Source organism: Momordica charantia (assembly GCF_013281855.1).
Source record: "Momordica charantia cultivar OHB3-1 chromosome 5 unlocalized genomic scaffold, Mcharantia_2.0 BLBB01000005.1, whole genome shotgun sequence".
Taxonomy (NCBI): domain Eukaryota; kingdom Viridiplantae; phylum Streptophyta; class Magnoliopsida; order Cucurbitales; family Cucurbitaceae; genus Momordica; species Momordica charantia.
This window is the reverse complement of record NW_028275163.1, coordinates 21,619,073-21,675,656: the sequence shown is the minus strand read 5'-3', so window position 1 is coordinate 21,675,656 and position 56,584 is coordinate 21,619,073. Positions and strand designations below refer to the sequence as shown.

General features: G+C 34.1%; 6 protein-coding genes and 1 non-coding gene across 9 annotated transcripts; 6 read left to right on the top strand and 1 right to left on the bottom strand.

Annotated features, from left to right (window-relative positions):
* Positions 1-11,445: 11,445 nt before the first annotated feature.
* On the top strand, positions 11,446-23,896 carry LOC111019329 (ubiquitin carboxyl-terminal hydrolase 8). Its single transcript, XM_022295683.2, has 13 exons — positions 11,446-11,837; positions 12,151-12,354; positions 15,592-15,733; positions 16,598-16,657; positions 16,754-16,849; positions 18,860-19,204; positions 19,298-19,438; positions 19,531-19,701; positions 20,003-20,260; positions 21,110-21,258; positions 21,440-22,000; positions 22,529-22,802; positions 23,475-23,896. Exons 1-13 carry the CDS (start codon positions 11,566-11,568, stop codon positions 23,586-23,588), a joined length of 2,787 nt encoding a protein of 928 aa, XP_022151375.1. The 5' UTR covers positions 11,446-11,565; the 3' UTR covers positions 23,589-23,896.
* A 3,379-nt stretch (positions 23,897-27,275) lies between these two features.
* Positions 27,276-33,808, top strand: LOC111019346 (polyketide cyclase/dehydrase/lipid transport superfamily protein). Of its 2 annotated transcripts, XM_022295715.2 has the most exons (11): positions 27,276-27,995; positions 28,528-28,750; positions 28,869-28,996; positions 29,770-29,878; positions 29,994-30,033; positions 31,150-31,239; positions 31,346-31,445; positions 31,556-31,695; positions 31,990-32,092; positions 32,210-32,880; positions 33,304-33,808. In XM_022295715.2, the coding sequence occupies exons 2-11, from the start codon at positions 28,615-28,617 to the stop codon at positions 33,617-33,619; spliced, it is 1,833 nt and encodes a 610-aa protein (XP_022151407.1). In that variant the 5' UTR covers positions 27,276-27,995; positions 28,528-28,614; the 3' UTR covers positions 33,620-33,808. The 2 variants fall into 2 exon arrangements, with proteins under 2 accessions (XP_022151407.1, XP_022151408.1); XM_022295716.2 differs by lacking the exons at positions 27,276-27,995; positions 28,528-28,750 and having other exon boundaries at positions 31,107-31,239.
* Positions 33,809-35,342: 1,534 nt separating this feature from the next.
* Positions 35,343-38,678, top strand: LOC111019311 (DNAJ heat shock N-terminal domain-containing protein). Its single transcript, XM_022295655.2, has 6 exons — positions 35,343-35,771; positions 36,484-36,580; positions 36,654-36,743; positions 37,742-37,807; positions 38,048-38,116; positions 38,257-38,678. Exons 1-6 carry the CDS (start codon positions 35,401-35,403, stop codon positions 38,392-38,394), a joined length of 831 nt encoding a protein of 276 aa, XP_022151347.2. The 5' UTR covers positions 35,343-35,400; the 3' UTR covers positions 38,395-38,678.
* A 1,717-nt stretch (positions 38,679-40,395) lies between these two features.
* LOC111019355 (uncharacterized) lies at positions 40,396-45,598 on the top strand. Of its 2 annotated transcripts, none has more exons than XM_022295726.2 (4): positions 40,396-40,589; positions 41,405-43,893; positions 44,186-44,251; positions 44,999-45,598. In XM_022295726.2, exon 2 carries the CDS (start codon positions 41,449-41,451, stop codon positions 43,633-43,635), a length of 2,187 nt encoding a protein of 728 aa, XP_022151418.1. In that variant the 5' UTR covers positions 40,396-40,589; positions 41,405-41,448; the 3' UTR covers positions 43,636-43,893; positions 44,186-44,251; positions 44,999-45,598. The 2 variants fall into 2 exon arrangements, with proteins under 2 accessions (XP_022151418.1, XP_087980685.1); XM_088124559.1 differs by having other exon boundaries at positions 40,396-40,594.
* Positions 45,599-46,192: 594 nt separating this feature from the next.
* Positions 46,193-49,629, bottom strand: LOC111019392 (Pentatricopeptide repeat (PPR) superfamily protein). The gene has a single exon (XM_088123593.1). It carries the CDS (start codon positions 49,589-49,591, stop codon positions 46,454-46,456), a length of 3,138 nt encoding a protein of 1,045 aa, XP_087979719.1. The 5' UTR covers positions 49,592-49,629; the 3' UTR covers positions 46,193-46,453.
* Positions 49,630-49,705: 76 nt separating this feature from the next.
* On the top strand, positions 49,706-49,778 carry TRNAR-UCU (transfer RNA arginine (anticodon UCU)). The gene has a single exon. It is a non-coding gene; the product is annotated as a tRNA-Arg (tRNA).
* Positions 49,779-50,819: 1,041 nt separating this feature from the next.
* LOC111019393 (Mal d 1-associated protein) lies at positions 50,820-54,572 on the top strand. The gene is made up of 2 exons (XM_022295770.2): positions 50,820-51,051; positions 53,987-54,572. Exons 1-2 carry the CDS (start codon positions 50,861-50,863, stop codon positions 54,354-54,356), a joined length of 561 nt encoding a protein of 186 aa, XP_022151462.1. The 5' UTR covers positions 50,820-50,860; the 3' UTR covers positions 54,357-54,572.
* The last annotated feature ends 2,012 nt before the right edge of the window (positions 54,573-56,584 follow it).

Below are 56,584 nucleotides of genomic sequence, written 5' to 3'. Positions count from 1 at the left end.
ATACGATATAAATCGTTGAGTACAAATTTATGATTTTATCTAAAAAAATATATATTAAATAAAGTATAGAGTTTAAAATAGTATTTAAACCAAAATCGAACGATAGTAATTATTTTATTATTTGGAAAAGAAACAAAATAACTAAAAACCACATTTCTTTTTCCATTCAAAATGGTCAAAAAGGCATGAAAGGCATTTTGCATGATCATGATGTGTGATGTGTCCATCCAAACACATCATATTCAATGATTTTAATGGTTCCCATATTTCTTATTGTCCTCATGCCATTAAAGATACCATGTCCCATCATTTTTCTAAAAAAAAAAAAAGTAATTAAGTCAAAAAAATACTAATAAAATAAAATAATAAATTGTACCTAATTTTTACTTTTTATTGTTGTCTTAACTAAAAAAATTACTCAAGTGGGGAATTTTTTTGTTTTTTAAGTGGACATATTGGATTGGATGGCTATTATTTAATTGTATAATAAAAGTTATTTACTTCAATTCCTTGGGAAGGGATGAGGTCTCCTCTCTTTTTTTTTTCTTTTTTTTATTACATGTTTCATATTTTGTTTCTTTGTTTGTTTTTTTTTTTCTTCCATTTAAGGTGTTCTTGATAAGAGGGTAATTTTTTTAATATGTTAGTTATGTTTTTAAAATAAAACATAAAAATAGTATTTTAAAATTAATTAAAACGCTCAAAAGAACAACACATTTTAAAATTGTTAAGGAAAATGACGTTGTTTGTTTTAGTGAGTAAAATGACAATTTTACGAATTAGCCAATTATTTATTCTTTGATTCAAATATTTTTTTGGCCTATGAATTTTTATTCATTAATTTAGGTTAAGTTAGGTTGTTTTGATGCCTAAACTTTTTATTAGTTTTTCATTTTATTCTATGGATTTGATTTTTTTTAACCTTAAATTTGTCCATATCTTTTATTGATTATTTATTTCTTTTTATCAATTGATTATCGAAAGCTTAGTTTTTAATATTTAAACTTTTTTTAAAGTACATTGAAAACATGGTAACAAAATGCATTATATCGTACCTAAATTACACTACTTTTAGAATAGGAAATAATTGTTGGATTTTTAATTAAAGTTTGATCGACTAAAATAACTAGTGGTATTAAGTTTAAGAATTAAAATCAAAATTATATAGCAAAACTGAACCTAGCTCAAGTGGTTAAAACACTTATCTCTAACTAAAAGGTCATAAATTTGAACCCACATCCTCAAAAAAAAATCAAAATTATTTAGTTTTATTTAATTATACAAATATTTTGAAAATTGTCATTTTGACTTTAAAAATATTAATAATTTATTTTTTTCCAAAGTCAAGTTAACTTTTAATTACGGTAGTTAATGTTTCTCAAAATAATAATAACGGTAGTTAATACTTTAATAAAAAGTTGATGAAAATATCAGATTTTGAAAATTGTGGTGATATTTCCAAAAGAAATAAATATTCAATGCCACCTCTATTATTTTTAGCTTTAAATACTAATTTTAGGACCATAACCATTTCAAGCACGATAAAATTTTTTAAAATATAGTCATAAATTTGTCTTAACAAATTTCAATTTCAATCAGTATATAATTTGTTTTAAATTTTTGTAACTAAGGATTAAATTAGTTATTTTTTAGAAATACAAAGACCAAAACAGATATTTTAAAGATATAAGAACTAAAAGAACAAAAGTTGAAAGTATAGATACCAAAATCAACGTTTTGAAGTGCACGAATGAAAAAATAATATTAAAATATTTATAACTATTAGGTATATATTAAAAAAGAAATATAAAAATGTGAACATCTCTCGTTCTCCACCTTTACTCGCCATTCATTTGTTTCACTTGCTAGATCATTCTATCCTAAATCCAGACTTGATAAATCACTCATCATCTGCTCCAAAATATATGCTTTTAACCGGTATTAGCAATAATTCAGAGGTTTGAATTTTCGCTCACTGAAATAAATAAATAAAGAAGATTTATTTGTCTCCATCACTATCTTTCTAAAAGAGTTGATTCCGAAAATATACACCGCCTTTTCAGAGTTGGAACTCCATCTCAGCCACCGGTTAAGGTCGGTTGAATTTATTTCATTTTCCCAATTTCAATGATGTCATTCCCACTTCTCACCACATTACAAAAAATATTATATATAAATATAATTTATGGATAAAGATAATAATCTAGTGTATTAAAAAAAGATAATAATTTAATAGTAAAAACAAAGATAATAATTCAATAATTACTTAAAATATAAGTTTAATACTGTAGTTAAATAGCAAATTTGGTTACGTTGGTTTGGACATCATTTTAATTTAGTCTATAATATTTTTGAAAATTTTAGTTTAGTTACTTTTCATTTCAATTTTGTTTCTATAGTTTCGTTCTAAAAATAGTATTATAATTCTTGAAAGGTTTTAATTTTGTCCTATGATTAAACAAATCTCACAATTTTTCTCCCCTACTTGTTTTTTATTTTATTTTTTAATGTTGGAATGAGTTGATGTTATAGTTCTGGACCAAGTAAAAAAAGAGCAGGAGGGTTTTTAGGTGGACAAATTAAAAAATATTTTAAATATGATTGGTGAAGTTTAACAAAATTGTAGAGACTAAATTTAAATTTTTTAAATCATAAGAGCTAAAATGAAATATGCCTAAATTTGACCAAGTTGATAATTTAACCAAAAAAAGTTATGTTAAATATATGTTTTAGTTCCTAACATTTTGTTGTCTTTCAATTTAGTTATGTTATTTAAAAAGTTTCAATTTAATTTTTTATGTTTTAATATTTTAAATTTAGTCTCTCATCGATCGTTAGTGAATGTTAAAATTGATTGGCAATAGATTTACCTGAATCATATAATACTTAATTAATTAGCATAAATTATTTAGAAGAAAAAAAAGTTATCAAGAGACTAAAATTCAAAATTTCTAATGGTTTTTTAAAAATAAAAGATGAATTAGAGACTTTTCTCGTTCACCTTTTTTCATCTCCAAATTTCTATCCAATAAGTTTATTGTAGACTATTTTAATATTGCAAACCATAAATGACTAAATTAAAAAATATTAAAATACAGAAAACTAAATTAAAACTTTTAAAACATGCTCGAATTACTTTCAGCATAAAATGATAATTATAATAATATGAGAAGAAGTTGTCCAAGTGGCGAACCGCATAGGAAAGAGAGGAAAAAAATAAAAAACAAGAAAAAAAAAAGGAAAAAAAGGCGATAGGTGGGCCCCAGAGAACCGACGAAAGGGACTCGTGGACAAAGCTGGCCACGAGTTTTACAAAGTGGCCGGGTGGGGCCCACGCGTCAACCAATCCAAGAGTATTTCAGAGTCGTCGGACCAATCAGCTGCTGCCACGTTTTCGACCTAAAATAATAATAGTTGGAGCTCAGCTGCCTAATCATTCGCCACGTCGGATTATAGGAGTAGACTCATTCCTTAGACTCTCATTGTTCACCACATGTTTACAAATTAAAGCCTCCTTACTAGCGGTGTTCATGGGTTGGGGTCGGGTTGGGGGTATTTTTGAGAATTCGGATTGGAAATTTTTGGGAATCGTCCGGTTGTAAAACGATGGTCAATCCAATCCAACCCAACCCAACTCAATAAATCGGGTTGGGTCGGGTTGGGTCGGATTGGGTTGTTGGGTTTTTTTTTTTAATTGATTAATTAATTTACTTTTGTTTTGTTTATAACATGGAAAAAAAATAGAAAAATCAAAATCTTAATTTAAGCACAAATTCAAATCCTAATTGAAACCAACGTGTAAAGTCCTAATTTAATACAAATTTTAAAATTTTACATTATCCAAAGTTTATCTAAAAGTCCAAATCCAAATTGAAACCAACATGTAAGTCCTAATACAACAATATTAAAAGCTTAAGAGATGGGTGAGAGGGAGATGAAATGGAAAATGTTAGAAAAGAGAGAGAATCCAAGATTCAAAAGGGAGATGATTGAATTGAAACCTAAAATCAATGGTTGAGATTTAATGAAATGGATTTAAAAAAAAAACTTATAATCTCGGGTCGGGTCGGGTTGACCAGGGATTTTCAAGGGTAAACCCGAGACCCGACCCAACCCGGTCGGGTTGGGATTTTTCCAACCCAACCTAACCCAATGTTAGATTCAACCCAACCCAACCCTTATGGATTGGGTTGGGTTCGTCGGGTTATCGGATTCCTTGAACACCCCTACCCGATATTAATTATTGCTTATTTTATTTCATTTTTGTTGTCTTTTGGTGTCTAATAAAATAAAATAAAATAAAATAGTAGGTTATTTTTATTGTATAATGGCTTTATTATATTAGGATTATTTGTTTGATGATGGGTAATTTTGTCTTGTTGGATCCTTTTTCTTTCTAAAATATCTTTGTTAATAGTATCAAGAAAAAAAAAAGAGATCGATGAAAAGTAAATAAAATATATGAAAATAGAATCATCGATGTCATCTTAATAACTCTAATATTGTATAATTATGTCACGTAGTCATTTCTAGTTAATATTATGTTTTTTCGAACATATCATATGAGTACCATGCACTGTTTGATTCGCATTGTCAAGCCTCGAACTAGAGGACTCCACAACTAGAGCCATATTTTAATTATGTTTAGGTTGAGACGCTTTGATTTATACATGACAACATACTCGTATTGTTGGGATTTATGTCATAAAACTGAATACAATTTATCAATAAAAATAATTCAATTGTCTTCATGTGTACTTGACTGACAGGAGGATCATGTTGGATCATGTTCAAGTAGTACCCTAAAGAATCGATAGTATCCTAAAGAATTGATAGTATCTATATGATTAATGTTAGGTGCTTATCCTAGTAACATTTTGTTGTACGACCCACTTTGTAAAAGTACAAATGATTTGATCTTATTAATCGTTAATGTAGAGACATACGAGTAGAAATATCATTATTCAATAAGTTTATATAAGACTACAGCACAATGTGTCAAGTTTGTACTTTTTCGTAAGATTGTTTGGAAAATTACACACACATCACTAGGATGATCATATGCTCATTTAATATTAATCCTGAGTGTGTATGAAATTCTATCTAGTCGATGTGTTCTTTTATTTACACAGGTGAGTGTAACCACATTGTTCGCGCAATAAACTTACTATTTTGAGAACATATTCAATTGGAGAGCTAAAAAATTCCTATACAGAAATCCATAACCACTAAATATTGGAAAGTACAAAGTGTGTATTTCTTATTTAGCAGGTATATAAGTGATTTTCTTTGGTTTGGGGCTTAGGACAAGATGATACATGCCTTCTTGATATCGGAAGAAGGATTTTCGCATGATTAGATAATAGAAGACTATTCATATGGAATCAAGTGACAAAATGATAATTTTGTCCCGCCGGAACTATGAATCACTTTGTGAAGCGGTACTTATGATTATACCTATCAACATAGCTCATATACAATGTATGAGAGTGCAACCCTATAGATTTATAGTGGTGTTTCCCTAGCTAGGTTAACAGTAAAATTGGTTAATTAAATTCTTTAATTAGTCAATATATGTAACCTCTGGATTAATGTCATATGCTTTACTTAATTGAATACACCATTCAATAGACTTTTCTCAAGCTATGACTCTATTTTAGCCGCTCTTTGAATTTTTGCGTGACTTATGAGTCGATAAGTTAACAAATTTGTGAAGTCTACAATCTTTACATAATTTGCTAAAAATCTTATTGTTTTCATCCTTTTTTTCAAGAGACATTTTGACAAACATAACATACTAGTGTAAGCAAGACTTCTTTGGTATCTTTTCTAGAAAACAATATTTTAATTATATTTAGATTATATGAAAATACCACCTAAGCATGTTTTCATATTCGACACCTTAAAAAGTAATGAAAATATGAAATACAGTTTTATTTTTCATTAAAACTCACTACCATTTGGTCGTACATAGATGCATATTAATCCATTGAGCTATACCCTGGTTGGTGACCATCAAATGCACACTTAATTACATCACAACTCGTTAAATCATTTACGATAAATCAAATTATTTAAAAGATAATTAGATCTAATATTGTATTTTTTTCTTCTTAAAAATTGCAAGTTAACATTAGAAATGTCCGAATTTCTTTCCCTGCATCTGAGTTATACCACATCATAAAGAGACTTTTGTTATAAAATAAAATAAAATAAATTTAAAAAACTTTTGCCTTATGTGGAAAAACAATTATGCTAAATTGTACTGGTAGACTTAATTTTATATACGGTTAAATCTTTCCATTTTTGTCAATCTGAAGATAGCTATGTTGTTGAAAACTAAAAAAAAAACCTCTTCACATTTTTATTGTACATAATTAGTTAAAAAAATATTATAATCTTAACTATTAAAAGTTAAATATTAATTAAAAAATAGAGCTTTCACGTTTTTAAAAATCCAATTAAATAGGTTTGGAATTCTTTATGGTTTGAATTTTGGCTAATATTCTAAAAATATTTGAAAAAACAGATTACCAAAATAATGAATTTCGGAGAAAGTAGTTATATATATATATATATATATATATTTTTTTTTTTTTTCAAACATTAAAGAAAAATGAAATTAATAAAGAGGGTATTTTTGCAAATATTAGGGGAGACAAACTAGGGGGACCAAAGGCTATTGCCAGCCAATGCCAGGGCATAATAGGTAGAAGAGTCCCCCTCGGAGATATTTTTTGGTTGTGGTCTTAATTCATCATTTTTAATTTTATTTCTTCAATGTCAACCTTCATTTTCATCGTCACTTAAACTCGTGTTTTTATATTCAAAAACCGTCTCAAGGGTGTTAGAAGTGGATGAAACATAAGCAATAACCTTCAGAGAAAGTTTAACAACAACTGTCGTTTAGATTCAAACATCGTCTCAAGGATGTTAGAAGTAGCTAGATGAAACAGAAGTAATGACCATCAGAGAAAGTTTAACAACAACATTGCGACGAGCTTAACAAATCTGATCATTGAAACTGACCCCTAACAATCTACGCCCTACTATAGTCAAATAGATAAGATTACACAGCAACCAAGATATGTTGGTAAAGGAAATCATTGAGATGTCGAAAGCATTAAGGGATTTAGTAGCCCACGAAGTTGCTAGACCCGTTGTAGAAAAGGCATTTTCTCATGGATTTTATCAAGGGCGTGTTAATTTTTTTTTTTTTTTTTACTTTCCTTTTGTTCTTTTGTCTTTATTTACCACGCAATGTCAAAAAAAAAAAAGAACTTTTAAGTCGGTGGTATTTTAATGTAGTATAAGAATTTAGAGATTTTAGGCAAGTTTATATAGTACATTATCAAAATAATATAAAGACGTGTTGCATATATATGATTCAATATCTTCATCCCATAACCTTCAGCTCAATGGAATATTCATCTAGCCCACTTTCAAAATCTATCACTTATGGTCGAGTGATGATTGGCGCAGTAAGAATAATAGTATACTTATTGAGTATTGTATTTATTTTCGAACCCACCGATAATGAAATGAAATGGTTTGTACCCGATTGTTTGGTGTTTGAAAGGTTTTGAATCCAACCATTATAATGGTGGGTATGGGTATGGTTGTGTGACACACAAACTTTAATGTTTCACTTTTGAATATTTGAATATTTTTGTGGTTCCTCGAATGGGTTTAGAGAGGAATCCAAAGAGTTAGTGTTGCCTTTCAAATTGGGGACACAAGTCTCTTTTTTGTCACACCATTACCCCAACCAAAACGCCACCGTTTTAACAACTTTGAATCACCAAAAGTGGTGAAGGTAAAAGCACTTTAACATTAATTTTTTTCTTTCCTTTTTTCAAATATCAAAACATGAGGATAGATCTATAAAATAAAATTTTTGTAAAGCATGATATTGTAAATTTGAGTTGTTGCTTTAAAATAATAATAATTATAATAAGTCGGTGACACTATGGTGTTAAAAATGTACATTATTTTTAGAATTAAGGGACAACTACATATATACGCTATAATGGTCCATCTAAAAACATGAGATTTAATGTCTGAGGATAATAAATATATATGAAGAGAGACTCTATGATTAGAAAGAAAGCAAAATCACGATTTTCAACTCTCTCATATGCGTACTTTTTAACTATATCTTCTAATAAAATATTGAGAAAAAGTCTCTTCTAGAAGTAAAAAAATCTCATGTTCCTAGAAATTTTTTTACTCACCTACAATAAATGCATGGATTTTAAATTTTCAAAATTCATGTAACGGACCTGGACAATTTTTATCCAAGTCAAAACTCAAATCTAACTTTAGTGGAACAAATGGACGGTACATGAACTAGCTCGTGAAGGTACGTAATCTCATTGGAGGGTCAAATCCCTAGGTTCCATATTTTGGTCGAACTAAAAAAACTGTCAACTAATAAAATTAAAACGGTAATAAATTTGAAATTAAAGAAAATAATAAAGAATTTGGATTCATTAAATAAAACATATTAGGAATATTCTATGAAGGAAGTCATTAAACAAGTATTAATATTCTGTATAGGCCTCGCTTGGGAATTGGGCCTCCTAAGCCAGGCCTCATGGATAGGCAAGGCCCACGGGTGATGAGCCTTCCTGATAAATCTTGGTGGCGACAAAGGCCCAAACGGGCTCGTGAATATCAAAAGTTTTATTTTACATTTTAAGTTAGTTTAAAAATGTCCCATTCAAATCAAACTCAAATTCTTACGTCCTACTTTCTTTTTAAGTAAAACATGTGGTGTTGAGAATTAATTGTCTGCAAACCGATATGTTATGGTACGAATCATCAAGCCTACCTAATAGGTCGGCCTAGGATACTTAGATGCAGTCGAATGCTATTTAGATATCCAAAGGTAGGGGTAAATCTAGGAACCAATACGGACCATCGGTCTATAGTGAGGCACTCGTTAGAACAACCTTCAAATACCTAAATGGGACAGGTAGCTATCCATTTGATTACTATAAATACACCACCACCCCATCAAACTAGGTGTGAAAATCTGTCTAAGCTCGGATACAAAACTAACTTGAGCGTCGGAGCAGCTTACCTATTCCTGCAGGTCCCTCAAAGAAGCTTGCTTCATACAGCTCGCGCCGACCTAACAGGTCACGCCACGGGACTTAGGTGAATTTTGGCATTAACATGTGAGATGAAAATTTTTGAACTATACTTATGTTAGCTATACATGTAACTAGAGAGTTTGAGAAAAAAAAATTACCAAAATATTTTTTATTATATGTATTTTTACTTTCCCAACAAAATGATTGGAGCATATCTATCACGACTAATAAACAAAAATTAGGGTTACATCTTAAAATATCATCGAATAACAACTTATCACGTATGTCATAAGAGAAAAGATTATCGTGTTGTTATTTACAAATATTGGTGTTGGTAACTTTAAAAACAGGTTAAATGTTTTCTTAAACAAAAACTGATGGGTTAAACTTTTGGAAGGATACAAACATAAAAAATAAAACAATAGATTGTAAGGATATTTTATATAAGGTTATGTAACAATTTTAGTTTGTCTGTAATAGGCCATTCAATTTTGTACCCAACAAAATTTAAATGGTCATTAGATTTTAAATTTTGTGCTTAATCATTGATTTTTTTTTTAAATCTCATGATGACGAATCTATTTAGGAATTAATTTTCTATGTGTAGTAGGGTCGGTTGTCATATGAAATTAATCAAGATGCATGCAAGCTAGCTCAAACACTCACGGATGTAAAAAAAGAAAGAATAATATTAAACTTCTAATTTCATTTTTAATAAGTCTGGGATAATCTATTCAATGCTTTTTAATATCCATTAACTTATTGTACCGAAAATTGATTTTTTCTTATAATAGGACATTTACTTTACAATTTGGTGTATGATAAGTTTATGAATGGTATAAAATGTTAAATTAGGACCTACTAGAAATATAATTACAAGTTTAATTCATGATTTATCGGACATTTTTAAAATTTATAAATATAAGATATTAAATTGAAAATTTAAGAAAATATTAAATACTTTATAAAATTTATAGACTAATTAGATAAACTTACGTTCTATTAATTATTTTAAATTTAATAAACCTATTATTAAAAAAATGAATTTTGTTTCTAATGGGGTTCAAACCTTTCAATTTTGTGTACAATAAGCCATTCATAAACGATAATATTACCAAATATGACATATGTTTCTTCTTTTTCTTTTATTGTTTTTTCGTCTTTTCTTGTTTCTATTTTTATTATGACAAAAAAGACAACAGTGTTTGGTAACCAATTATGCTCTAATCCTTTGAGCTACATGCCCCACCCCGAGGTACCCTAAAAAAAGGAACCTTTCCTCTCCCGACATTTGCCGGTTAAGAAGATGTGAAAGCGCCCCTCTCTCTATAAGAACGGTGCGTTTCAATGTGTGAAGTGAGAGGGAAGAGGTTTCATAATTGGGATTTTGAATAAGACCAACTTTTCATTTTTCATTTTATTTCCATCATATTCAAAAGTAATAAAAATTAGAGGCGTTAAGCTTTTTTTGTTTTCTAAAATTTTACATTTAAGAATGGTAAAATTTTTATGTGAAAATTAAAATTTTAAAATAAACATTCAATTTTTTAATGTTATATTTAACTTTTAATATATATCATGCATTTTATAAGTTGGAATTGATAAATCATTTTTTATTTATATTTTGGAAAAAAATTAAAATGAGTGAGTTCCAAAAATTGAAAAATAAGAAACATATATAGTAGAAATAAGATTGAGCGGATGCATATATATAGTTTTTAAAATTGTTTTCGAATGATGTGATCTAGATAGTAGAAATAGTAAAAACATCTAATTATTTTTCGATTTTGAATTTGAAACCGTAAAATGCATACATTAAAAAAAAGGTGGATAAATATACTCTTTCATATTATAAACCCATTTAGATATAATTAAATTTAAAAAAATGTAAAATATCATACACTATATAACATGATGAAATAATAATTATACAAAATTTATAACATATATATTAAAAAATAAATTAATATTATTTTAGATTGAACTAAATATTTAATTGTTAACTACCTTAGTTTTCAAATAGGTTACGAAATTATGGAATACAACTCTTTTTTTCTTTATACATTTAAGTTAGCTTACCTCAACGATAATTGAACTATATCGTCAATATGTTGTACTAAAAAAAGAACACACTCTTGCATTCTTAAACTCAATAAAATACATAAATTAAATTAAACGATTTATTAGATACAACTAAAGAATTACAAAGTTAAATAGAGCATAATTCAACCATATAAATTTACGAGACAGCACGTAGTATAATTTATGAATGAAAAAAGAGAATGTGAAGGTATAACAATCTCACCAAGTAAAAGCCGTAGTTTCCTGAAATGCATATAAACCACACGCAGAAGAGAGAGAGATTTGGGCGTTTTGGTTCTGCTTTTGCACCAATAAACGCAGCTTCCATGGCGAATCAACGCCATTTACTGTGATTTGGCGAGCTACTGCTCTGCTCTCCTGCTATATGACCCGATTCTCCGACACTACCCGTTTCTCTCTCTCGCTCCTCTTCTTTAACCTCGCTCGCCTCTCTCTCTCCTCCACTCTCCATCTCTGCAAGTCCCTCGCCTCCAAAACCCTAGCCCTTTTCGCCATGGACGATCTCTTCCCCAATGACGACGACTTCTGGGACCTCGACGTCGCTTCCCGCTCCAGACCCCCCCAGCGCCCCCGCCTGCTTAACGACTATGACCATGACGACAATGAGCGAGACAAGGTCTACTTCGTTCCCTACAGGTATTCTATTCCTTGTCCTGCCCCTGCTCCTCTTTTTATTGTTTTTACTTGGTGGGTACTGAAAATGGATTTGGGATTTTTGTGATTTAATTGATTTTGGGTTGTTTTCTGATTGAGGCGATTGATTGAGGGGCGGGGGTGTTTTTGATCAAGGAGTTGGGATTGGAGACTTCTGCATGTTGCTTATCCTTGTAGTTTGATCACTGGGAACTAAGTGGTTCTTTTGGGTTATGATTATGTAAATTGGTGCTGGTTGAGTGAGACAGTTCTCCCCTCTATCGTAGCTTACATTTGCGTTTGCATTGGATTTCAGGTGGTGGCGGGAAGCTCATAATGACAGTGATCAAGTAGGAGGTGTTTTATACAGTGTGTCATCAGACGAGAATGATGATTCTGGAATTCTGTTGGAGCTGAAGAAAGAAGAAGTTTCAATAAAAGATGATGGTGCAGAAGAGGGGTTTTCTGGTCGTGAATTTGCCTTGATAGGGGAAGCCATGTGGTTGCAGGCCCTAAAGCGGTGAGGCATGATTCTTTTGCTACTTACTTATAACCACTGCCCCTTCATTGTAGCCTCTGGAGATGGGGTCGTTTTATGGTCAAAACTTACGAGAGGTTTTGTACTGGCGATTTCATGTCTCAAGTCCCCCAAGTAATAATATAGAATGGTCAATATATTATTAGCTATCTTCTTCTTCAATATATTGTACTAAACGTGAAGATTTTACTAAAAGATACAGCCTTTTCAGCTATGTCGTGATGTTGATTCCTGAAGGAGGAGAAAGCTGTCTAGAAAATATGGGAAGGAGGAGCATTGCTCGGTTTTGGAAATTTAGCAGCTTGAAGATTCAAAGTTTGTGTCCAAGACTCTACACTTTGGCTATAAATTAGAAAATTAAAGCGAATTATATGTGCTGTCAAGATAGGAACACTTGAGTCTTCAATTCTAGAAGAAACCTAAATGATGCATAAACTTTGTAATATACGTTCCTCTATATTCCTGATTAATTAGTCATCAGAAAGGAGAAAAATAAGTGGTTCTGGATGCTGTAGGCTTCCATGTTATTATCTACCAACACGGTTTTTAATCACCCCATTCCAAAAAATACCATCTTTCCCATCCAGTTTTCTAAACGAATATGGAAACCAGAAGCTCCAAAATTCCCAATAAGCTCAAATTCTACATTGGAGCCATTTTCTTTAGGCTTGTGGTGGGCAAATTTTTGTATGCCTGGTTTTGTTTCCTTTTTGTATTCTTTCATTTATTCAATGAAAGCTTGATTATATATAAAAAAGGTCAACTTCTACATGTGGTCTCTTTGCTGGGAGGGAATGAATACCAATGAAGGTCTGCTGAGTGTCATTCTAATACCCAGATATCTTCTAGTTAGCGCATGCATCTTGTGCAAATAAGAGAATGGAACAGTCTTATCATATCTTCTTTAACTGGTAGTTTATTCTCAAATGGTGACATATGTTGCTAAAAATCTTTGATAGCTGATGCTGCCTTCATAGAATGATCAAAGAAACTCTTGATCGAGTCTTATGGTAGGTACCCTTCAAAGGGAAGAACTTCCTGTGGAGCAACACTATAGAAGCTCTTCTTTGTGAGCCCCAGTGGGCAGCCCAGTTGGCAAGGGCTTGGGGTCTCTTGGTCATACTGGCTTAGAGGTTTCAAGTTTGAACTTTTTAGTGAGCTTAATACCAAAAACCCTTGATATAAAGAAAAAGAAAAAGCTCTTCTTGTGAACTTTCGCCAGATTTTTTATTTTTTTTTTAATTTTTTTTTAAGGAACAACATTTTCATTATCAAAAGAGGCAGTACAAAATGGGGAGATGAGATATCCCCTCAGGCCAAGGGATTACAGAAAGTAAACTTTTGCCAGAAATGAATAGAACTTTTCAGGATTTGTTTGTTGATAATGACAGACATCTTTTGGGAAAGAGCGAATGGTTTCGCGTTAAAAAGGAGCTCTCTTTATAGACATTTATTATTTTTCTTTTGTGAACAAGAAAAGTATTATTTTTCTTCTGTGAACAAGGAACAAACTTTTTGTTGATAATATGAAAAGGAAGAAAATGTTTAAGAAGGATCTTTGTAGACATTTATTATTATTAGTATTATTATTTTAGTTATCCTCTTTTAGTAATTGGTGCCAATTGGGGTGCTTTAATCTAAGCTCTTAGTGGTCTTCTTTTGCACCTTCCTTGGGACCTTTGACAGTGTGGGAGAGGACCTCCCTTGTCTTCTCCCTAGTTCTGTATTTTGCATTCATAATTTGCTGCATTTCTGTTGAAAAAACAATCAAACGTAGTGGTCTTCTGCATTTTGGAACCCCATGATAGTGTGGGAGGGGGAGATCCCTTGTCTTGCCCCTCGGTATTGTATATTGGAGTGAAAGGTTTCCTTAAAAAGGTGAAAAATTATATTTAGCATTTGTCTGCGATAAGAAATTCTATAATTTTTTTTTATTATTATTATGATTATTTTTTAATGAAAAAACAAGCTTTCATCGAGAAAAGAATGAAAGAGAACAAAAGAACGTGCCAAGGGTTACAAAAAACCAGCCCAAAATAGCCCACGATTTGGGGAGCCCCCGAACTAGCTATACAAAAAAGGGCTCCAATAAAAAATAATGTGATCTAACGGACAATTACAAAAGTCCTTAGAAACCGACACCCAAGTGGAGACATTAAACCTAGCCAAAGACCACACCTTCTCCCAAGATCTCTCCCCATCCCTAAAAATTTTATTATTCCTCTCTAACCCAAGGCCCCAATAAACTGCAAAGAACCCAATGTGTCATAAAATTCGGCCCTCATTCCAGAATGGAGGAAACAAGAGGACTTCCTCCAAGACATGCAATATCTACTCTTGGCCAAGCACACACCAAACATCTAGAAAAAGCAGTCCCAAAAAAAGCTAGCAAATCGAACCCCACAAGATGTGATCCAAATTCTCAGCCACGTTCCTGCAGAGACAACACCACTACAGTCTCACCATAAAAGAGGAATGCCTTGCCATGTGATCTAGGGTGTTCACCATCCCAAGTAAAACTTGCCAATCAAAGAATTTGACCTTCTTTAGAATTTTGACATTTCACAATGAGGAGAACGAAAGACAACCAAATGGGGAAGGATCACCCAAAATACGGTAAAAGAGCAGTAGGAAAACCCCCTAAATGGTTCAAGAACCCAAACACAACGATCTCTCCCCCTGCACAACATCCCCTAACAAGGATATAAGGTCCACCACGTCAGCCGTTTCCCTATTAAATAAGAACCGGTGAAAGTCAAACGAGAATGAGGTGACGACCCAAAGGTAGGAATGAGACAAAAACAGATAAAAGGAGTAGAACTCCTTGACTTGCGTAAAAAATATATATAATAGTGAATCTAGTATGAGTAATAAAAGTGAGTACAGTAAAAAGATATAGTTTTGATGTCAATAGTTCTTCATCTCAAACTAAACAAATAATGAAGTGAAGAGATGTGTTTCTAGATTTCATATATATAACTTCTGTTTCTTTAGTAATCGTGATTTTTTCTTGAGTGGAAAATTTTCGCAGAAACAACCTTAGAATACAACCACCAAAAATAGGTCATGCCAAAATAGGGGTGTTCATATAGTGATTTTTCTGTCTTTTATTTGGAGGAGTGTTTATGATAGTGGGACATTACATTCGTATTGAATGTGGCTGGTAGCTGGTATTTTCTGTTCTCTGTATTGTATTGACGCGTCTTGTTTATTTTATAGGCATAATGACTACAATGCAACATCAAATTTTGCCGGCCGACTCTTCAAAGCTGAAGATACGTTACAGGATGTTTTTTCTTTGCAAATTAGGATTTTTGTATCATGGGAGACAAATTTGTTAACTGTGAAGATAAACCGAAAGGTGATTTCTCTATCTAGCCTCTAACACTAATTACTAATATTGAAAATGGACCTACTTAGTTTCTTTTAAGAAAAAAAAAGTAAAAAAAAAAAAAGATAATGGACCTACTTAAACTCTGATTGAAATCTTTTATCTTCTAAGCTGTAAAGGAACAGATTCAGTGTGTTAAATATTTGGAATGGAATCTTTGTTAGAGAAGGAACACTTGCTAGAAAATATGGAGGTTAGAAAAAGGATCTAGCCAATAAATATGGAGGCAAAGGAATAGTTACTAATTTCCTTGATAAATAACACCAGAAAGAATCGGTGATAAAGCCCCATCAATTTGATTAGTACAGAGGACTCTATTAGAAAATTCTACTATTCTTCTACAACCATACATTCCAAAAGAAAGCAAAATGGTGGAGCCAAGTAAAGATATCCATTGAGCATGCAGGTAAATTCTTAATTCTACTTTCCTCTCTAACCATACTTTGCAAAAGAAAGCAAAATGGTGGAGCCAAGTGAAGATATCTGTTGAGTATCAAGCAAATTCTTTCGAGAGTTTAGTTACCTTAAAATTTGTCCTTGCCAAAATGCATTCCTTTCTAATCAAACCCATCTATAAAGTTTGAGACTGAATGAAACATTGGCTTCTTTTTGGGTATGGAATTCAAAATGTACAAAATTTAATTTAATTTATTAGCTCTTAGATTCTGTAACTGGAATCTTGTGCGATTCTTTGTTGAGTAGATTCCAGTTTTCTTATGCAGTCCTTCCTCTCCTTATTAACAAAAAAGTAAAAGCGTTCAATTTCTAATTCCTTTTTTTTCTCTCTCTTTCTGATCTGTAAATCATGCATCTGATAGAAGACTGCATTTTCAGGATAACGTAGCTGACTTTTATAAGAGGGCTTCCATTATTTTTAATTCTAACTCTGAACTGGTAAGTTACCTTTCAAGTAATAGTGCAAGTTTCGTTTTAAACTTCCTTTTATACCCTGGTACTAATATTTATTTACCCTGTTAATCTAATTGGCAGTTTCACATTTGGGACTTCTCAGGGCAAACAAATCAACTTTTCACAAATAATATGAACAATTTGCTCGATGATTCTCCTGTTCAACGAGTCAAAGAGGCAAGTATATCTTTATTCGAGCAATAGGAGCTAAATAGATTTTTCAATGTTCTGTTGAGTTCATTGCCAAATGTCATACCAAACCTTGCTACTAAGTGAGAGTCAAGAAGGGAAGTTTCTGGATGTGGATTATGCATATATAGATTTGTTTTGTTCTTGATTTAGTTTCATTGTTTTCATTCCAATTAGTCAAAGATATTTGTTTAATCCAAGATGGATATCGATTGAATTAAGTAATATTCGTGTATTATAGGAAACGTAAAGTATATTATTTATTATGTAGGATGCAAATAAATTGTTAGAACTTGTGAAGCCTTTACTTAAACAGCATTGCACTTTTATCCTTTTATTTTGCCTTTATTCTTCACTTTACGTGCTTTAGATTTGAGATTTTATGGTTACATAACCAGCCTTTTATGTCAAATGATCTTGCATGGTGGACCCCTGTTCGGAGGGAGAGGAGGGCTTCCAATTTTTCATAGGAAGCAAATATTTCATTGGTGGTATGAAATATTACATCAAAGGAAACCATATACAAGGAATTCTATCAAAGAACCAAGTATTCTTAAATAATTGAGACTATAGTTAGAGAATGGGAGAGCATTTAATCCAAGAAGGAACCAACAGTAAAATAGAATCTATGTGTCTATCGAAAGATGTGGATGAGTTGTTGAAAATATGATCGTTCCTTTGTAGCCAAGTCAACCAAAAGAATGGAGCCATAAGCACTTCTTTTCCATTTTGAATGGGTGGCCACTCAAAATCATCTTAATTAAGGATTTCAGGTTGTTAGGGAGAACTAAAGGCCGCTACTTCACTCTAGTAATTGTACAAAAATCGGCAGGAGATGAAAGATGTTCGGGCACTGCTTTTGGACTTTACATGGGTATTGATGCTTCCATGGTTAAGCTGCCAAGGGAAGAATTTGATATTTTTTGGGTATTTGTCCTGCCATATGCATTGATAAAGAGGAGATGCTGCTGAATCCTTGTGCTGAATAAGATCATTGTAAAGGGGTCAAACTGAAAAAACTCCTGTTGCCTCCAAAGCAAGACTTGAAGTTTGTGCAATGAAGATATTTTGGGATACTAGATTATAAAGGTATTGATGGACTTGTAGCCTTGGAAAAGTTTAAAGAGAGTGATTGATTCGATGACACTTCCTGAAGAGAGCTATTCAGTGATGCAAATCTTGGAGAATTAGTCTTGAGAAAGGTCAAGTTTTTGCTTTGGCTTAGTCACTGAAGTCTATACACTTATGCAGATGCAGAAGTGGCTTCCTTGCTTATCCATCTCCCCAGGATGGTGTCTCCCTTTGCAATAAGGATTCAGAAACACAAAGTCACATTTTCCTCAATTGTTCCTTTCCTTGAAATTTTTTAGGCATTTATCCTCTCCAGTCTCCACCCTCAATTGGGGTGGTGCTCCTCATGGAACTAAACAATCATCTCTCCAACACATTAGTGGGCCACCTCTTCAAGAATGATAGAGGAACCTGTTGGCTCCATTCTATTAGCCTTTTTCTTTTTTTCTTTTTTTTTTTTACGTTTCATTTGGCTTGAGAGGAGCAAGAGGGTTATTAGCTAGTCACAGAGGGAAGGACCCTTGGGAAGCTTCCTCGATTCTCTCTCCTTTTGAGTATGAATTCTCCAGTGGAGAAGTTTTTTTGGTAACATCCTTGGTGGGAGCTTGGTTTTCCTCCCCTATTGTAATTTCATATCATCAATACAATTATTTCTTACAAAAAGAAAAAAAAATGCAAATGGATATTTTTTCCACTGATCAAGGATAGTGTTGCTTCAACTGAATGCCATCTGATATTCATTCCTTCTTGTGAATCATTCATTCCTACAGCACTATCTAGTTCCCTTGTCGATGTAAATGTTTCTTGAAATCCTGTTTAGGAACTTTATAATGTTTAATTAATAAATTTTGGTAAAATTCTCCACGAGACATTGTTTGGTTTTTATATGCATAATGCAAACCCAACGTCCTTTTGCTTATCTAACAGGTCCTTCTTGAGTTGCAAGTTCATGAAGTTTTGGACAACATGATGGGTCGATATGAAAAGGATGCTAAGCTGACTGAAGAACAGTTGAAGACTGAAGAGTCCCCCATGATCATAAATGGGATTACAGATAAAGTGAAATCTCATTTGACTGAATCCAACCCTTTGGCAAGTGGAAACAGTTTCAGGGTAGCCAGTTCTATGGGTTTGACAGGATTACAGAATCTTGGGAATACTTGCTTCATGAACAGTGCTGTTCAGTGCTTGGTGCATACTCCAAAGCTTGTTGATTATTTCCTTGGATATTACCAAAAGGAGATAAATTATGAAAATCCTTTGGGGATGAAAGTAAGTTTTTATGTATACTGGCCCTATAGGTCTTTTGAGACTTCCTTTTCAATCATTTTCTCCTTTTTAATCAATTTGTTATGTCTTATGTAGGGAGAGCTTGCTTTAGCATTTGGAGACTTGCTCAGGAAACTATGGGCCCCTGGCTCGAAGTCTGTGCCTCCAAGAATGTTTAAACTCAAACTTGCTAATTTTGCTCCCCAATTCAGTGGTTATAATCAGCATGATTCCCAGGTTAGTCAAGTTAGTTTCCATATTTGTACTGTCGATATTCCTCTTCTTTTAGTCTGTGTCATAAACACATGCTAAAAATATATAATGTGCAGGAATTTCTTGCTTTTTTGTTGGATGGCTTGCATGAAGATTTAAATCGTGTTAAATGCAAGCCTTATTTTGAAGCTAAGGATGCAGAGGGTCGCCAAGACGAAGAAGTGGCTGAAGAATATTGGCAGAATCACCTTGCTCGTAATGATTCTATTATAGTTGACTTGTGCCAGGTGAGCTTTTTGGCTTTGCCAAATATTTTTATGAGATTCTTGTCCAAGCTCTTTCTCATTCAATTCCGTCATCTTAGATTTTCCGCTTCAAATTTACTTGCAACCAAGGTCTTGTTGCATTCAATTATCTTGTTGGGACCTTTGCTGCCCTGCAACTTGATTGTCTCAATGGTCGATGTTAATACTTCTTTAAGTCTCTTAAACAAGTCATCACTTCTTTTAGTCTAGTGATTTGAACAAGTGTTTCTCATCTATCTACCCTTTGCTCAACTGGATTTTTTTTTTCATCTTATAATTGTAGGGTCAGTACCGGTCAACATTGGTGTGCCCTGCCTGCAATAAGTTATCAGTTACGTTTGATCCATTTATGTACCTATCTTTGCCACTTCCCTCAACAACAATGCGTAGTATGACGCTGATGGTCTTCACATGTGATGGGATTACAATGCCTCGTACGTTTACCATATTAGTGCCGAAGTCAGGGAGATTGAAAGATCTTATTAATGCCCTAAGTACTGCTTGTTCTTTGAGAGAGGATGAGACCCTGTTGGTAGCTGAGGTATGCTGATAAATTAGTCTATAACAGAATATGACGACTTTTTTTTTTTTTTTTTGACGTATAAGTTGCATTAGAGGTGGTATGTGCAAATTTGTATTATTTTTTCTGTCAATATAGTGATGGCATGCGAGGCTAAGGTGGAAAACATGTGGGATTGAGAAGTTTGGTTTAGCTTCTTCGAATTTTCAGCCCACAAGCATATACACACACATACACACACCAAAATTTTGATCTATGAAAGGGCCACCGAAAACAAGTCCATAACAGAGGCTCCAATTGTTAATGATCAAAGATAACAGATGATACAAAAAAATTTAATATAAAACACCTCAAGGGAGTGAGCCACACTCCAAAACTCCTTCCAAACCCTCTGCATCTCCTCAAACCAAATACTCCAGATTATACTCCAAAACTCCTTCCAATACCCTCTACCTCCCTCCTAACAAGATAACACCGTCCACACTCCTTGATTCTCTCCCACAAAAAATTCTTCATGATCCTTTCCAACTTGGAGCATATTTAATGAAGGAATCTTGAACGATAGGAAATAGATAGTGATCCCACAAAGAACCAGTTGAATTAATGTTAACTTGCAGAATGCTTCTTCTATGAAGATGAAAGCTTTTGAATTTTTTTCTGTCATGGATCCTTACTGTGCATATTTATCAATACCGATTCTATAGGGTCATACCTGGGACGATGATGGTATCTTTCTGATGTTCTTTGAATTGATGTATGTATCATTGGTCATGTAACCTACATGAACTGAATTTTCATAATATTGTTATTTGTGTGTTCATGTTTTGCAGTGTCATCAATCTGCTTGATCTTACTAATTTGAATGAGCAGGTATACAAGAATTGCATCTTTCGCATTCTGGAGGATCCATCTGATTCACTAGCCTTGATTAGGAATGAAGACAAACTTGTCGCTTATAGGTTGCCTAAAGACGATGAATCATCCCAGTTGATTGTCTACGTGCATCAGCAGTTGGAAACGTAAGCTCCTTTTCATTTTTATATGTACTTGTCATTTTTTCCTTCTATTTTTGTTCTTCCTGAAGCAAACTTCATTTGAATTGCTTAAATATTCTTCACTGCTGCAAGCTTTACACATCTTAAAACTGCTTAACCCCCTTCTTCATCTCTCTTCTTCTTTAATTTTATGTGTGGTGATCAGGCATGATAATTCAGGAAAGGTAATTTCAGGCTCGAAAACATTTGGAGTCCCATTTGTAGCAAGAGTCCATGACCTTTGTTATGGATCTGACATTCGCCAGCTGTTTCTCAAGTTTCTTGATCCGCTACGAATGCCTGCAGAGGATATGCTGAGTAACTGTGATGGTGAAGATAGTATTTCTGCTAATGACAACTTTGAGATGGATGATGCCTCAGGACCGACAAACTTGGATACTGATGAGAGTTCAAATGATGGAAATATCGTTAACTTTAGTTTGCCTTCTGATTTCACATTCTTTTTGGCTCATTCGAGGGGAGCTTCTGAAGGTACCTTAATAAAATTGGATGAGCCTCTGGTTATGTCCGAGCCAATTCAGAGATTGGATGTGCTTGTTATGTGGTCAGACACGATGCTTCAAAAATATGATACTTATCCAATGAGTTCATTGCCCGATGTTTTCAGACCGCCTTTGCTTTCAAAGAGACCCCAGGAGTCTGTTGATTTGTATAAGTGCCTTGAAGCTTTCTTGAAGGAGGAGCCTTTAGGACCTGATGATATGTGGTTAGTGTGTGCCCTCATATTTATTCCTTTTAGGGTAAATTATAAGTTTAATCCGTGAACTTTCTGGGTTGTTTCTAGTAGGTCCTTAAACTTTAAATTTTGTGTCTAATAGATCTTTGGCCTAACTTAAAAAAAATTCGCAGAGTTATTAGGTACAAAATATAAATTTCACTGATCTATTAGGATCTATTAGCAAAATTGAGTAAATAAAAAACTTAGGGACTTATAAAACACTTCTTAAAGTTCGGGGGTGCATTAGATACAACCTTGAAGTTCATGGACTAAACTTGTAATTTAACTTTTATTTAAATATGTTTTTCTTCTTATCTTTTCTGCTTGGCAAGATTTGTTCCACCTTTTCGAAGCTGGTCTGTGGCATTTCTCTTGGTGTAGCAATAATTGTGTTCTTTTGATTACTGGCTTTGCTTGCATAGCTTTTGTTCCTATATCTTCACTGAGTTTTTCAAGTTATATAAATTTATAGACACTTAAAGAACACGATGAAACATTTTTCATGTGAATTTGTAGGTATTGTCCTAGATGCAAGAAGCCTCAGCAAGCTAGAAAAAAGTTGGATCTCTGGAGGTTGCCTGAGATTCTGGTCATTCATCTCAAAAGGTTTTCATATAGCCGATTTTTGAAGAACAAGTTGGAAACATTTGTTGATTTCCCGATAGACAATCTAGATTTCTCGAATTACATCGCTTTTAAGAATAGCCATTTCAGCAACCGATACATGTTATATTCTGTTAGTAATCACTATGGAGGAATGGGAGCAGGCCACTATACTGCATATGTTCTTGTAAGTGGTTTCCTATATGTTAGAAGCTATATACAAATATTTTTCCATTCACTTTAAAACTCAGAACTTTTTGTTTCTTTTTGTTTTAATTTAAAAAAATTTAGAACTTTTAAGGTAGTAATATATTGAAATAAAGGGGTTTATGTTTTATATTGATAATTACAGTAGAATATGTGATTGATGCACAATTTCTCATCTGAAAATTAAAAAGCATGCAAAAATAATGTATTTTTTAGACATTTTATTACTTTAATCTGATCTCTATGGACTCAAGCCATGATTTTGGAGACTATCCTCAAAATCTTTAGCGGTGGAGGGAGATAGGGAGTCTGTTTGGGATCTCATTAGATTTAATGTCTCTTTATGAGGCTCTGTCTCAATTTTTTTTTTTTTTTTTTTTTTTTAATTATCAGCTCGGATCTATTCTTTCAATTGGAAGCTCTTTCTTTAGGTTGGACTCCTCTTTCAGGGCTTTTGTTTTTTGTATGCCCATGTATATGTTTTCTATTTTCATTATTCTCAATGAAATGATCGGTTTCTTATAAAAAAAAAAGAGACTATCCTGTCAAGTCTCTGGTACCAAAATTGATGAAATCAATATGAAATCCGATCCCCATCCATATTGAATATGATTTTTATTTCATTCTGATGCTGATCATTCTTCCCATGCAGCATGGCGATAAATGGTACGAGTTCGACGATGAGCGGGTTTTTCCTGTTACTGAAGATGTTGTAAAGTCGTCTGCTGCATATGTTTTATTCTACAAAAGAATTCCAGAAGTATAACCTGGCAAGTTGTACACTGGTTTTGAAGGTTAGTTTTACCACCCCCTCTCCCCATATATATGAAAAAAGAGGAGTTGATCCTCCCCCTTACACCATCACTTCCTATACAACTTTATTCTGTTTGGGAGACAAGAAGAGAAGAGAACTTCTGTACAGCAAGAAAAGCACTTTGGGGAAAAGTAGAAGATTTTTTGCCCCCATCATAGGTATGCCTGTATTCCTTGTGTATATATTACTCACTACAAAAAGATATTCAGCCAAGCTTTCAGTTTTTGGAATGGAGAAAAAAGCATCATCTCTTTTGGTTACTTGCTTTCCTTTGTTAATGACTCAGACTTACCTTGAAAGTTGAAAGTGTTTTTTGGCACTCACCCATTATTAAGTGCTTTTAGTTTTTTTTTTTTTTTACTCTCTCGGAGGAGAATTTGAACTAACGACCTCATGGCTGTAAACAGGTGTCAATTACTGTTGAGTTAAACTCATGTGGACTATTAAGTACTTTTAGTTAAAGTCCATTTGATAAAGATGCTTGATCTAAATACCCACTCAACTTCCGCTTTCTTGTAGTTCAATAAACTATGAGGGCAGAAGATTAAACCTTTAATCTTAAAAGAAGATAATTGGGGTTTTATTCATTGAGTCGGATCGATAAAAAATAGTGTGTGAAAGTTAGAAACTTTATAGAAAAAGAAAGTGAGTTTTTCCTGATTTGATGGGGACAATTATGATCATTATTATATTACCAGAAAGTTTGGTTTCTCATGGAAATAGATGACCGACAATATTATTGCGTTGAAAGTAGATGAAATAATAAATGACTCTGCTTTTAAATTTTAAAAAGTTTTAAATTTGGTATTTTGAATGGATAGCAGAAATATTTGCCATATTTGCAAATGACAAATATAACAACTTGGTGATTTTTTTTTGAAGGATCTTGCTGAACACGCGTTTAAATCCATGTTTTGCTAGCATACGAGCAGATGAGTATTTTTTTAAAAAAAAGATTTAAGTATAATTGATTTTTTAAGATTGTAAGCAATACCTTTAAATTAAAAATTAATTTAAAGTGATTTTAAGATTTCTTAAAATTAATTTTTTAATTTACTAGATATGATCAATAGAAAGAAAAATGATTTTAATAAAATGAGCGATTTTGGCCATCTTAAATCACTTTCAAACCTGCTAGAATCGCGTGAATCCCTACCTAAGAGGTGTTAAAGAGTGGAGAAGGAGGGATTTCCTGAGGGTCAAGGATACCCGACCTTCTTTATGATGTTTTATTGTTAATACTATAAATTCAATTCTCCAATTTTCATTAGAAAATATGTATCATCATCTCACACAGTTAAATATTAACCTTTCAATCAAGCATGATGTATATTTGAAAAAATGTAGCAACTTTTCAATTTTTTCCGATACAACACAAGTGCGACTTTGATACATTACATGAGTTTAAGTTAAATTTGGATACTCGTAGAAATTCAAACCTTTCGCCATATTCGAAAATAAATATTTATTTTGTACTATTTATAAAACCCTCGAGTATTCTCAAGGGTGGAGGAGCTGGGAGAAGAAAGTTGGAATGAAACTTCAATATTTTCTCTGCACTCTTATCTCTAATGTTTCTCTGAGTGCTCCTTTGTTTTTAGTTCTTAATGATCAAGAGTCTTTTCTCGTAATTATTTTCGATCTGTGATGTAGATATAACTTGTTTTTATGTAGTTTATTGTTGCGATCTTTTTAAGGTTCGTTTCTCGTCAAGACAACGATGTTCATATAAATTTTATAACTTTTTTTAGTACAATATGTTCGGGAGGGGATTTGAACTCACAACCTCAAGATTGGAGGTATATGCCAATTACTGCTAAGCTACTAAATTTTCTAACTACACTACAAGTTTTCTCAACATTTTCAGTTACAATTAATACCCAATGAATATTCCTTTCAAACACCAAATTAAATAGGTATGTGTCATTTTCTCATTTATTCGTATGGAGCAAAATTTATTAGGAGCCCACAATGGCTTGGTTTACTTATATATATATATATTTTTAAATAAATTTATTTTGGTTTCATTGATTGAGTCGAGCAAAACGAAAGATTGTAAATGGTAAAGAAAAGAGAAAAAATAAGGAAATTTTCATTAGGTATATGATATATGTAAATATGTATTTATGGTTGTAAATATAATATTTTGTACAAATCTAAATTATAATAAATAAAAGTGTCATTATTTTTTGTTAAAAAAAAAAACATAACAAAAGTTGTTCGTTTAATTTTTTTTAGTATAACATGTGGGAGTGGAGAATCGAGCTCACAACCTCTTATTTAGAGATATATATCAATTACTACTGAGCTCTGCTTGCTTTGACTGTCACAAAAGTTTAAAAGTTTAAACCTAATGCTATATATAAAAATACTTATTCCTTACCCTATTTTCGTAATTCTTTCTATCTTTTCATAATTAAAGATGTATCCCTTAGGAGATTCACGTTCATATAAAAAAATATATAGTATTTTGTGTTTAAATAAACTAATTAATTAAATTTCAAGAATATTTAATATATATATATATATATATATATTTATTGGATAAAATACAGATTTGGCTATTGTTATTTGGAGTTAAAATTTCGTAATGTCACTCATGTAATACCGACGTGGAGGTTTGAGAGAAAAGAATAACGATATCAAAATGTTGATGACGTGTTACTTTTAAATGATGTGACATTTGAATTAAAAAAAAAGAGAAGAAAAAACATATTTGAGAGGATGTGGTGGAACTTGTCGGGTTGGATATTTTGGCCCATTTTTCGAGATTGAATGACTTTGATCTTTTTGATGCTTAGAGTTTTTCTTGTAATTTAAACTAAGCACACTAGTAAATGTCATTAGTCCCTCAAACTTCCACATCAACATTATGTGAGCAACGATAATATTAGAAGTTTGACTCCAAAAACCTTTTAGAACCATTTTTTAAAGGTTAAAAGATTAAATTGTTAGTCTTTTGAAATTATTGACTAAATAGAAACGCATCCTTAAATTCAGATATCAAAAGTGTATTTTGTTATGTAATACTTTATTGAAAATATAATAATAATTACAACATTTTGGGATCGGGATCGGAAAGGATTGATTGCTAGGAAACTTATTCACCGTCCTATCTCTCCCTTCAACCATCCCTATCTATTGCGAAATTATTTTAGAAGGTTGGGACAATATGACAGATAATTCCACGGGATTAGGTATATCTAATAATTAAAAAAGGTATTTTCAAACCTTATCAGAGAAAATAAATTTACTCAAAACTCCATTTTAAACAAAGATTTCCCGCTTGATTTAGGATTTGTTCCGGAAGAAACCCGAGTTCATAGGATTCTTACGATGCCTAAATTGTATCTTGTCTGGAATATAGATTTGATTTGGTTTTATCCACTCCTACAATGACTCCAAAAATTTAGATGGGGAAATTTATACACAAACAAACAAATAAAACTCTTGCAGCACCATCTTCCCAATTTGCCGTTTTTCACAAAAAAGAATAAAAATTTCAGAATTTGCATTGGATTCGTGACATTGGGTATTATTTCAAAGCTTCACATTGTCAGCAGACGATAATCTATGAATGACTGGGAATTGGGAATTGGGAATTGGGAATTGGGATTTGGGATTTGGGATTTGGGATTTGGGAGAGAAATTGAATGGAGGAGGGAATTGAGTTGACTATTCATAAAGATTTTCAGCGTAAGAACAAAGCTTACGACGTGACCTCCATTCCCATTTGCCCAATGACGTCTGCTCCGTATCTTACAAAGCCAAAATCACCGACTGCGACTGCTTTTTCCCTCTCTCTTCCTCTTTTCTTCTTTTTTGGAGGCTGCTAATTACTTCCCCCTCGCGGCAGGATCATTTTCTCGAGGACCCATCTCCTTGATATGCTCCACACCACTCTGTTTTTGCTTGTACCCCACCTCGGGTATGGCTGCCATGGTCAATTTTAACTAGTTTTTGCCGTCAGGGAAGAGTTTCCTCAGCCTACTGAAACTACCCTTCTTCGATTTCATCTGATTCCTCTCTCTCTATACCATTTTTTTTTACTGGATTCGATTTCTTCTGGAAACCCGTGTTGTCGCTGTGGGGATTCCATTTGGAGCCAAGGGGTCTGGAGTTCGTGATTCCCGAGGGCAAAACGAACGCCATATCAGCTTGCGTTGTCTCCTCATCAACGATGATCGATGTGATTTCTATGATACCATATTGAGATCTGCATTTTCTGTCGGGAATTTTTATCCTCTTATCATTCTGGAGGAGTTCGGATTTTGTTTCATATATGTGGGTTGATTGGTCAGTCCTCAAATAGCTTCAGTAGTGCGGAGTTTGGAGTCTTCTTGCTGTATTGCCATCTGGGTACTTTCTCTTCCTTTTGCACTCTTGTCTTTTGGTTCAGCTTTCAACCAATAATTTGGATGGTTAACAGTAAATATGATGTGTCCACTGTGCTTTGGATTTTTGTGTTATCCTGGGCTTGAAACTTTCTTGGATCTTTGAAGAGAAGACTGTGTAAATCCTTTCTTTTCGCGGGAGAAAATGATGTGTCTCTTATTATCATTGAAATTAGCTTCTATATTAATCATAATTCTTGTATTGGCTGTGTTAATGATTTCTTTCAATCTGCATGAGTTCTTTCATTCATTGATTCGTTGGTATAAATTACTTATGTAACTAAAGCTTTATGATGATGGTGAGTTTGGTCAAGTGGCTTGAGTAATTCCTTCGGTGGGCTCTTATTTGTTACGATTTACTCATCTTAGCAAATAAGAGACCCTGATTTAATACTTTCTTGTGGTGTCAGTTTCGAAGTTCCTACTGATGGTGCATTTTCCTCGATCTGTTTCAATTTCTTGAAACTATTAACACCATCTGTTTTATAAAAATTCAGGAGGGCTTCTGAAAACTAAATTTGTAGCATCGTTTTCCCCGAGTCCTCCTGGCTGTAGACGATTTCCTTTTCTAATCTAAATGCAAGATGGAGAAAAGGAAAAAAATCACACAGTACCGGGAGAGGCTAGACAAAACACTCGCATCTCCTGATCTGAAAACCGAGGAGAGTATTAGCGCTCTTGTGACAAATCAACTACGTCGTTTGAAACATGAAGCTGAAGGTTGGTGATGAACTGATGATGTCGGGAAATTTAGATATCTTGAGTTTATGTATGTCCTCATCATGGTGGTTAAGCCATCCATTCTGGAAGTTCTTCTGATCTTCTTTTTGTGTTAAAGGATGTAATGAAAATGTGATAGAGAGAAGAACTGCTGAAGTATCAAATTTTCTTGACATGTTGAGGAGTGCTTCCAGTAATAATAATGATAGCGGCAGAGCTTCTGAGATGGTGCATCCAGAATGGAAAGTATGTTATGCTAAATTTTCATCTTCTTTGTTTCTTTCTATAACTGATTTTCTTTCCAACCACTCTCAAATCTAATCTCAGGAGGATGAGAAATGCCATTATTTCATCTAACAAAATTAAAAGGAAAATTTGGATGAGAAATCTAATGAAAAGAAAATCCCATGTAAATTAGTATAGCTAAAGTCTCCAACATCCATCACTTTACGCATATCCCCAATGGTTAAAGTTGGAAAAAGATGGAAGAGGAAGAGAAATATGGGCCTTTTTTTGTGGTGGACGTGTTTTTTTAGCTGTTTTATAGGGGCTGTAGATTGAGAGGAATAACAAGATTTTTAGAAGGGTTGAGTGTTTCTGGGAGGAGGGTTGAGATCTTGTTAGATATCATGTGTCTCTTTGGGCCTCCGTGTCCAAAGCTTTTTGTAATTATGCCTTAGATTAGATCTCGCTTGATTGGAGCCCGTTCTTTTAGTTTGGATCTTATTGAAAACTCAGTTTTTTATTATAAATAAAAAAGGAAGAGGAACATTCTTCTGTCCTGTCTCTGTTTTTTCCGCACAGAGGTTATACTGGGGGATAACGTGATTGTGATTGATCTTAGTTGCTTCTCTGTACGGCAAAACTTTGACAAATTATGTTTCAATGCAATATTCATAAGTTTTGAAGTTTCAATGAGTTGTATAGTTTCGGCTGGTTCTTTATCATCTATATCAGAAAATGTTTAAGTTAGAATAGCACTTGGGCTTTGTGATCACTTAAAAATCTTCAATTTTCAGATGAAGCAAGACGACGAAGAGTATCGAGTTATGTATCGTGAAGGACTGAAGGGCACTCCATATCATACATTACTGGTTGAAGGCTTTGTAGATGGGCCTGTTGATGTCTGTAAGTGTTACTGGCAAACAGTTGATTTTATACCGAGAACTTTAATCTGTTAAATCACTTCTAACCTCAATGTGATTGATGATCATGGACACAACTTCAACTTATTTGTTTGCAGGTTTGTGCACTTCTTGGGAGTCTGAACTTTATAAAAGATGGTGGGCATCATCTCTTGTCTTGGCGCTCCCAGTTTCTTTTTGCTTGTGTATATTTTAGAAAAATATGCGTCTACTAACACGAATATGATCCATTTCAGATTGCCTGTATTAGTTTGCAAAAAAAAAAACATCTTCTCCTTCTTGTGTATTGAAGTGTCTTATTTCATGTCCTGATCAATAATTTTGATAACTGGGAATCGGAGACCCCACCTGAGGTGATCCATCCTCCAATCCACATGGAAACTTCCTCCAATAGAATGTTAGTTCATAATAGAATGAGGATAAGATTATGGGAAATTGAAATGGTGGTAAATAGTTTTTCGATATAGTGCAAGGAATAAGTTGTAAATATGACAATTTTGTAGGGCGGACGTCTATCATTGATACTACTTGATAGATGTCAGTCAATGTGATAGTCTTCTATCATTAAGTGTCACTAATGTTACTTGATAGACATCTATCAGTGATTGAAGTGATAGACGTCCATCACAGATAGACTTGTAGGGGTTGAGATGTTTTGAAGGACCAATATTATGTTTGAGCCAGATTGCTATACGTGCAACTATCCCTAAAATTATTCCCAGGAGACTCCATCTCGCTGTGACTCAGCACTCTAATTCACCCTTATCCCTAGCAAATGCAGGATCCAGCAAACCCAGTGTATAGCCAGGAATTCCTAGCTTTTACCAATTATGCCACCCCTTGGTGATGAAAATGTAGAACTACATAGATAGATGGTATTTTTTGGCAATATATTTGAACATTTTCTTTGTAAGAAGTAGATATATTTTTTAAGTCATATTCTTGAGGATTGGGTGTATACTCTGAGGTTTAGACAACCTTGTTTGGTTCTTCTCATTGTATGGACTTCTGGGTGGTTGAATTTCTATCCAATTGTCTTTGTAATTTCCCTTGTTTATTAAATCACTATGTTTGCTATCTGAGTAAAGTATCATTTGTAGCGTACCGGTACGGAATGGAGAAATTTACCTTGCATCAGCCATAGGCAAAGCATTGAGTTATTTTAGTATTGAATCAACTCTAACAAGGAATTGATTAAACTACATTTGTAGGAATCTTAGTCACTGGTTTCCTCTTTCCACTGTTCTCCCTCAGGTGGCCTCAATTTAGTCTGCCGTCTTTCAAAATTCTCTCCAGCAAATGTCTCCAGAAAGTCCAGATCGGTGAACAGATCGCATTAGTAAGGTTTGTCTAGCAAATCAATCAGCACTTTTTACTATGTTTTTACTTTCTTATTTTCTGTCACATTTCTATTTTGAAATACTGAACTTTTAATTTTTTTGAAAGCAAGGGTGAAGGTTTCATGGCCTCTGTCGACCAGGGAAATCGTTGTGCACTACTTTTTGTTTGAGTACTTTCAGGATGATCTTGTCGTAGTTCTTCTGAACTCGGTAACTATTCGAATAAGATTATGCACTTTTTCTCACTTGGAAGTTGGATTTTTATTCGGGCTAGATTGAAATCTCAATACAAATAATTTGTTTCTGTTTTTCCATTTCAGATATCTGATTTGGACAGCATTGATATAACTACTCATGGATTCACCAGGCATGCTATTCCAGACGCAGACGACGTGGTGAGGATCGATGTCGTGGGAGGCTTTGCTATACAGAAGGTGACAGAAAACAGGAGCTACTTCCGGTAAGAATCAAAGGTTATTGAAGTTTTCAATTAAAATGGCATTAGATAGCTAATATGTGGTGAAGAATTTATTAGTCTGATATGCCAAAATTTTGAGAATCTCTTTTCTAAATGACTATGGCATGAAGTTTCTCAGACTGAGTTTGTAGTCTATGCTGGGTTGTATAAGTACTTGAGAATCAGAATTATCATCCATCTGCTGTCATGCACCGGAGATCGGAAAACAATTTGTTTTGAAAATATATCGACCTTGTCATTCTGTGTTCTCACGATTTAGATTCGAAAATCTTGCAGGACAATAGCAACCATGGATATGAAGCTAGATTTCGTCCCTCCATCGCTCATTAACTTTGTCTCGCGGCAACTCATTGGCAGTGGTTTCAGACTCTATCAAAAGGTTATACATTAATCTCTTGTGATACATTTCCGAATTGATATAATCAAGAACTTCTTATCGCTCTATTATATTGGTTCTCATTTCTGAATTAAGATCCAATTGTCATCAATATTGCAGGTAGTGGCTTCTATGTTCAAATCTGATGAAGACTTCATCAAGGCCTTGAAAGATCCACTGTACACTCATATAAATGAAGCTCTCTACCGGAGGAATCAACAAGATAAGGTGCTCGTGCTTGAAGAAAAACAGCTCGGTGATCGTATCGATCAAACTGCTGTGCATCATTCTCAGGAACAGTGGCAGGAAAACTCAATAGAAGACCAGAAGGTTCATGGCATCGATGCAGACGAACCTGCCGTGGAAATTAACGTGACGAAAGCTTTTGGGGAGATCGAGGAGGAAGAGAGCAAAGAGAGTAGGCATGATGATGAAGAGGAAGATCAGGATAAAGATGACATTTTGGGGGAAAGTATTGCAGGAAAATATGATTTTAAGGGTCAAAGAATCTCTATAATCAGTCCAGAGGTGGAAAAGGCACTGCAAACTTTAGATGAGGTCATTAATATGATGAGGAAATGTAGATTCAATACTGAAGCAAAGGCTGGTTCTTGCTTGAGCAATGAAAAGTTTCCAGATTTAGAGAAGGATGCTGCAAAAAGCTTGAGTACTTCACGAGATGGCAATGTCAGTCTGAAAGCCGAGCTTTCTGCTAGCTTGTTGAAGGAAATCGCGGAGACGGAGAGAGCTTCAGATGAACCACCTCGAACCAGCTCTACTCATAGTTCCAGGTAATAGTTTTGACTAAACTACTCACTTTTTTATGATGTGATCATGGTGAATGCTTCCAAATGATTTCTGAATGATCTTGGTTTCTTGACATTATTCTTTTTGGGTTTGTTCCTTAAGTATCTTGGTCTATGGTGAGGTGAGAGACGTTTTTAAGTATTGCAAAAGAAACATCCCGTGGTCAAAGAGACAAATGGTAAATCTATACTTAGGTTGTAAGTTCAAACTCCATTCCCACCTACTTAAGATAAGATTTTTTATTTCAAATAGTTGGCCTGTAAGATTAGTAGTGTATATCGAAACATACTCTCCACTTTCGGTGTCTCAAGGAAGCACAGAAACGTAAAAAAAACCCAAGAATGGAAATTCATCTTAATGGTATGACAACTTTGCATAATCAATTATGTTTTGCATTTGTTTTGCAGGCGCCTAGGATCATCAAATTCTTTAACCAAGGAAGTAAACCACAACAAAATAGTTCCAGCATCTCCAGAGCAGAAAATTTCGCCCCCAGGACCTGCTCAAGTTAACCACGGGACGTCGAGTTCCATCGAACACAGAATGATAGACAATGCACATTTGAATCAAAATTCACATGACCGCGATAAACAACCAATCGACGCGCCTAATGGCATCGACGATACCCGTGAAGATGCAGCGGAGAGGTTTGTGAGGAATAGAAAAAACCGATACTGGTGCTTTCCGGGCAGCCCAATACGGCTCAAGAAGGGAAGAAGCTGAAATGCAGTTGAAATCCCGTTAAAGGTGAAGCAGAAATGGCAACTGATGCTTTGACAAGGTTTCTTCTTTAACATCTTACTATACCTGTAAAAATATTGACAAATCTCCACTGTGGCTGAATTTTTTTGTCTCTCTCTTTTTTTACTATTATCTTTTTCAATAAAAAAAATACGAGAAGCAATTACGAAACGGAATTTTATTTATATTTATTAAAAAAATAAAAAACAATTAATAAGAAATAAAAATGAAAAATAAGCAACAAGAAAATAAATGAGCACATTATTAAATGGTCTCTACAAAATTTATCTTCATATTCAGTTCTCTCTCTGTAAATATAGTAAAGCAGAAATTATTCCTCCTCGGAGTTATTGTTGTTATCATCATTATTATTTGAAAATACTCCTGAATAAATGTCGTAATAATATAAAATGTCTACTGTCAAATTTATTTTAAATATAAAACATAACATTATATGATATCCTTGCTTAGAAGCTTAGTATAACAGTAATTGACATCTGTAAATCCTATGTATTTGAAAAAAAAAATATTCGGTAAGATATCCTTGCTTATAAAAATCTACCGTAAAAAGTGTGATATAGTTAATAAGGAGTAACTTTCACATTTAATTCATTTGGCATAAATATTTATTTTGGTTCTTTGTATTAAATATTTGTTGTAAAACATCAAGTTTTGTATTATATAGTTTTTGTTTAACACATATTGTACGTAATATCACATCAATATTAATGTTATTTATTTATTCTTCTTAAAAAAAATTATTTATTTATTTTGGATATAATACTTTACATATGAATATTTGAACATCATCATACTGTTAAACTATGTTCATATTAGTGATTGGTATTTTAGATTATGTTATTTAAATTAGATATAATTTAAATTATATTTTATTTTTCAATTATGATTTGTATTTATGTTTTACTCATTTAATGAAATCTCTATGTATTCTCTTTATTTTTTCCCTACCCCTAAAACTCAGGTGGGCTATGCTTTTTTCTTCCTTTCCTGTTTTTCCTTTCTCTTTCTTTCTTTTCATAGCAACAGAGAACAGATAAATTAAGGGAATTAACAAAGACCATAAGAAGTAAGAACTCTCCAGCTACACTCTATTAATACTGCACTAGTTAGTTGGTATGCAACGTCATTACCCTCGTGAAAGTAAAGCAAAAATTAATAAAACTTGACAGATTACAACAACGTTGAACATCATAAAGAAACATTCCCACTTTCAAAATATCCTCAATATCATCTGTCAAAATCGAAAGCGGTGCAATGAATCAATCTCAATGTGGAACAGACAAAGTCCCAAAATCTCTTTAATAGCAAAAGCTTCGGCCAAATCAATTGAGTCACAACGAGGAAGAAAAAAGATAGCAGTAGAAGACACATTTTCACTTAATTTCGAAGAACAACACTCTGCACCAGTATCTGACGAATTTGGGGAGTCTAACCCCATATAAGTTAACTGTATTATAGTTCAAGACTAAGTAAAAAATATGAAAAAAAAATGAATAGGTAAATAATAATTGGTTAAAATAAGCCAATATGAACATAGCTCACAGTTTAAAAGTTTTATTAAAATATTATTTTGGTCAATCCATCGATCATTTCTTAAAAAATAATAATAAAAAAATAATTTGTAAAATTTGATAACAAAATTTTAAATTTTAAATTTTCGTTAAAACTAAAAGCTGGTTAAAAAAAAACCCTGAGCTGATTCCAATTCCAAATCAATCGGACAGCTTCTTCAGTCTTCTCCAATGTCGAAGGCGAAGCTGCGATCGCCACTTTTCGCCGTTCTACGCAGCAACAAATTCTTCTCTTCCGCCATTAATTTCCCTAATTTTTCAAATTCAGCTTTATCAGCCCAATCTCCGTCAAGTTTCATCTCCCGCTCACAAATTCCTCCCACCGCTGAACCCTGCCCATCCACTGCAAATGAATTTCTCGATAACCTTAAGTTTCCTTCGAGGGTTTTCTGCTCCCGGTCGGCGGAGGAACCGGACCTGAAGCTTAGGTGCTGGAATTGTGGCGCTGCGCCCCCCGCGTCGGTGGTCTTTCTGGTGTGTGATTCCTGTCGGAGCATTCAGCCCCTGGACCAGTCGTTGGATTACTTTCAGATATTTGGCTTGTAAGTGTATGGAAAAAAGGGTTGTTTTAGGCGTTCTGGATTTCTGTTACTGTTTTATTGACTATTGGTAGCGGAGGAAAGTGATTAGAAGTTGGAATTTGAGTTCTTGAAGCTTGGTTAGCTTTGATTATCTGCTGTTATGGGAAGAAATGAGAGATTTGAACTAAGGGCTTGATGGGTTAGTTCTATAATCCTCTTTTTTTAAATATTCTAGTCCAAATCGAATGGAATTTTTCTGATGCATCGATTGCCAAGCTTCTCTACTAATTTCTGTTACTATTGTATTGATAAGTGACTAGAAGTTGGAATTTGAGCTTTTGAAGCTCTTATCTGCTGATTATGAAAAGGGATGAAAGATTTGATCTAAAGGCTTGATGTGTTTGTTCTATAATCCTTTCTTTAAAATATTATAGACCAAATCGAATGAAATGTTTTTGATGCATTATGCCAAAGCTTCTCTCTATTCCTGTCATGTTCTATGTGATTGTACCTCTAGGCTCCAAGTACTCAAGGTCCAAGGAAACCTGGCCTAGTCGTTTTTTTTATTTCGATATAATTTGTATAACCAACCCTTCATGTTACTTACCTTGAACCTTCAGCCTCGTTAACGGGAGGACATGTAGGATGTCTTCTCTGACTCATTGCTTGTAGGTGGGTTGTAAAATTCCCAAATAAAATGATGTATGATTAGAATTCCTAAATCTTTTTCCAGGGAAAAGGAGTATGAAATTGGAGATGTCAATCTGGAGGGCAAGTATAAAGATTGGCAGAAGAAATTACATCCTGATTTAGTTCATTCGAGATCAGACGTCTGTCTCATTTCATCTTTGTGAAGTTTGGTAGTCTTTTAGGCTCTAAATTTCATTTTCTTGTGTTTTGTAGAGAGAAAGAAAATATGCTGCCGAACAGTCTGCTCGTGTGATTGATGCTTACCGTACTCTTAGTAAGCCGTTATCAAGAGCAATATATATTGTAAGTGTACATGTCTGTCTACCTTACTAAGTTTTAAACTAATTTGAGTTATAATGGTCATGCTATTCTTCATTTCTGCCTCTGGAAACTTGAACCTGTGATTGTAATTCAAGTTGGATTATTGGAATAATTCATTTCAGAGAAATTTCCTTATGTCAAGTTTTTTCTATTAGTATCCTTGTTACCATCCCTCTTGCACTATACATGGAAGTGAAGGACCAACATGTGGTGGTAATTAGAATTGATCGTGCTTCTTCCTAACAATTATGCTTCGGAAGAACTGATTGCACCTATTTTATACGATTTGGTATCGTTAGAAGTCTCATGTTTGAGGTCCCTTTGATGCACTGGAAGAGGGTTGAATTTCCATTGTTCCTACAGAGATAGAGGGCAGGGCTTGTTTGTGTGGTCTACTCTCTTACACATTGTCCCAAGTGATGTTTAGTGTTGAAATCTGATTACTATGGCTCTTGACTAAACTCTGTTAGCAGAAAAAACCAAAAATTACATATAAGATTTGCACTCCCCAAGGGACGGCCCCGTTGGTTAGAACTTCAAATATGGGAACACCTCTCAGGCTTGAGTTCAAACCACGGATGCTAGAGGTCATTGAAATATATTCCCCTACTTTTGAAGTTTGATGTCCTCCAACACTAACTTTGGGGTGTGTGGTCCTCACCGGAGAAAAAAAAGACTTACGATTTTACATTATAGAAGTGAAGTAGCATGGACCTCAAGTACAAGAAAGCTCAACCGATCACTCATATTCTGGATTTTATTTTCTTATTTATTATATTTATGAAATACATTTTTACCTCTAATTTAATGTATATGATCTTGGTTTATTTGCATTATTTTTATGACATCTGCAATCTAGAAAACATATATCTGTACAAGAGAGATTTTGGAGTCGTCTTGGTGATAGCCTCTCTTTCTAATATCCAGATCATCTACATTCTACAATTAGTGTTCCCCTCTAATGAGCTTATCCTTTTCAGCTGAAGCTTGAAGGTGTAGATGTCAATGAAGAGGATACAATTTCTGAACCACAGTTGCTAAATGAGGTAAGAACACTCAAGAGAGGGACGGGTCAAGTACCTCGAATTACTTGGTAGTTATTTGTAGTTATATTTTGTTATATTTCAATATATTTCTAGTTCGGGTTCTATCATTATCAAGATGGAATTTTTACTTTTTCAATTATCTGAGCATCTTATGGGATGATTTTGTGGATCATGGCCCCGGCTACAAGATTGTGCTATATTTCAAGTTGTTTTATATAAAGTTTCGGAACCTGATTGCAGATTATGGAAATCAGGGAAGCGGTAGAAGATGCATCTGGGTCTCAGGAGTTGAACCAGATTCGGTCACAGGTGCTACTTAACGCTTGTTCCATTCGTCGTCATTATCATTTTTCTTCTTTATATATACATAACTTCCGGTGGGAGATCGGAGGAGGGGGCTGCATTTAACTAACATTTTTTGTTTATTACTTTTATTCTTGTTCATCTAGATGCAAGAAAAACTAAACCATTGGTCTAACACGTTCTCGAAAGCATTGAAAAACCGGAACTTCAATGATGCTGTCTTGTCGATCCAGCGGATGACTTACTACGAGCGGGTGAACGAAGAAATTACGAAGAAGCTTTAGTTTGCAGGAGGTATAATCCATGGAAGCAGTGTAGCTCTTGGGAAAGGCTTCATGAGTTATAGACTTATAGTTAGCTGAGGAGAAGTCAATATTTATCTATCTCCTCTTCCAATGGTTGCTCATATTTCAGTTTTTAGTATTTAATTAATGGCTATGGGTTGCTGAAGCTGGTTAAAATTCTAGTAGTCAGTAAACTATTCTTTCATATCAATATTCTGATTGATGTTACTGACAATCATACTGTGAAGCAATAAATAGACAGAAAAGCCTACATTAAATAATTATTTTTCCGAGTTCATGTTATTTGATTATTTTCGAGTCGCGTTTATGAGCTTGATTTGATTAGTAAGGGAACGAATTTTCCAGAAGAAGCTATTCTATTAGCGGTAGGCGAAGAAGAAAATGAAACTCCTCATGATTAGCAAATGTTATGTGACGGTGCAGTAAATAAGAACGAAATAAGAACGAAAATGGAGTTGGATCCTTACTACATGCTAGTCAAAAGGAGTCCATATTTCCATACCTGTCAAGTTGAGGTTCTTTTGCAAAAACAATATCACGGGATAATCTGCGTGTATTACTGGCGTTTTAGACAATTGGGGATTGGAAAATCAAGGTCGAAAGCTTATTTCCTACCAAAAGTCCTCGAAAGATCCAAAACACAACATGTGGGGTAGATTCCACAGTGGTGTGATAACACAACATGTGGGGTAGATTCCACAGTGGTGTGATACCTGCTCAATAAAAAAGAAATATAAAATTTAGAGATTATCAAGGTAGAGATGACAGTAGAAGAAGACGATTGAACTAGTTAAACTATGTTTAGGTTAGTATTTTATAACTTGTTAGGCAAAGTCAATATACCGAGTCATGTTTTTTATTAAAAAATAAATCACATAATGTTTTTAGTTAATTTCTTATTCTTATTTTTGGGGAGTATTGAATTTAAAATATGGTAAGGTTTGAGGGATTAGAAGAGATTTTTTTTCTCTCTTTCTCATCATGAAGATTAAGTAAAAAAAATTTGGACTAACTTTAGCTTTAAATATAGTTAATAGTATAATAGTAGACCACACGTGATTGAGTTAAAATCTATTAAAAAAAGTTGATAGAAAAAATAATCTACGGATAAAACATGAGCAAATGAATTAAGTAGATGAATCTCTAATAGTTTAAAAATTTCAATTTCATTCTTTATGTAGTAATTTTCTTTTTGCAATGAAGTATTTATTATCACAAAATATAAAAAAACAACCAATAGAATGATAATAAATATCAAAATACACTTTATTATTGAATTGTAAAATATTCCATGTTTTAATTTTGATGAGTATAGACATGTAACCTTAATTTTACTCATAGCTTGGCCACAAAATAACAAATATTGGCATAATTACGATGGAAACTTTTTAAACATTAAGAAATAAATTATATATTTAATCTTAATTTTATAATATTAAATACCATAACATGACATTAAAAAATATTTTAACTTTTCTAAAATTTAATTATATTACGAAATAATAAGGTGGTTACTATTTCTTATTTCTCTCATTTTTTAATAAAACAAAATAGATATTATGTTTGATAATGATTTTTGGTTAATAAAAAAACAAAAACCTATTTAGTAACATTTTTTTTATTGTTCTTAAAAATTTTAGATTAAAAAAATTAAAATATGAAATTAAAAATTTCAAAGTAAATATTTAAAATGTTTATGTTGTATTTATTTTTTTACATCTATCGTACATTTTCGAAATAAAAAATGACAAAATTCTGAAGGGACTAGAAACCAAAACGACAAACTGATTTTATTATCTATAAATTTTTTATGTAAATTTGAAAACAATTTCTAAAAAATGGGAAACGAGAAACATGGACGACTAAGAACCAAAACCTCATGCCAGAAGGGAAAAAAAAGGTGGCAAAAAAATCCAAAAAAAAAAGAAAAAAGAAAAAAACCCATTAAATTCAAAACCCTTTTTGTTTGAACGGATCGTTAAATTAAACCAAAATTTACTTTTACTAATTTATTAATTTCGCTGTCTCTCTCTCGTTCCTCCTCCTCCCCCAATTTCTCTATTTCTGATTTTCCGATTTCCCCGCATTTCCCTTTTCTAATTTCTCGTCTCCATTTATGTTTCCTTCTGCTTCCTTCTTACTCCATGCTTCACCTTCGCCTCCACAATTCTTGAGTAAGGTTTTCTTCTCTTCTGTTTCATTTGTTGGGCATCTTAAATTTGATACTGCTTTTTGTTTGTTGAAAGCAAATTTTCCTGCTTTTTTTTTTGGGGTGCCTAAAATCAATTTCAGTCAAGTGGGAAAACTTTTTGGTTTTGTTTTTAAAGCTATCAGTTTGCAAATTGCAATTTTCTCTGGTTTTTTACTTTACAATTGAGATTTTTGTGCTTTATGAACCGTTTTGCGATATTAAATATCTGGGTAGGACTAATTTTGTTTTTGCTTGGATGTATATGTAATGTGTTTTTAGATTTTGAATTTTTGTTGTTGGAGTTTAGTGAACTCTATGTTTTGTGGGACTAGTTGATGCTCTGTAATTACTCAAATTTTACTTGTTAACACTTCCTTAATTGTCAACTTGTTGATGATTTGAATATGTGGGATGAAAGGGTGTTATGCTGCTAAAAGAAACATAGATGTGATGGTGGAACTTAGAATTGTGAACTGAATGGGGAAAAATGTCCACTATAATACCTCTATTGGCCCAAGTGGTCAATGAAGGCCAATGTAGATAGCAAAGGACTTAGAGGGAACGGGTTCAAACAATGGTGGCCACCTACCTAGGATTTAATATCCTATGAGTTTCCTTGTCAACCAAATGTAGTAGGGTCAGGCGGTTGGCCCGTGAATAGTCGAGGTGTGTAAGCTGGTCCGGACACACGGATATATAAAAAAAAAATAATAAATAAATAATATCTCTGTTTGGTGCTGCACTTAGTTAGCTATCTGTTTGATTGATTTCTATTAACATGTCTCTCACCCCTTTTAGGAGTTTCACGATGGTAATCTCTTTTCGATTAACGATAAATTTGAATGGCTGCAAGGCTCGTGCCGTTCACTCTTACGAAGAAATTTCTCAAAGGGGTTAAACCAAATTCATGCTTTTCTCCGATTATTAGTGGTAACCATGTCGAGACTTTCCTGGAAAACAATCAGAACAGTCCAAGGTCATGTGAATTTGAACAAAGTACACAATTCTTGAGCGATAAGTCTTTCTCAAACAAGTCAGTCAAAGGTTTGGATAATGACAAGAACTTGAACTCAGAGGTAGCAATTTTCAAATGTTTGGCTATCCAGAAGGGATTTTTCCACACTTTCCAAACATATTATGAGACCATTCTCAAGCTGGGTCTGGATGGAAACATTGAGGAAATGGAGAGGACTTGTCAAGATCTTGCGAAAGATGGGTGTTCAGGTGTTGAAGAAGTTCTTGTCACTTTGGTTAATGCCTTTGTTAGACATGGTAGAATCAGAGAGGCTATTCGGGTACTTCCTCATGTAAACTTGGTTGGTCTAAATCCTTCGATAGAGACATTTAATGTTGTATTAGCTGTTTTCATTGAGGAGAGTAGAAATATTCAAGAGGTGTTATTTGTTTACAAAGAGATGGTGAAAGCTGACATTGTACCAAATGTTGACACATTGAATTTTCTGTTAGCCGCATTGTTTCATGCTGGTAAAATCAAGGCAGCCATGAATCAGTTTAGGAGAATGGGCCGGAAAGGATGCAGTCCTAACAGTAAAACCTTTGAGCTTCTCATAAAAGGTTTAATTACAAAAAATCTAGTGGATGAAGCTGCTTATGTTTTGGGTACAATGTACAAAGTTGGTTGTGAACTTGATTTGAGCTTTTATTCATGTGCAATATCTTTATTTTGTAAGGAAGATAGAATAGATGTTGGAAGTTGGTTGTTTAGAATGATGACGGCTTCCAATATTGTACCAAATACCTTGATATATAGTACTCTAATACAAAGTTTCTGCAAAAATCTTTCATTAGATGAGGCATTATTCCTGCTAGAGGAGATGATTGAAAGTGGTTTGACGCCTGGAGATGATGTGTTTGTAAGTATTATAAAACTTTTATTTGAGCTTGGGAAAACAGACGAGGCTATAAAGTTTGTGGAAGATAGATGTGTTTTTGACACTTCTCCTCACAATGCTTTGCTTGAAGGTTGCTGCAACGCTGAAAACATCATATTAGCCAACTGTATCCTAGAGAAAATGTCTATGATGAATATTGACGATTGCAAATCTTGGAATATAGTTATTGGATGGTTGTGCAACAATGCAAGAATTGTGAAAGCTTTTGAATTCCTTGGTAAAATGGTCGTCTCATCATTTATTCCAAACGAAGACACATACGCAGCTCTTATAGTCGGAAACTGTAAATCCATGAAGTATGAGGCTGCATTACAGTTAGTGAATGAGGTACATGCTAGATGTTGGATTCTTAATGATCGATGTTACTCTGAGCTTATAGAATGCCTTTGCCAAGCCAAAAGGACTCTTGAGGCTGCAGAGGTTTTTTGCTACATGTCTAAAAATAGATACTCTCTTCATCCTTCTTTATTTGATACATTGATTAAGGGAATATGTGACATGGGACACATCGGGGACGCATTAGCGCTGCTACAGCTGGCATGCTATGCTGGTACTTCTTGTAAAACTGCCACATATGCTTCTATAATGCAGGAGTTGTCTAGATTGAACAAGGCAGAGATTGCCTTAGTAGTCTTATCCCAGATGCTGGTGTTGGGTTGTAGCCTTAATTTGGAGACATATTGCATTCTCATACATAGTTTTAGTGCCATGAATCAAGTAAAGGACTCTATATTCCTTTTCAACCGTATGTTTGATGAGGGTCTTCTACCCGATTCAGAAAAACTTTATAACTTATTGCTATGTATAGCTGACCATTCTCAGCTGCACATGATTTCAAATACAATTTATAAACTGATTACACATACCGACCTTGTAAATACCGCAAGTTACAACTTACTTATCAATGGGCTATGGAAAGAGGATAGGAAGTATGAAGCGTGTCAGTTGCTGGATTCAATGTTGGAAAACGGGTGGGTACCGGATGCGATGACTCATGGATTGCTGATTGGCTCTCTAGCTAAAGAGGAGATTGGAGATAGAGTTTTAATGAATGAGAACTCTACCATTGAAGATAATATAAGCAGCATACTTGTGGAGGGCCTAGGGAATACGTGACAACCATCCTCCATGGCATGCCATTTGATTCATCAAGGGTTTTCTTATAAAGTTGAATTCTGCTCTCTTTGATTGTTCGACAGTTGAAGATTTTTCTCAAATTTCTCCTGACACTCATTCTCTTATAAATGAGATATGTCAAATGAGGAAATGAGAAACAGGTAAGGGGAGAGTTATGAAGGCAAAGTAACTGCGATCTCATAGTGCTGAATCCTCTCTCTGAAAGCAGCAACAGCAGGAACAGTTTTGAATTAAAAGGTGAGTTATTTCTCCTTATTATTTTAAATAGACTCCCAAATTTTTGTAATAATTTCTCCTGTTCAGTGTGTCTGATTAATGGAAGTGGAACTGGGTATGGGTAGCCGTAAGATAGCATGTAAGCTACCAATGCGTTTTTTCCCATATCAAGTTCGCCACCAACTGTAGCAGCATTGCTCGGCAAACCTCGTATTTATGCAGAATCTGTTAGTTTAGAATTAATAAAACTGCTTAAATGTCATCAGTGGCACATTTATCTTTCTCTTATTAACTCCAAAATTTTTTGCTTCAGGAGCTAAGCAGCGAAAGAAGTTACAGTGATAGTTGAAGTTATATTCATTGAATGAAGGAAGTCAAGGTACCCATTTCAAATGAAGGATGTCATGGTCTATTTAGTTTCATTTTGTGCCTTCATCCATATATAAAGTAATGAACTGGAATTTATTGAGACCAACATTGCAAGCTTTGGGAATACCATGCAATTTTAGTAATGTTTATACGGTTAACCAATTAGAACTTTGATAAAGTCCAGTTTATTTATTTATTTGTTTCTTTTTTAATGAAAAACCAAGCTTTCATGTAATATACCAGAGGCGGAAAAAAAATGAGCCCCATGAGACCCTCCAAATCCGTTTACACAAAGAGTACCACTGCGAGCCCAGCACGGAGGTGCCTCTGAACACGGTGCAAAGTGTTCACCCTTCGAAATAAAACTCGCCACGTAAAGAATTTGACCTTCTTGAGCTTAGTTAAAAGCTCCCCACCTCTCCCTCTTGACTCACGCGAAGAGCAAGATAACTAACTAAAAATACGTACCCTCCTCATAATCTATCTCCAAATATATACTCCCCTAACTAAATAATACGCCCACGCCCCATTCATATATAACTATATTGCATGTTACGCTTCCTGCTTTAGCTGTCTACGTGATTTGGGGTCCATCAGATTTACATTGCTTTTTCAAAATTCTGGTCTGAAACTATGTCAATTGTGGAAGCTTGGATTAGAGCCGCACTTTAGTATGCATATCTCTCTGTCTATTTTTTTTTCCCTTGTTTGATTCTTCATCTCTGAATTTGATCGACTTGAACCGAACATGTACTAGGTGCCTGTTTGTTACCACCACACATCAGATCTGCAAGATTGGAGGGAAATTCAAGAAGCTATACATACTTCTCCCATTTCACTTTACATCATTTGGTACTGCCTCGTGGTTGTCGTCTCATCTCGAGATTGTTCAGACTAAGGGAGATAGTGTTGTTTCGGAGGCAATGAAGACATCCTAAGTTATAGGAAGTGTTTTGTTTCGGAAGAAATAATCATGATGTACAAATATAAAAGAACAGAGCTGGAGATTCACAAATGGCACGAGAAAAGAAAGTGGAGAAGCTTTTGTATGACCATTATTACCAGAGGAAAACTTGCATGAGAAGACATTTTATACTTTATTTTGTAAAGAATGTTCTGAGGAAAATTGGACCATCTCTAGTTGAAGAAAGCACAGATTTTATGAATCAATAGGGGCGAGGACCCGTCCTTGGAAAGTGTGGTTCTAAAGGAATAGTATAATTTTTTAAGATAAAAACAGTTGGGAGATTGCCAGTTTGTGACCTCTATTTGGCATTCCCTTTCAGTTTCATTTTGAATTTAAAGATTTTCTTTTTCTTTGAAGTTAATGTCAATTGAGTATGCTTTTTTAATCTCATTTCCTCTGCACTTTACATGGAACCAATGAAAGATTAGTATTCCTTACTAAAAATAAAGTTAATTTTTTTATTAGTCATCTTGTCTCAATAAATTGAATCTAACTTTAAAATGATAATTTTATTCAAATTAAACTTGAATAAGTGGTAAAATTAATATGTTTGACAAGATTTTTACAGAGTGAAGAGGCATTAGATTAGAGAATTTTATCTTTATAGGTTGAGCTTAGTTTCAATTTAGACTATGTAGTTAGGTTAAACTTCACAAATCATCCCTCTTTTTTACCACTAGAAAATCTATTCATTTTACTCAATTTTTTTACAAAGACATAAATCCTAAAAAAGGTAGAAACAAAATTTCTAAACCCTAATAGAGGTAGATTGTATGTTGATTAAGAGATACCAGTTTGTTATTATGGAAAACTTGTCACATGTTATGTATTCATTACAATAATGATAGGGATAATTCGTGAGATTTATTGTATAATTCGTGAGATTTGACTAAATTATGATTCATGAGATTTGACTAAATTATGAGACCAAATTGAAATTAAGTCCAAATTATAAGTATCAAAATAAAACTTCTAAAACCAATATAAAGATAACTCAACAATCAAAGATACTTTATTCCTCCTTTTGAAGTCGGAATTTTAAATATTCACTCCAACATTTGTTGTACTAAAACAACAAACCCTTGAAACCACATGGATTAAATGAAAAATTAGCCCAAACCATAAGGCATAAGTATAAAGTAGTAAAATTCTCTTCACTCGAGCCCTCATTGGTCTCAATATATACTCTTAAGCAATCTATCAAAAACATCAAAAAGAACACTTTCAAATGGTTAGAAAAATAGATCATCTCTGAAACTTCCTTCTTCTAATTAAACCCAACTTTTGTTCAAGTACATCACCAGTCAAATTTTTCTTCCCTTCCCTATTCAGCCCAAAGAAAACTGTCCTAAAGTTAACACTACTGGGAGCAATCCCACTGCTGAGCATCTCAGATATAATCTGCAGAGCTTCTTCAGATCTTCCTTCTTTACAGAGACAAGAAATCAGCATAGAATAAGCTCTAAAATCAGGAAATGGCCCATTTTTCTTGATATAATGGAAGATCTTCCATCCTTCACCAAACTTCCCCATGTTCATGAAGCCATGAATCACAGCTGAGTAAGTAGCAATGGTTGGTTCACAGCCCTCCTGCATCATTTTTGCAACTATTTCCAAAGCTCTTCTTGTTTGATTCTCCTTGAAGGAATATACTATGAATGATGTGTATACATGCACGGTTGGATTTACACCGACCTGTTTCATTGAGTTCATCTTTGCCAATGCCTCCTCCATTCTTCCCCTTTGTAGAAGTCCATGAATGAGGCTTCCATAGATGTAGTTTTCTAGTTTGGATCTCTCAGCTGCCCCTACCTCTTCGAGTAATGTCAACGCATCGTCTAATCTCCCAGCGCGACAAAGAGCTCGAATATGCATAGAGTAGATGAGTGGGGTTGTGAAACCGATGTTACGGAGGTAATCTATGCATTCTTTGGCTTCTGAAAGCCTACCAAGTTTGCATAAACAACCAAGATAAGCTTCTAACAGTTCCTTATCAGGGATGTACTCAGAACGAATCATTTCTTGGAACAGGGCAATGGCTTCGTTTACCTTCCTCCGTTTTGACCCACAAAGGGTTATGATCAAATACTTGTAGGTATTGGCATTTGGTTTGATATTGCTTTCTTTCATCTCTCCGAAGAACTTCAATGCGATATCTGTAAGACCCGCTCGACCATATTGCATAATCACGATTGTCCAAGTATCTGGAGTTATGATGCAACCTCTTCTTCTCATTTCATAGAAAAGACTTCTCATGTGCTTGAAATCTTTCCCAATCCCGGCGAGTTTCATAGCCATGTTGTAAGTTTCTGTAGTATGGTTATAACCTGGTTGCTTTCCTACCCAAGCAAAAAAATGTAGTGCTGCACAACCTTCGATACTACATTTACGCAATATCTCAAGGACTAGTTCTGGGGTGAACACCACTCTGCTGTTTTCCAATGCTTTCTTAATTTGATTCCCATCTGTTGAAGATGACAGGATCTTGTAAATTTCATCAAGATCCTCTTCTCTGTAGTTTCTTGAAAGTGTCTCCACGTGACATGCAATACTCGTCGGTTGGCTCGGTTCCGAATGCTTAAAGTTCACCTCCAAACAAAGGTCCTTTATCTTGGGTGCATCATCACCTCTATTTACCTCAACTTCTTGCGGAAAGTGTTCAGCAATACTCCTCAGTCTCTTTACTTTCTCTAAACTAACAATATCTCCCCTTTTCTCCATGTAAGACACAACTGAATGAAATAATCTTTCGGGGACAGCGATATTCGAGGCCTGCATCTCATTTAGAACCTTGACTATCTCATCTGTTCTTGAAACCTTAAAAAGCTCCCTGATGAAGACAGAAAAGGATTTCCAAGTAGGCTTGTCTTCCATGGTTCTGAAAACTTTCCATGCTTCAGATATAAGGTTTTGGCGCACATTGCCGACAACCACGGTCATGATTGCCACTGCATCTAATTCAATCCTTTTTTCCAGCATCTCTTTATACAGCTCAAAGCCTTTCTCATACTCAGCCAACCTAAAGAGATGTTGCATCAGTTGGGTATAAGTTGAAGTAGTAGGCAAATACCCAATTTCTTTCATATTGTGAAACAGATCAAGAGCCTTCAAAACCTCATTTCGCCTCAAATACCAATTAATGATAATCCCATAAACCTTACCATCAACAACATTTTTCCTCTTCATGATATCGACAAGTTCCAAAGCATCCTCCACCCGATTAGCGCGACAGAGTCCAGCAAACAGAATCTCAAAATATTCAGGGTCTAGAATCATACCTTTACTATTGAGGGCATGAATGAACTCCAGAGCTTCTTTCACCCTCCTGGAAATGCAGAAACTCTTGAGAATGTAATGATAAACATCATGTTCCGAAACCTTAAACAATGCTACCATGTCCTTTGCAATCTCAAGAACAGAGGCTGTATCCCCTGATGCAGCAAGAGAACTCAACAGAACCTTACACATTTTCATGTCAAAAACCCCAATTCCTTTCTTGGCCATCTCTTGGTAAAACTCCATGGCAAGTTCAGGCTTCCCAGCAGCAGAGAGAGAACAGATTAAAGTCTTGTAAACAACCCCATCTGGTTCACATCCACTTTCCTTCATCTTACCATAAACCATTAAGGCTTTTCCTGTTAATTTTGCATTGCCATAGAGGGAGATAAGAATGGTCCAAGTCTTGATATCCTTCTCCAAGGAGTTGTTCTCCATTTCCTCCACCAACTTCTCAATGAGCTTGAAATCTTTGGCTTCACCAGAAATGGTAAGCATTGTGTTGAAAATACTGGTTGTGCACTGAAACCCATCTCTAGATTTCACCCAATTGAAGAATCCAAGAGCCAAATGTGGGAACTTAAAACTCCTCTTCAGGACTTTCTCCACAACCTCAGAACTGAACATGACATCCAAACTTCCCAATCTCTCCTCCATCGAAACCAAACCACTTTCAGCACGAATGACGGATGAAACCTCATGAACAGTCGCGCTAACATCATTTTCTTCCGAGAAAACCAACTGGGTACCCTCAGTTTCTTGCTCGGCATTTTTACAAACATCTGGGGCGCAGTGTAGCTGTTCTTCCCCTTTCAAAGAGTCCCCCTCGCCACCTTTTTCCAACCCCAGATTACGAAAAGACGTTTTATCATGAACATAGCTTTCGGAACCCAAAATCTGAGTAATCTCGTTGAAGAGCGACCTGAAGCTTGAAGTATCAGCCGTTTCCGGGGACTGGATTTTTTGGGTTTCACCTGAACGAGAGGAATTTCTGCGTTTTCTAACAAGGGTCGAGAAACGAAGAATCTGTAGCTCTGAAAGCTGAAAGCGAAGAAAATTCAGAGTTGAATTCAAATTGGAAGATTGGAAGCGGATTAATCTCCGCATGGTTACGGGGAAAAGATGATTCCGAATCCATCTCCGGTGAACTAATGAAAATTCGTTGTTATTAATAATTATTATAATTTAAATCAATAAAAATTCATTTATTTGACAAAATTGGCGCTCGTGGCCTAATGGATAAGGCGTCTGACTTCTAATCAGACGATTGTGGGTTCGAATCCCACCGAGCGTGCACAATTTTTTATTTGTTTTTATATATTTAAAAAAAAACAAATTACAAATTTAACAAAAATTCAATGTACTTTTTCTTAATATTATTATATTATAAATGTAGGGTAAGATATTTCAATTTATAAATTACTTTCAGTAAAAATGAAAGTATGTACAAATTACTCAAGTAAATAAATATGTATGTACAATACTTTTTTTCTTTATCAAAATTAAAAAATTGTTTTAATAAGAGTTATTGTCTCTCGTAGTATGCTTTACAAGTTGCAGGCATCTTACAGTGACAAAAGAATTTAAGTAATGAGTATCATAAAACTTTCATGTGGTGTAATATTATTGATCTTTTCATTATTATTTAGGAACTAAATTTGAATATATATATATGAGAAGACAAAAAAAATAAAAAGGTAAATATAAGAGTCAAAACATTAAAAGTCAAACTTCCTTCTATTCAAAAAGGCGAGCTGTCAGTTCATGCACGCTTTCACCACCCATCGTACATCTTCAGGCTGTGCTAACGCCTTTACGCCGTCGACGATAATACTCTAATTAATAAGGGACCAAAATCTCGATCGAGAAAAGCTTCTTCCGTTTTCTGTCTGTCTTCATCGGCCATCTTGATCTGGTTATAAGGCAAAAAGAAAGATCTCGAATACGACGGTTTTTCAGGCGTATAGAGAAAAACTTTTTAAAATTAGAATATCTAATTTGTAGGTTCAAATATGATGCTATCAATTTTACATTCTTTTAGCATAGACTGGAGATTCGAAGTCATTATTTTTAATTGAAATTATACTCTAGAGCTAGCGAAAGTGAGCATAATTAAAAGATAATTGACATATATCTCCAATCAAAAAGTTTGACTTTCATCCACTAGATCCAGATGCTGTATTAAAAAAAAAATTGGGCTATACTTAATTTCAAAAATAAATATTAACATTTAACAGATTTTTATTCAACATTTTCATAAAATTATGACGTGGCAAAATTGGGCCCCACTCTCTTAGCCGTGGTGCTCAAGCAATAAACGAGACCGTAAAATCAAGAATCTCGCAGAGAGAAGGTTCGCGATTTCGACTACACAAAATGGGATGGGTTTGGAGAGACGAGCCCGGCGAATCGGATTTACTCGCCGGCGACAGCGGTGGGTCGTCCGGCGATCGATGTTCTACCAGAAAGGTGGTGAAGTCGCAGTGCAGGACCGAGGAGGTTGAGCCCGGAAAGTTCGTCAGGAAGTGCGAGAGAACCGAGGAGATTCTCAGGGACTGCGTCGGACGGTATGTGCTCCTCCGTCTCTCCGATTTGTGTTGTCGTGTCGCAATTTCTTCTAACCTAACAATGTTATCTTTCGATTTAAGAACTGTATTTTCTTCGGTGGAGTGAAGAAATGAAAATTAGTTCATTCTGCTTTGTTATTGGAGAAAAGAATTGAACTTAGGTTTCATTTCTGTGTTAGTTTTGTTGATTTGGAATCAAATGGGTGCCTTCCGCAGTTCCACATGGTCATTCATAAATTTGTTTTCTTTGTAGTGTATGGATATACATAGTTGTAAATTTAGATGTACTTTGTGAAAGACTTATTCTCTTGCGACCTGTTCAGTGAACTTCTGTCTAATTCGTGGAACCACGGAGCCATTTGAGGGTTTAATTTTTTATTTTTTTTTGGCCGTAAATGGTTGTTTTAATGGAATCTTGGAGGGATGGACACTGAAATTGGTAGATGCTAGGCTTACCGTTCTATTGAAGGTGAGTGATGATATTTCTTGGGCTATTTCTATTGAAGCCTGAAGGCGAGTGATTAAATAACAACTTACTTTTATTGCTATTTCACAAACTCTCACCATTTTGTCTAGTCCACATTCATTTTCACTTTGGGATTCCTTCCATTCATCCTTCTTCCAAATGATGGAAATTAATTAAACGAAAAACCTAGATATTTTCAAATGAACCAAATGAATTAAAATCTTGCACCGATTTAACATTAAATCTTAACAATCATCAAAGTTTCTCTACTAGTGCTAGCTCATATTTTTAAAGCTCATCATCAAAAGGAATATGAAAATTTTACAGTGTCCCACAAAGGGGCCCAAAATTTTTTTCATTTTTTTAGCCACTCTGGTTTAACATTTATTTCTCTTGAAGTTTAGGGATCTCCATATTTTGGGAAAAGAAGAATTAGAGGGAGAAAAGGATGAAAGAAAGAAGAGAAGGAGAGGATAAAGATAAGGATAACTGGTTTAGGTGGAGAAGGAGAATGAGTGAGATGAAGGGCCATATGAAATTAGAGGGTTGAAGTGTGTTCCTTCAATCCATTGTTAATTGAGGCACAACTTCTACACAATTAGGGTCAGAGAATATAGTTAAGATCATTGAATATACCTTAGACTACGACTCCTTCGATTTACAATCTCATTGGGGTTTGTGATATAGAAAGGAAAATTTATGTTATCTGGACAAAAATTTATGAAGATGACTGAGGAAAGTATTTCCTGGACTGCGGTTCTGCTGGCCGGATGTTTGATGGTTGAATGACATGATTGTCAATTATTGGGTAGTGCCTTGAGCCTCACCAAATAGAATTTGTACATCCATAAATTGAAAAAAATATTGATCTGTAGAATTTGGCTTGAATCCGTAGGCAGTGGATGACCATTACAAATGAAAAGGGAAGTTTTTGGAAATAGGTTTTCTGAGGCTGTCTAAAGGAAGCTACAATTCTAGGTGCAAAGTTATGATTTCTGACATGTAGGCTTAAGAGTCCTTTTCTCTGCTGTGTATAAGTTCCTAACTGTTGAATGTATATGGTCAATGTTGATTTTCTTTGTAGTTCATTAGGAAGTCATTGTTTCTTCTCCTTTATGGTTTTTTTTTTTTTTAAGAGGAAAAATGAACTGTGAATATCTAGAGAAATTTAAGGTGCCAATTTGTAAGCGTGAATCCTGTTAACCATTGGATAAATTTTGGTCTTAAGCTGCCAACTCTTCCTAGTATAGCCATCAATCGGTTGGATTGCCATTCCATTATCTGTTTTGGGCCTTCTCCACGTACAAGATGTGCTTCAGCCTGTTTACTTTTAGCATAATTATGGATCTTGTTTATAATGATAATTATATATCTCATGATCAAGGATAATTGTGTTTGCGTGTCTTTGTGTGTGTGTGTGTGTTTTTTGCTTATTTTAGCTCATGAAGGAAATTCACATGTTCGTTTCATTAGGGTTTTTTCCTTGTGGGATAAAATCCTATCATGGTTTCTGTTACTTTTTTGATTTTGTAACACTCTTACGCTCATTTGTTATTTTTCTTAATTTTGATGTTGCTGGTAATACTTATTTATTATTTTTGCTAAAAATAAAACTTTGTTTACTCACGACAAAGATTTGTTACATTGAAGTTACTTCAATTGCACGGAAACGGGATGATGGTGCTGGGCAGTTTGGTTTCAAACTCTAGTTGGAAATTTATAATCCTTTTCTCACAAATAATTTAAGTCGCAGAAACTGCCGTTTTTAAAGCAAAAATTCAAGGAATTTAATTTTTTTTATTATCATGCTAGGTTTGATGTTGGGTTCTAGTTGGAGAGGATATAGTCACACTCTTTGTAACGTCTAGTAACCTGAGTAATCTAAACCTTCAAAAGCTTTAGAGACCAATAATAATATATACTTTTTGAAATGGAATGATTGATGGAGACTTGGGGTCTGGCAATGCAGATACCAGCAGAAAGCCTTCAAGTTCCATTTATAGTAAGGGGATGATGTAATATAATGTAATGGAGCTTAGAGAGGGGAAATCCTCTTCATGCTACTTTGGCCCGTTTGGCACCATCTTTGGGTGTCTCTAGTCTTAGGATTCAGTTTTTGGATTGAGCCATGTTCTTTTGCGCTTTCTTGTGTTGTGAAATTTTTCACATAAAAGCTTAATTTCCGGGTCACCGTGGTGCGATTGATAGAACTCAAAGTGTAATTCATATATAAACGAAGTGCTAGCATGGAAGTAAGTGCTCTCTCAGCCCCTCCAGTCTATCGAAACTGCGAGGAACTTGCTACTCCCTCTAGAGTTACCCATCTTCCTTCGTTTAAAAACTATTTGCTTCTAGTTAGCTACTCAAGTGTACTGACTGCTTCCCTCCATTTAGAGCCTTTACATTTCTGAGCCGAGGAGGGGACTATCAATGATATGACTAAATAACAGTTGCTTCATTTCTGTACAGACCGGTTGAAGTGATACAATCCAACAAGGAATTTACAGAAGAGGATGTTATAGATCAGGTGGTCAATAGGTCATTCTCGTCAGGAACATCCGTACATCAACCATTTGGTTTCCCTGGGCTCCGTAGTGACATCGAAGCCATCGAGCGCAATCTCTTCGGTAGCATGAAGGGGTTCTTTGAAGCAGCTGAAGAGATCAAGAATGGTTTCTTTGGTGTTCTTAGAGATCCACACCAATTCATCGAAGAGTCATCCTCCCCATCAATGAGACGAGGAATACCCATCGAGGATCACGAGCAAAGGATCTTCTCTAAACCCAACGAGCCCGATTCTGGGCACGTTGACCTATCAGGATTGGCCAGGGATGTCTAAACACCCAAAATGAACCTGATTGCCTTTTTTTAGATGTTGGATACAACAGGGACAGTTGGTAGTCAATAGAATAAACATGTTCTACAGCAAGTTTGCTCTGATAAATTTACTAAAGTTGGTTGATTATGTGTGGGAATATAACTTGGATAGTGCATATAGTTGTTGGTGTTGAGAACCAAGCAAGTAATTAGTTTTAAAAAGCTATGCTTTTTCTAATGCCATAAAGTTGAAGGGAAGAATCTTTTAAAACATTCACACCTGCAGATGGTCATTGACCTAGTATACATGTTGAATTAGATAATGATAGATAGTACCCATTTAATCCATAAATCTGGTCTATTTTATCAAAGTGTTGTATTCCATGTAATATTTAGATTTAGAAAAGGTGAAAATTAGCGGATATTAAAAAATATATAAAAACAAACCAAAAGAAAAAAAAAACTATATAGAAATCATGGAAATTTATAGGACTACATGACTCGTGGTTAAAAAAGTTGTCGAACTTTTTAGGCGTAAATATTTTTGAAGTTGTAATTTTGTGTTTAATAAAGACAATTTTTATAATTTATATACTTATTAGACACAAAATTTAAAGTTTATGAAGTTTATTAGACATTTTTTAAAATTTTAGAGATTTGTTAAATACAATATTGAAAGTCTACGGACCTTTTAGACACAACCATAAAACTTCAAGACTCAAACTTCTAATTTAACCTTGAATTAACAAAGGATAATTTAACACTTCTTGAAAAAGCTATAGATTATCATTATTAATATTAATATTACCAAATTCGATGAAGAAATGTTTGCAGCAGCACCCTGGAAAGATAAAGGACTGCAGCGAATGCTTGTGAAAAGGCATTTAGGCATTTAAAACTAATAGTAAGATCAAAATTGCAATGGAAAATTGAAAGTTTACATGGAAATATGTTGGGATGAAAGTTCACCCGATCTGCTGCAGCGAATGTTTGTTAAAAGACCTTAGAAACTAATCGTATGGTCAAAATTGCAATAGAAAAATGAAAGTCTACCTAGAAATATGTCGAATGATTTGGTATTAGTTAAAAGAAAGATCCACTATTTCTTTAACAAAGAAGTGGCTCACCACTTTGATTGACCAAAATCCAAAGCACTATAATTGTGGAAATTTCATCCAAAAACTTGATTTGGTCCACAAAATGACTTGCACGTTTGTCTTTAATTCAAGTCTTCATATTTTAGCTATTCAATTCCACACACACAAACAATATAGAAAGACAGAGACCTTTGTTCTAGCCAATCAATTTCATATCCCTAAGAAAAAGAGAAGATATTGGCATTGCCTTCCTAAGTTGACTTACAAATTGCACATCATTTTAATTCAAAATGTATCTTATAAAAAAATCCAAATCTAAATGCATCTTTCTAGCGGGGAGAAGTCAATTTGATCTTAGCTCAGGTTTAAGGTTCGATTAAAAAAAAATCTCTCTTTACTTGTACTTAGGTGGTTAATCAAATTTAAATTTAATTTAAATTTCTTTTAAGAACATCACAACAAAGCATGTAGCGATTTTGCACGAGAAGCATGTCTCCGTGCAATTTGAGCTGAAATAGATTCCATACTTACCTCTCGAAGCTGCAACGAGTTAGCACGTACTCTCGCCTATCGTACACGAAGCGAGCTTCACATTGAATTCCAGTTGGAGGAGTGCCCCTTGCGCATCTACTTTTCTTTTATTTTATCGTGTTTTAAATGTACTAAAAAAAACTATTGGAGCAGGGATTGGAATCTATGACTTTATAAAAAGTAAGATAACTTTGGCCTCGTTTGATAACCATTCATCTTTTGTTTATAGTTTTTTGAAAATTAAGTTTGTTGGCTCACAATTCCCTTTATATTTTTCCAACTTTCTTATGAATACATTACATTCCTAACGAAATCTCAAAAGCTAAAACAAGTTTGTATAAACTATTTGTTTTAATTTTCAAAATATATATTTTGAAAACATTTTTAAAAAGTAGAAATATTTAGGTGAATGTAGTGATTACCAACTTAATTAATTTCAAAAAAACAAAGTAGTTACAAAACAAAACCTTAACTAAAGCTATAGTTTTTTATTTCATCAAATGAACTCTAAATTTAAATTAATGGTATGGTAAAAACTAATACTCATCATTAATTAACTTTTCCATTTTTTAAAAATATTTATGACTAAATGAGACCATTAATGTAGGTTACCTTTTTCTTA

Coding starts and splice junctions, on each gene's coding strand:
- LOC111019329 (XM_022295683.2), top strand. CDS start 11,566: ATGACCCGATTCTCCGACACTACCCGTTTCTCTCTCTCGCTCCTCTTC. Junction 12,355..15,591: donor TGGTTGCAGGCCCTAAAGCG/GTGAGGCATGAT, acceptor TTTATTTTATAG/GCATAATGACTACAATGCAA. Junction 19,439..19,530: donor ATAATCAGCATGATTCCCAG/GTTAGTCAAGTT, acceptor TATAATGTGCAG/GAATTTCTTGCTTTTTTGTT.
- LOC111019346 (XM_022295715.2), top strand. CDS start 28,615: ATGGAGAAAAGGAAAAAAATCACACAGTACCGGGAGAGGCTAGACAAA. Junction 32,093..32,209: donor GTTTCAGACTCTATCAAAAG/GTTATACATTAA, acceptor TCAATATTGCAG/GTAGTGGCTTCTATGTTCAA. Junction 32,881..33,303: donor AGCTCTACTCATAGTTCCAG/GTAATAGTTTTG, acceptor TTTGTTTTGCAG/GCGCCTAGGATCATCAAATT.
- LOC111019311 (XM_022295655.2), top strand. CDS start 35,401: ATGTCGAAGGCGAAGCTGCGATCGCCACTTTTCGCCGTTCTACGCAGC. Junction 36,581..36,653: donor TAGTTCATTCGAGATCAGAC/GTCTGTCTCATT, acceptor TGTGTTTTGTAG/AGAGAAAGAAAATATGCTGC. Junction 38,117..38,256: donor TGAACCAGATTCGGTCACAG/GTGCTACTTAAC, acceptor TTGTTCATCTAG/ATGCAAGAAAAACTAAACCA.
- LOC111019355 (XM_022295726.2), top strand. CDS start 41,449: ATGGCTGCAAGGCTCGTGCCGTTCACTCTTACGAAGAAATTTCTCAAA.
- LOC111019392 (XM_088123593.1), bottom strand. CDS start 49,591: ATGCGGAGATTAATCCGCTTCCAATCTTCCAATTTGAATTCAACTCTG.
- LOC111019393 (XM_022295770.2), top strand. CDS start 50,861: ATGGGATGGGTTTGGAGAGACGAGCCCGGCGAATCGGATTTACTCGCC. Junction 51,052..53,986: donor CTCAGGGACTGCGTCGGACG/GTATGTGCTCCT, acceptor ATTTCTGTACAG/ACCGGTTGAAGTGATACAAT.